We start from the raw sequence: 72,089 nt of genomic DNA, 5'->3' as shown, positions 1-72,089 counted from the left end.
TAAGGTAAAAAGACGTGTAAGGACCAGACTCGCATATTTGAGCTAGGGTTATGAATGGATAAATAACACTTACACCATCACAAAACTAATAATTAATAAGTGACAATTTATTTTGTTCCATCAATATCGTCGTTGCTTACTTGAATTGAGGTTAGTTATTTTAATGATGTAACAATTTATTTTTTTAACTGATAGTTTAATGATTCATTAATGTGAGAAGATCAAATTTGAGATTTTAAGGAAAAAAAAAGGAGAAGAATGATTCTCCACTCTCACAATTTTATATATCATTCAGTAATCATAATTTATCATATATGATAAATTTATTAATTTTTAAAACAAAAATTTAATGTTTATTATTGACGGTATAAAATAATTTTATATTATTATTCATTCACAAATCATCGTTTGAGTTATTTTAAAATAATTACTTTAAAAGTCAACAATATTATCATAGTGTGAGTTATAATTAAATGACTCTATAAAACTTTTTGTTTGTTGTTGTGAAAATAGAATAATAGTTACTTTTTATTGTCTTAAGTCCTGTGCTTTATTCTTAAAAAAAAATCCTATGCTTTAATGCTCAAAATACTCTATAAACCATATATGAGTGTATGTGTTTTTCTGTCCTCGTGAGAGTCTCTCATTTCTTGTGAGAGTGTGTTCTTATTTTCTTGGGTTTCTACCATGGCGGAAACATGTATGGCTGGTTTATCTTTGGATGAAGACAAGGAAGATCTGGTGGTCCTAGTTGACACTGCTGAAGGGGAAGGAAACAATACTTTCCTTTGTGTGGTTGGAAGATTCCTTACTTATAAGCCTATACGTGTTAAAATCATGAAGGAAAGGATGACTGAGATTTTGCATCCCCTGAAAGGAGTTTCTATCAAGGAAGTGGAACAAGGTCTCTTTCTCTACCAATTTTTCCACAAGTAGGATGTTCAAAGAATCCGAAAGGGGGGTCCTTGGTCTTTTGATAAGCACCTTCTTGTACTAGGAGTTATAAAGGAAGGAGAATCGCCATCACAGGTTCCTTTGTACAATGTCTCTTTCTGGGTGCAAGTACACAACATACCTGCAGGTTTTATGACTTCTGTGGTAGGGCAAACTATTGGCAAATACCTGGGAGAATTTCTCCAATATGTCGACAAGAACAATTCGAGTTTTTGGATAAAGTACATGAGGCTTAGGGTTCTAATAGATGTCTAAAAACCTTTGAAGCGTACCTAGAAGATCAGAAGACCTGGAGGAGAGGCAAAGGAAGTGGCTTTTAAGTATGAAAGATTAGGGCATTTTTGTTACTTGTGTGGTATGCTTGGCCACATTGATGATTATTGTGAATTGCTTTTCTCCATGAAGGAGGACAATGGTGAACAAAGATGGGGGCCGGAATTACGTGCAGAGCCAAGAAATGTCGTTGCCAGTAGTGGATCAAAGTGGCTCCGGAGAGAAGGTGCAGTTTGGAAAACACCAACAAATGCCCCACAATCAGTTACCGGAAATCAAAGCATGGGAATAAATGGCGATATTATTTCCGATCAAAAAACGGAATGATATGATGGCGGCTATTTTCAAGGATCCCAAGATTCTCTTTAATTCCGTAACCAACATGTCAAGCCAATCAAAGATAGTCAAAAGCATGCATGAGGACATTGTGGACACCAAATTAGTTGTTGGTGACAAAAAAATGAAGTTTGTCAACGTTCCTCCTCCAGTAGTTGGTGCAAACAATAAAGAGGTTTTAGAAGGTGAGGAAAATTGAAAGGAGCAAAATGCAAGCAACTTGGATGAACATTTTTTACCGGCAGCCCTGGCAAACAGGCTTGCCAAGGATCATGAGTCTACTCATATGAGTTGGAATTGTCGGAGTCTAGACAACCCGAGAGCAATTCAATATTCCTGTGGCCTTGTCCAGTCGCACCAATCGAATGTCATTTTCTACGTGAGACCTTGGTTCACTAAAAAAAGGATAGAAGAAATAAGGGTGCAGTTGGGTTTTGAATTTTCTTTTACTGTTGATTGTAATGGAGAAGAGGGACTTGCTCTTTTCTAGAGGAGTCCTTTCGACTGTCATCTTTTGAATTTCATCAATGTAGAAATTTCTCCTCCTAATAAATAATACTCGGTGTTTTACTGGTTACTATCATACTATGGATTTCCTGATAGAAGTAAGCGTAGAGACTGATGGAATCTTCTCAAAAGCCTTGTTGGCAATACTATACTGTTTTGGCTTGGTGCATCACGGAAGATGTTAATGGAGAAAATGCAAATCTATATATGATTTAATATATCCAAGCTCTGGTTCATAATTTATTTAATAGTCGAGATGCTTAATTAGCATTCATCCTACAAGTAGTCATGATGCTCAATTAACAGTCATCCTACAATTAGTCAAGATGCAGAGACTTCGAATCTTAGTAAAGATGGGAGTTCTCCGTTAAGTCCTCTCACCATTATGTGATGGAATATCTTTGATTAAAAAAGATTCTCATATTTCTATTTTAATTGTTATGGAGGCTTTTAGAGAGTGGCAATCTATTTGTGAGGTTAACCAACTTCAGCATGTGTCCACCTTCGAATACAAATAATTGCAACTAGGAGAAACCACCTCATGGCTTTCTAAAGTGTAATATATAGACAGTCATTTTCAAAGATACTAGATCCTATGGAGTTGGTGTCAGCATCCGAAATCATGTGGGAAATTTATTTTGGCCATGGCAGTGCATCAGATGGGTTTAACACTAGTTCATGAATTAGAGGATGCAAAATTGGAAATACATGTGTATCGAACTGGACTGAAAACAAGTGACTCATGGAATCAAGGCATGAAACATTCATCAAACTGAATTTGGCTCAATCCTTCTCGAGTGTAAAGAAAGTCTATGATATGTTAACTATTCTATTAGTTTCGTAAGCAACAAAGCGGCTCACACTCTTGTTAGGGTGTTACGAGACTTCCCTAGTCACCACATATTTAATTTTAGTCCTAATTATATTTAGTCACTTATTTAATTAATTAGAATGAAATGATATAAGTTTTCAACCTAAAAAAAAGTTATACAATAACATTGTAAAAAAATTTACACAACCATCCAATTATAACTCCTTTTATATAATTTAGAATAATTTAATATTAAGGGGAATTAATCCTATCATATTACTTTCTCATTTCTTTTTCTTTATTCTTTATTTTTTATAACTCCTAAGTTTAGAAAGTAATCAATCCTCCATTTCTATCAAAATTATCTACAGTATAATTTTCTAATATATCTTTAATCTTCGACATTTCATAGATACACAATCATTTTTCTCTTTTATGATAAGGGTATAATCAAGATAATAGTAATTCGTGCCATTTAGAAAATTTTAAATAACATTTTTTTTTAAAAATAAGAAAATGGAGAGAGTATTTATACAAAAAATTACTCTCTACATGATTTTGTTCTAAGAAGAATTAAGGGCTCAACGGCCAGTCCTATGAATCCATTCCTAATTATTATTAATATTTTTTTATTTTGGGATAAGAAGATTAACATTGTGCATTGTGGTAGAGGACGAAAGTAACTTCTTGAAAGAAAAAAAAAGGCGAAAGTAATTTAGAACTAAAGTAAATATTATTGTTTTATTGCTTTACTAGAAATTTCATCGTGAAACAAAAAAAAAATTATTACTCATAATGATAGTAACTAATATCCCATTATTAAGGATACGTTGTAAAAGGCATTTCAGTTAGTATTTTAGTTTTTTTTTACTAATTAAAAAAATCATTTGATTGTTTGATAAATAAATTTTTTTAAATAATTTCTTAATAGTTTTTAGCATTTTTTAAAATATTATTTGAAATAACATTTTTAAAAATTTTAGTTTCTAGTTTTAAACTTTTTATATTTTCTTTTGTTTTATATATATATATATATTAATTTTCCTTATTATTTTTAAAAAAAATTAAAGTATTATTAATTTTCTAATATTTCACACTTTTAAGTTATTTCTAGAATTAATTTTATCGAATATTTTTAATTTAATAAGTTAATTTGTTGACTTTTAACTATTAATTAATTTTTTAATTTTCATTTAATTTTTCAGTTTTTAACTAATATTTCAGTTAATCTTTTCAAACATACCCTAAGTTTAATTATTCACACTCACGGCCCCTTGGTTCACACTTTCGTGAGAGCAGGTTTAGAATTGATTTATTATTAGAGATAATCACTTTTTGTTTCTATAAAGTTTTTAAAATAATATTTAAAAAGTTGTAGATTATTTTGTTTCATTAAAACATACTTTCTATTTAAAATTATGACTTAATTGAATTTTTGTCTTTTTAATTTAAATTATATATGATTTTAATCCCTCGAATATTTTCAAGTCAATTAAATCATTGTGTTACGATGTTCCACAATTAAATTTTGATTATTAGTGCAAACCTTTGACAAAAAAAAATCATCCTACAACAGATAATATGGTTAAAAGTCATTTTAGATTTACTTTAATAATTAATCGTATAAAAGCAAATACTATTTAAGACGAAAATATTTTCGCAAGATAAGTTAATTAAGGGGGAAAAACTCGAATACATTGCGATCAAAATAAAAAGAAAAATATAATTATTTATTAGATATTTTTTAGACTTAATATAAATGCACACTATACCGAACATTGTTTTGATACTAATAATGAAATATAGATTTTCTTTTTTTAAAAAAAAAGAAGCAAAACTTTAGGACAGTTTATTTTTTCCCCTATATAAATCCCGTGGTTCGGTTCCACAATTATTCAAATTCAATATTAAATCAGTAATTATAAATTTTAAAAAAACAAATATCATAAGCAAATATATATATATATATATGATTAATTATAGTTCAAGTTATAGTTAATTTTTATATCCCCTGACCCTGAAATTTAAATAATATGATATGATACGTTAGCGTCAATGCCATAGGTGTCCCCTAAATGATTTTATTGTTACTATGCTACAGAATATTCAAAGAACAATCAAATAAATCAATGTTACTATCCACATACACGTTATCTTAAATTTATATATTTTTTTATTGTTTGATTATAACTAAGTTTATATACCTGTATATAAAAAAATATTTTTTTTAGTAGAGATAACTATATATAATTTGATTATACTAACCAACAAGTTCAATACAGTTTTCAGAAAGACCTTGTTCCCAGAAGAAGAAATTACTAAGTACTCCCAAATATAGCTATTAAGTTTATTCCTAAATCCTTTGATGACGCTTATTAGTGAGAATGTTTTTTGTTTTCATCAATGAAAACATAAAATAAAAGTGAAAATACCTTTGCTTAAAATTTAGAAAACATTTTCTTTAAAAATATATTCAAAATTAAAAATAACATATCAACATTTTCAATTTTTTTCTAAAGAAATAAAAACAGAATTTTTTTGGCTTAGTTAAAGTAAAAACACGATGGTAACATAATAAATATTTTCTTTATAAATTAAAATAAAAATGTTTTCTAAATCTTAGAAATAAAAGCTATTTTCAGAAAATGAAAAAAAAAACACTTAAATCAAACACCACTTTTAAGTTTAAACAATATATTAATATAATACGTTCGGGTCAATGGCATAGAATTCCCGTAAATGATTTTATTGTTCCTATCTCAAGGAGCAATCAATTCTAGTACTCATATACGCATTATCTTATATTAATATTTTAACTAAATTATAATTTTGATCTCCTTTAATTATTGATTTATAATTTTAATTTTCTATTTTTTTTCTGCAATTTTAGTATTCTATTTTAAAATATATGTAATTTTGATTCAATTATCAATTATATAAACGTTTATTTTTTTTATTTTTTACATTTTAATTAATTAAATTATTTTTATGATACCTTAAATAAATAGGCTAAGTTTAAGATTTAATTAAAATAAAATAATATATATATATATACAAAATTAAAAAATAAATTAAAATTGTGAATTTTCTAAAATAGAAAATCAAAATAAAAAAAAGACTAAAATCATAGACCGGTAATCAAAGAAATCAAAATTTCAATTTAAGCTAATATTTTTTTATTTGAATATAACTAAGTTCATATATACCTATATATTCTATAAAAATATAAATACAAGGGATTGTTAATGTACATGGTAGTTGGAGTGCATTAACAACTAATATCAAAATATTTAAAACAAAATAATCGTTATTTTTTATTTAAAATAATTTATTTTAAGGATATTACAGTAATTTAATACTTAATTTAGAAGAAAAAAAACAAAAAGAAAATGTCTCGTCCTCTTTTGTGACAATTTTTGTTGGGAGATAATAATGAGTTGTTAAGTGGGAAAGACAAGAGAAAATAGCTTAAAATATAAACATGAGTGAGAAAAAATAACCCACATTAAATTTTAGTATAAGTTTGTAACAAGCAATACCATTAATTTATTTTAAAATAATTTATTTTTATATAATTCATTAACACACTAATAAATGATATAAAAGCAATCTGTGTATATTAATACATATGTATATGTATGTATGCTTTTCATAGTCAAAATTTGAAAGCAATCAGTTTCGCGATTCAACACCACCAAACGTTTTTCTCGCTTTTCTTTTTTCTCACTGGCCACATAATCGATGTTGACAAACAGCCGAAGAATAGGAGTGACTGGGCTACTTGTATAATAAAAATAAAATAAAATACATAAATCATCCTCGACATTAAGAAAATTATACTTGCTCCTCTATTATTTAATCTTATAAAAAAAACTGTCAATTATCTGAATTAAGCAACTAAGCAAAAAGTTATAAGTTTGGTTTAATAATAAAATAAGAAAGAAAAAAGGAAAAAAAAACTATGGATTCGATTCTGCTGTTAAGAAAAAAACTGACAATTAATATTTATTTATAAAAAAAACAATAACTAAGCATGAATTATAAATATTTATTTCATTGTTAAACAGTTATTTACAATAAAATCTCATTATTAATTACAATAACTTTAAAATAATTGTTTTAAAAATTAATAAATTTATTATACATAATAATAAGTATCAGTATATGTTTAAATGAAGACAAATTCTACGGTGTAACAAGATCAGTTACGGCCAATTTTATTTCATTCTTGAAAATGTATAAATGATAAATGATAAATGCTACATCCTACATGCCAAATATATGATAAAACAAGGTGATGTGTATTTGATGGTGATGATGATACCTTGTGATTGGTGTGATGCTTTGTGTTAACCATAAACTGGTATTGGTATTCGGATGAAAGCATCTTTAGAATGAATATCATTTTTACTGCTAGAAGGCAAGGTTTCCTTTTACTGCTATAAAGAATATCAATAGAATAGTGGAACATCAGACTTTGGATCTTAATTGCTAGGGTAGTTAGGTTACTGGGCTCGTGTGTGGCTTGAGATCATGTTGATGGGCCAGGTTAAGAGTATAAAAAAGGAGAGAGAAACTTTTTTTTTTGGACAAATGTTAATTGTTAATTTTTATTAGTAAGAGAATTGAGCATGTCAGCTTTTTTTTCTCTTCTCTTATTTTTTCGCCACTAGATCAACCTTTATATCCTCCAGAGAGAAACTTCTTAATTAGGATTTTAGTTATGATCCACTTTCCTCTAAAAAAAGTTATAATCCACTTTATTCCATGCATAGTTCATTAAAAATGATAGTGTAATGAAAGTGAGTGTTTCTTTATGTGTCTCTAAGTTATTTTCTGTACCATTTCTGGAATGTTTTTTTTTATCTTTTTGGATTAATCATTTTGGAAGACAAAATCTGTAATTTTACATTATGGATTGATAATTCCGGAAACCAGAAAATGGGTACTAGAAGCAACTTAGAGGTGCAGAATATATATATAACAGCCTATGAAAGTGTAGGAGGAACTGTGACGGATCCAGTCAAACCCCTACTCGGCCCAAGTGATGAAGGAAGAGTACTACTAGTAAGAACTAACACATCCATTGAACTGAAATAAAAAGCTAAACCAATTAGGAAAAAAAATAGGTTGAAAATTGCAGGAAGAGATAAAAAAAATTCTTCAAATTCAAAAATAGGTGAAAATTGCAGCAAAAAAGGTTAAAACTGTAAAAGTAGAGTAAGTTTTCCAATTTATAATATGGATGGCTTTTAAGCATATTAAGCACAGGTATTTTACAAAAATAAAAAAAAAATAGAGACATCATCTCAAAAGTTAAAGTTTGCATATTTTAGTATTTTACAAATTTCATTCTTTCAACTGATATAAAATTATTACTAGTATTTCATTATCGAGTACACGTGAATGAATTTAATATAAAAAAAAACTCAGTTTAATTAGTAATATAAACTGAAATTCTAAGTATCTATCTGTCAGTCTTCAAAACTAAAAAAATCAAAATACATTATCTGTCCGATCCATTCGTAATTTGTCCTTTATGACTGACCATTGAACTGTGAACAGACAATGCTACCATAGGCAACAGCACGCTGTGTGGTTGAGTTACGCGGAAGCTTCGTACATGTAAAAAGCCACGTGACTTCTTACTTCACACCAAAATAAAGCCATTCAAATATTCAATGATGTTGAAAACTTGAAATAATTTAGGCTGTATTTGTAAGTTAGACAGAAATTAAATGTGGTGGGTGTATTTGGTTTGTGTGATTCTCAAGAGAATAAAGTTATAAAAAAAAATTGGTTACAGTAAAATTCATTAATTTTTCTCAAAAATTCAATTTTTTAAACTAAAAACATTTTTAATTTGAGTTTTAGACAAAAAAAATCAAATTTTTAGACGAAAAATCAATTTTCTTCAACTCAAAAAGTATTATTTCTATTATATTTTTCTTAAACCAAATAACAAAACTTATATCTTCATTTGTGTACCAAAACAAATATCTTTATTTTTTTTTCAAATTATTTCTCTTTTATTTGAATTTGGATTCTTTCAAGTGAGTTTAAATATTTTAGTAATTTACAAAATTCATTATTTCAACCAAATACAACATTAATGCATCTACGAAGGAAAAAAAATCTAAAAACGGATACTTTGACTTGACTAGAAAAAAAAGAGTAGTTGACCTCGTGCCGTTTTTAGATGTCCATGTTTCTCAGATCACCTACTATGTGATTATGATCGATCCATGAACTTGGTCATGTTGGATTCAAGTTTTATCGATGTCCTAGTCGTATTTTCGGTTTGGAATCTTGTTCTCAAACGCATTATTGAGTTTTGACGAAAGCTACGTGTGTAAAAAAAAGTCGCAATGTAAGGTACCAAAGGATGCATGCATGCACGCATGTAACACGGGACTAATTAACATTTTTAGTCTTCCTTTTTGCCGGTTTAGGAAAGGGAAAGGGTGTAATACTAATGATGATAGTGTACGAACCAAAGGGGGGGGTGGGGGGAATGTTTGAAACATATGCACAGAGGAAAATTTTCCTGAAAACAGATTACTAATTTTTATTTCTTTTGTTGATTACTAGCAACAATGATAAAGATAAATTTCAATTAAAGGAATACCTGTAGTAAAAAAAGGGGCGTGGCTATTTGCAGCGTTTTTTTGGTTTGGCTCAATTCCGTTTGAACATTGGAGGGTAAAGCTTTTTTTTTTTTAATAAAATATCGGTGTACGCATGGAAATTCATAGAGATATATATCTTTGTTCCGTGAATGGATTATTATCAACTGTGGAATTAATTTTTATGTCTCTGGTACAAGAAGTGTCTTCCTTCAATGTTAATAATGAATTAGAGATTTTTATGAATAGGACGTTAATGTAAAATATTTACTAATTTTATTAATAATTAATATTTTTTTAGAACATCTTCACATTTGTTGCTTAATGAATGGTTTATGTTAAAGTATTTAAGGGTGTATTTAGTTTGTATTTTCAATTTTTATTTTCATTTTTTGTTTTATTTTTTTAAAACTATTTTCATTTTCAAAAAATTTGAATTCTGAAAACATGTTTGATTTGATTTTTTGTTTTCTGTTTTCATGAAATAAAAACATTAAAAATTTATTATATATTGACTTCTTATTTTTTTGTATTTTTAGATTTATTTAAAATTATATTCCTTATAATCGTATTTTTATTTTACCCAAAATGAGATTTTCAACGCGATATTTTATTATTTTTATTTTCTGATTATTTTCTATTTTTATTTTTATTAAAAATATTTTTAAAAATCCAACCAAATCAAACACCCCTAACATTACTTTTTTAGTAGTATTGGAATAGTAACCTACATATCATGTAGAGTTACTTAAAATTAAACAGTGTTGTTTTTATTAGCGATCGTTGCTTATGTTAGAAAGAAGATGACAAGCACATTCATATATACAAATAAAAACAGCAGCGCAAGGCAGAAGCAAGCACATTTTCTTTTATTCACATTCCCATTTGTCTTCTTAAATCTTTCTTAATCCTTGAAGCACTCTTCAAAGTCCATTCCTTCCCAAACAGTGCGGGACCCACCCGCCTCAGATTTCTCTCATGACATCTTCTTTACGTAGGATGTGCGAAGGGCAACATTTAAGGGTGGCAATGAACATTTATTTCGTTATTCCAATGGCATTGCTAGCTAGCTAGCTATTTACACTCTCAAGAATTTGAACGATTTATTTATAGTTACAATAGTGTTCTTTTATGGCAAAACTCAGGACTGACTCAAGGATGACTTGAAGATAAACTAAATTAAATTCAACTTTTAGGCCTACAAAAAAATTTATTTCTTCTTAGTTTTTATTAAAAAAAATCTCATATATTAACAAAATATTTACATATATTAGCAAAAAATTCAACGTACAACTTTTATTCAAAATAATAAATTTTTATTTTAAATTTATTTTAAGTCCCACTTGTCCTTCAAGTCACATTACACAATACTAATACTAATTAGTATATCTATGACTATTTTTTCTTCATTAGTGTTTTCAGAATGTAATACTCATGTAAGGTTAAATACAAAATATAAACACTTCTTTTAATAACATGATTCAAAAATTAATTACCTATATTATAAAGAACTAAAAAATTATGTTAGAACAAACTATCTCAAAAGTTAGTTAGAAACTAAAAAGATGGTTAGAAGCTAGAAAATTAAAAAGTTAACTAAAAGTTAAAAAATTAGTTAATAATGGAAAAATTAACTTATTAAAATATAAGTGTTAAATAAAATTAACTCTTAAAATAGTTGAAAAGTGTAAAACGATACCAAAATAATAAAATCATGATTTATCTAAAAAGATAATAAAAAAATGAATAAATATATTGAAGATAAAAGTGAAAAAATATTTTTTTGGTCTTAGATCAAAGACCACGGATGTCCCCCAACCCAATGGATCAGATACTTGCAAATATATATATATATATATATATATATATATATATATATATATATATATATATATATATATATATACATGATTTTGATGATGTCAAAGATAAGCGCTTCTCAAGTTTGATCTAAGTCAAGAATTCATAAATTCAGAAAATAACTTCCAAGAGTCACAACTCTTTAAAAAAATTACTCCTGAGAGTCACATCTATTCAAGAGATTTTTGAATGGTCATCAAATGCTTATAAACAGGTGACTTGGGACGCAAAATGTATGAGAGAGATATTCCAAGAGAACTTCATTGTCAGATGCTCTCTCAAAAGAAACTCTTGGACAAACACTTGCAAATCCATTAAGAGTTTCTCCATGGACTTCAATTTTAATATCTTTTTCTTCAAGAGAGAATTCTTCTTTCTTTCTTCTCATTCAAAGAAATTGATTAACGGACTGGAGATCTCTTAAGTTGTAAGGATTCCTGAATACAAGGGATGCGTTTTTCCTGTGTGGTTCAGACTTTGAAAACGGATTTTTACGAAGGGAGTGAAAAATCTCAAGTTGATTGCTTGAGTACTGGACGTAGGTACGAACTTTGTCGAACCAGTATAAAATTGTTTTTGCATTCTCTTTTCTCTAATCTCAATTATTTTGTTGCAATCAATTTTATTTTGCATGTTTAAAGAACATTATTAAATTGATTGTTGCTTCTTCTGTATTCTAAATCTATCATTTTTAAATTATTGAGATCGCTGGTCCACAATACTAATCTCGCTCGCAGAATGTCGTTAGTACAAGAAAATCTTACGGTGGAAGTCGAACACGAGTTCTTCGACTAAAAATATAAGAAGCTACTAAAAAACTATTTATTAAACAATCAAATAAATTTTGTGGGTTAATAAAAAAAAACTAAAACTAATTGTAATTTTTTATCGAACATAGTCAAATTCTACTAAACTGTTTAGAAAATAAAAAACAAAGAAATATTTATTATCTAATTTGTTAAAGTAAATGAAATCATGAAATTGGAAGTGTTAAATATTATTTAATCAGTATCGTCAATTCGTCACATTCAGCTAGCATTGATCGTCTCTTTATACAAACAGTGTTATTTGCTATAAAAGAATATAGCACGAAAACGAATTGCTAAGGTGGGCCAGTATTTTATATATATATATATATATATATATATATATATATATATATATATATATATATATATATATATATATATAAAGTGTAAAATTCGATTTGATGGAAAACAAGGCTCGGTGCATTTTTACGAAAACTGCTTTGCTTTGTACATATTAGCAATTTCCAAAAAATGCAAAGCCATGTGAACACGTTCATTAAAGAAATTATATATTTTAAATGCTGAAAAAAATAACATATTTTACATGTCTCTTTCCAAAATTGAGGGGATGAAATTTAAATAATTTTTTTACTGTAATATTTATCTGAAACTATACGATTTCGCTTTTAATCATTGAAGATATTCAAGAGGATAACAGACAGAGAAAAAAAGGGAACAAATCATAACAGAAGAACCACAATACACACACTACATAATTAACTTTCATATTAGACTGTAATATATAAGCTTTTAAATACATGATTATCATTCGAATATAGATGAGTCTCGGCGGATAACAATAAAAGTGGATTGAAATTTGAGAAGCATAAAAAATGAGTTACTCAAAGACGGGAAAGTGAATGGGTGTGAAAGGAGTTTTGAAATGGTTCTCCATTGTACAGTCCTTTGCATTTTGCAATAAAAAAGACAAAAAAAATTGTAAAACAATTAATATCACAAATAACAAATGAAAATATTAAATATCGAAAAGTGGCAATGGAAATTAATGAAAATTTTCTACATATATATTGCCTGCACACTTTTAATTTATAATATGATTGGATTTATTTTGTTTATATTTAGATTGAAATTACAACTATAAAATCATATTATGGGGACAAAATAGTTTTCAATATGCATACACATATATATCCATTAATTCCTATTTTTATATCTTAATTATATATGAAAAAATTGGGGTAGTTAAAAGAAATAATATAAGTTATACTTCATTAGCTTGGTAGCTCTCCAAAGAAAAATCCAAATAAACATCCTTGTCGCGAAGTTTATTCATGAAATTAGTGCTTAAATCTTGATAGTCACGTTTAAATCAAAAGTCTTATCTAATTACTAGTGCATTTAATATCATTATTGATTTCTATGGGTCCGTGGCGTTCATATTTGAAGAACTGGGTATATCGAAAAAAACAGGAATGTGATATGATGTGATCCTTGGATACTTTTCTTTCATATTGTGAAAATAATAGATGTTCATCATTATTTATTCGAATTTGCAATTTGTGGTCACAGCCTATAATTTTCGCATTTCCGAAAATTTCAAATGCAAGGCTAGAATCAAACGGCAAAACTTAAAATGAGAAGCACTACGTCTTGAGTGATGCCATCAATTAAGCAACAGCAAACTACTAATGTTTGAGGATACGTAAAGCGTTAACTAATTCATAATTTTGATCACTGCTCCAATCCTACATTTTTACTACAATAAAATTAAGGTTGCATTTTGTTTTATGGAAAATTAACTGGCAAATATTTTATTTTTTTTGGTCAATAAGACCGTTGCAAATATTATATCACTTCAAGAAGATTAATTTTGATTCTCCTTCTTGTTTCCGGGCTTCAGTACCTAGACTGCCAATTAATTAACCAATTAAACACATGATATTGATAGTAACACATTATCGGATTAACAAAAAAAAGAAGAAATTAAAAAAAGTAACACATTATCTGAACAAGTGAAGAGAAGAGCTAGACTTCTTTTAACAAGTAATTTTCCTAAAACATATGCAACCTAAGCTTGCTATTAGTACTTGAGATATTGATTCACTAATATAACTACTCCCATTGCATATGTTGTCATTTTCCAATTGGCCAACGATAGTGGCTCTTTAATTTGCCTTGATCATGATATTTATTCCCAGCTTTCAAGTGGTGCAATCAACTCCTGAAGCCTTTGGTATACCCTCGCTGGCTCAACACCAACTCTTGATATTTTAACCTGATATAGAAAACATGTTATCAAAATGAGAATAAATTATGTGGTTGTTCATCAACCTATTGATTGGACCTAAAAAAGAACTGAAAACAACTTAAGACTCACCCACATCCACACGCATTACGAGTCATTTATTAATTAGTACAAAATAGATATCTTTCTTTTGATTTTGAGAATCATACATACATACATATATGTGGAAATGTCATCGTACCTGAGCATGAAACGTGTAAAAGATCTTATCAGCAACGGTGGAGAAGTTGGCAGCGACAACTTCAGCACCCTCTTCCTCAAGGACACTAATTACTTCATAGAGCATGAAGTTCTTATTCAACCCACTTATCAACATCACTTCAATGCCCGAACCCAAGTCCTTTATTTCAAGTAGAGGCAACTCAGAGCCAGTATTGAAAATCCTATTATTGCTTTGGTTTGACATCATCATCATGTTCATGGCTTTCTCCTTCTCCCCCTTCAATTTCTCTATTCTTTCTCTCAGATGCTTTATGTACGTGGCTGCTAGATGAAGCTGATCCTGCTGGGAAAGCATGTCCTGAAATAATATTGGTTCATTTAATTTAATTAATTCTAGCTCAATTTATATATTTTTCATGAACTTGGTCATGTGATAATGGATCAATGAACTACTACGTACGTACCTTGGAGGTTTTGAGGTAATTGGAAGGAATAGTGGAAACAAGCTTGAAGCAGAGAGATTTCATGTGAATCCTGCGGTTCCTTTCAATAGTTTTGCGATCAAGTTTTGGTGAACCACTAGTATTAGTGTTTGTGTTTTTCATCTTTTCAAATTCACAAAGGCAAGTATATAGTGTTTGAGCTACGTACTATGGTTTGGTTGAGGGTGGTGATACATATGGAATGAGATGAAGATGAGTGAAGCGAATTTAGATTGAAAAACAAAGAGAGACACGCGTTTATATAGACACAAGAGAAAAGGAATTGGGGTGTGTAAGCCAGTGTGGGCAATACAGACCTTTGATAGTATCGTTAAAAAACATTGAGGTGCATTGTGTCTGTGGCCCCACAAGCAAATGACAATAAAGCCCATGACAGCTATTGATGGGTACCCAGCAAGGGAACTGGACCCCAAAAGTCTGACAAATAGGGGCACAAACAGTCAAGCTGGTCCCTGGCCAAGAAGTGACTCACACGGTCACTCTCTTCCAAATGACTTTTTATTTTTTTAAGCAAATGCAAATAAGTATCTTTAGGATATTGTTAACAAATTAAAACAAAGGATATTTTTATTAAAATAGGTAAAATTGTCTTTTTCATGATTTTCTAAAAAATTTATAATAAATATTTTTTTTAATTCATTAATCAATGTTTTAAAGATATATATTAGTTAGCAATACTTTTTTATCATTAAAGTTAGAATAGTATTTTACATATTTCAATTATTTCAATTCCCTATGAAATTAACCATTGATCCAAAACTTAATTGTATTTAAAACTCTTTCTCTCTCTCCAATGATATATTATACGATAATCAAATTAATTTTTTTCCTATAAACTCAACCTATGTTATCAAGTGAACTATACTAATTGCATGTTTTATATACGCATAAAACACCAGGTCTACTAACCCACTAAATTCGGATTATTGGAAGAATTGGGATAGATGCATAAAAAAAAATACTAAGATTAAATAACAATGCACATAATAAAATTGTTATTTTACCTTTTTTGAATATGTAGTAGATTTTGGCTTACACCCTTTAATTTTTAAACAAGGATTTTTTTTTTCGTTTTATCGTTAACAAAAAGTAATATTAAATTTTAGCATTTCATTTAACCATAAATTTAAAATTCATTTAAACCTATAGTATTAAATAATTAATGAAAAAAATACTTATTATTTTACTTGAACTTAATAATCATTGTAAATGATGATCAATCAAATAGGCTACTCAAATCTTGAATATTTATATGGAAAACTTTATCTCTTAGTCATAAGATAAAAATATAATCATAATACTAAAAAATATATTTTATTTGAGAAAATATAAAATAATTATTCTATCTTTTCTTATTTACATAAAGGAAAATAGTTAAAATAAATAATCCAAATTTTTCTTATATAAAAGACCAGTCAAATAAAACAATATAATTTGAACTCACATGCTATTGTTTGCATACCTCACACTTCTAACTCAAGTTTCGGAGTCTCTTTACAAGACTTTCCCACCACTGTTTATTGAGAGGCTCAGGAAAAATCAAAATCACCACAGTGAGCAACCTCTTGCCTGGTAAGAACACTTATTTAAAAAGTAAAGAAACAAGCATAGCAACAAGAAACTGAAATTTAGAAAATAAATTAAAACTGTATTTTTATATAAAAAAAAAATCATATTTTAAGAGTATTGAAAACATTATAGTTTTAATGTATATATATTAAGTAGAAGGCTTGGGTGTTAGTATTTTATAAGTATTTATATATATATATATATATATATATATATATATATATATATAATTTGTAAGTTTTTTGAAAATTTGAGGATAAAATAGATTAAATTATTTTATTGAAAGTAAAATTCATCAAAAATTAGAGATAAAAATGCAATTAAACTTAAATTTGCATATAATATATTACCCGTGTATTACCATTATTTTTTATTAATATAATTTATTGAATTATAAATATATATTATTCTGATTGTTTGTTTCGAAAATTAATAAGTTTAAATATATAATCAAATACTTTATTCTTATATGTTCTTAAAGTATATATATTACGTTAATATATAAGACAATTTTATAATCAACCGTGAATTCTGAGATAATATTTTATACTATATGTAGTATATTTTTTTTATTAGTGAACCGTTATATTTGTTAAGTTTCAATTATAAAAACCGTACTTAATAATACTTACAAAAAAAAACTTTGTTTTGTCTTAATAATGGCAAGTCCGTTGACCCAGGAGCCACCTTATTAAATAGTTGATCTGTAGCAGTTTGCAATATCAATCATCACGTTAAGGGTAATTTCGTAATTATATCTGACTCATCTCAAATATCTCAAGTGATTAGGCTCGAACGAGTCGCAACTGTTGATTCTTGACCTTGTCATTTCCTCGAAACTGCAATAAATCGGCCTTCTCCCATTTTCTTACCGTATTTGCTAAGACGCCAGAAAAAGATTTTGCTAGATTTGAATGAGCTCAGCAAAATTATGTTTGAATATAATTCATTTTAGAATGATTTATGTTTTAATATTTTATTATAAAATTAATTTAATCAAGAATAAAATTCAGTATAAATTTTCTATCAACATAAAAGTTATTTAAATCTAAAATTAATTTTTTAACATAAAATCAAACAGAATATCTAAGTCTGTAGGATCATAGGGTGACAACCAGCAAGGAACACAAATAAATCCTACCTTTCATCAAATAAATCCAAGTTGAGCCAATCAATCCAGTTCATTTTACCACCTCTAGGGAAGAATGAATGAGCGACAAAAAAGAATAGGTAAGAAGTGAAGAAGGGTCGATGAAAGTATCAAAAGAGACAAAACAACTTCCAAAAACCTAAAATTAGAAAGATGCCACATTAACAAAGAAGAATGGGATCAAATTCTACAATAACTTAAGGGTTTGTTTGGTTGTTGCATGGGGAGAGAAATAGGTAGAATAGAAAAGAATAGGTGAGAAGAGAAATAGATAAAAAAAAAAAGGTGAAAATATAAGTGATTTGATTGAAGAAAAATAAAAAAGAAATAAGATAATAATAGAATGATAGGATTTATAGAAATATCTTTTTAGTCTTTTAAGATTAATATTTTGTTTTTTTGCAAAATTAACATCCAAGAGAGAACTAGGACTATAACGTAAAATGTCAAATTTTTTAATAAATTTCTCATGAGAGTGGAAGTCTCCAATTGTGGGTTTCATCTTTTTTAAATAAAAAAAATCTTTTCTCTTATGCTCAATCAAATCACGGGATCATTGTCTCTTTCCTTCTCTTCCCTCCTCTTCTTTATTTCTATTATACCAAACAATGTCTTAAAATTAGTAAGCAGAGATTGTCATAGTTGAGAGAAGTGGTTAAGAAAACCTTGGTGAGATTGTGCTATAGAGGATATACTAAATGCTTTCAAAACTATATATAATCACAAATTTTCTGTAAGTTTTGAAAATTGGTCTAAAAGGATTTTGAAATGAGTTAAAAACTATTCTAATCAAATACATTTTGTTTTAACATTTGCATTGAAAAAGTAGAAAATAGAAACTGATAACCTGTCTAAATGGATTAAAGATCTTGAATCCAAAATCTTAATAAAGGTCACCTGCATAAAAATTTAAGAAAAAAATTTGTCACTTACTATGATTCTATCCTACTCAATTCAATTTAAATTAGATATTCGATATAATATTTCAATGCATGGTGTTCCTTAAAAGAAGAATAATTTAATTATCCAGACAGTGAATGTTTTATGATTGTGATAAGGTTATACAAGATCATGCTATCTCTATTTAAAGTGCTTTAAAATTTTATATATTTAGTGTATACTGTACGATCTAATTTATTTATTTCAAAAAAATGTTTATTTTAATCATTTTTTGAAGCATACCTTTAAAAAGAAAGCAATTATTTAATTAAATTTAATTGTTTTCAAATATACGCCTATATTTATTGTACGGTGATGAATCTTATCAGGGCGATTCTAGAATTTTTTCGGCCTTAGACAAATTTTGTATTTGAAATTTTGTTAATTAAAATTTAATAATTAAGCAATTTAAACATTTCATTCTATACGAATTCATTCAACTAATATCTTTACAATATAGTTATCTCAAGTTAATTTAAAAAAATATTATTTTCTTTCAAAAATGACAACAATTCCTAGTATTAATAATCTTATGTAAATATTACATGCATGTAAAATGAATTAATTTTTTTAAATATAATTTAATATTTCTAATAAAATATTAATTAGTTTTTTGTTAGTACTTATTTGATTATATTTGTTTCACGAAACAATTTAAAACTACTAATATTAAATTAATATTTACTAAAAAATTTAAGATTGATATAATATTTCTTTTAATTCATTCTTTTTTAAAAAAAATTATCAACTATTGTAAACTAAGAGTTTGGAGGAGGGCCTAATTAAGACAATGGCCTCATTGGCGTTGCCATAGCCACGGCTCTGAATCTTATCTAATTGAATGGTACTCGAATGTCCAACGTATATTCAAATACAAGTAATCTTAAAAACTAAAATAAAATAACTCATTGATGACAAAGTGTTATGAAATAACTAACACAATTTTTTTTAAATGTTGAAAAGTTTAATCATTACCAAACAGCTATGGAAAAAAATGTATTATAAAAATTAATTGACAAGCCATAATCCAAATCTATGAGTGAAAATTGAGCATGCACTCTAATTTTGATCGGAAGGAAAGAAAATAAGAAATCTAGTTCATAGCATTCAACCAGCCTGGATTCGGAAGCTAGCTTCTTATCATGAATTACTGTAAAATTTCTTTGTCGGTTCTCTCCATGCATTGAAATCGTGGATTTAAAAAATATGATTAATTTGAGGTACGGTTCAAATCATAATTGATTATTACAACTCTTGTTAAAACGTGATCCATGTTATTTATTTTGCTGGGACAAGTACTCTTGCAATGACGCAACGAAGAACCCGAACCTGTCCTATAATTCGGACGTTGAATCACGACCGTGGCAACGTAGGACTTCAATTTCACAGCTTGGAGCAAGTACAAGTAGTTGCCAACATTTAACGACGCAATTCTGGTAACTGAAAAAATTATCGGCGTCGGTGTCAAATTTGACGCCGCCGTAAGTTTTAAAAACTTTCTGCAGATTATTATAGAGTTGTAGAACTTGAAGGAGTCGTTGGTTACTCGCCTCTCTTTATAGAATAATAAAAATATCACTATTTAAAAAACAATTTTTTACCATGCGCATTTGATAATATATAAGAGAGAGATAATTTTATAAATATGAAATTTTTGTTGGAGTTAATCTACTTTTTTCGGTTGTGATTTTTGGAAGAATCAAACAAGAGAGGGAGAAAACTTGAGTGACAGAACAATAACAAACTTGTGAATGAGAATTAAAATGCCTCAAAAATTGATCACACACATATGATCAGGGTTTAGAGACTGTTTTTATATACTAAGTAAGGCTTAACCATAGTTAATTACCAACCCAACTATTATGGCTAAACTTTAATGCATTTCAAAGACTAACAAAATTGGACAATTACATTTGAATTATACTATTTTTAACACACCACCTTAATTCAAATATGTCAATTTGTGCATCCCAATTTTATTCTTCATTTCTTCAAGTCTCTTAGGTTTCAAAGTTTTGGTTAGCATATATGCAAACTGCTCCTCAATTCTGCAATGCTCAAGTGTTAGTTTGTTCTTGTTAACTTGGTCACGAAGAAAATGATATTTTATCTTTATATGCTTACTGTGTCCATGAGCTATTGGATGCTTAGTAAGGTCTGTGGCTGATTTGTTATCAATCCTGAGCTTCATTACATTATTAGACTTGATGTTAAGCTCTTCCAGTAACATTTCTAGTCAAAGGGCTTGCCTTGCACCAAAAGCAGCTGAGATGTACTCAGCTTCACAACTAGATAATGCCACCACTTCTTGTTTCTTTGAACACCATGATATAGGAGCATTTCCAAGCATGAACATGTACCCATATGTGCTCTTTCTATCACCAATGTCTTCACTCCAATCTGCATCTGTGTAGTCAATAATTTCTATCTCAAAATTTTCTTTTGTTGTAGGAAACAAAATTCCACATTCTAGTGTGCCCTTCACATATCTAAGAATTCTCTTAGCTGCAAGTAGATGATCCTTGCAAGGTTTCTTCATGAATATACTAACCAAACCAACTCCATAGGTGATATCTGGCCTAGAATTACACAAATATCTTAATAAGCCAATGAGTTACCTATATAGTGTTGAATCAACCAAGTTTGTGTCTTCACCAGTAGACAGTTTTATTCATAGTTCACAAGGAGTGGTAGCAGAGAATTGCAATTAAGCATATTGAACATTTTCAATATATCAGTTGCATATTTCTTTTGGTGAAGGAACATGCCACTCTTAGTTGTCACAAATTCCATACCTAGGAAATAAGCTATTCTGCCTATATCATACATTTCAAACTCATCCACATTTCCTTCTTAAACCTGTCAATCTCCTATTTGCTATCACCAGTGACAAGAAGATCATCCACATACAAGCATAGCATCACTACACCAGTTACTCCACAGTCCTTCAAGTACACTCCATGTTCAGTGGTGCATTTTAGAAACTTTTGCTTCTGCAAAAATCCATCAATCCTCTTATTCCAGGCTCGTGGAGCTTTCTTTAAGCCATATAGGGCTTTGTTCAGCTTCATTACCCTATCTTCCATGCCTATCTTCTTATAGCCAGGTGGTTGCCTTGTGTATACTTCTTCTTCTAATGGACCATTGAGAAAATCAGACTTCACATCTAGTTGACTCACTGTCCATTTCCTCATGCTAGCAATTGCAACTATGAGTCTCACTGTTTCAATTCTAGCTACAGGGGCATATACTTCATTGAAATCAAGACTAGGCTTTTGCAAGAAACCTTTTGCAACTAGCCTTGCCTTATACTTGAAAATTTCACCGGATGGCTTGACTTTGGTTTTGAAAACTCACTTCACTTCTATGGCTTTCTTATTACTTGGTAAATTCACCATTTCCCAAGTTTTGTTTTTCTGAATTGATCTAAATTCCTCTTCCATGGCCTTCATCAACTCACCATTAACATTGCTAGCAGCATCAGGGAAGACAACATAGTCTTGAAACCTCACTGGTGGAGATATCTGTCTTAGTGACCTTCTCAAAGGTACAACCCCAATCACATCTGACCCATCATTCACATTTTGCTCATCATTCACATATTGCTCATTGTCAATCTGAACTTCATCATGTATTTCTTCTCCTCCCAGTTCAACTTTTACTGTTTCATTGGTTTGTCTTTCCATACCAATGTTTCAGTCCTATTCCTTTGTCTCATCCACAATCACATCATTACTTATTACAATTTTCTTGCTCAAGGGATCAAAAAGTTTATAGGCCCCAGTACTGTGATAACCTACCAAGATCATGGTTTGAGCCCTTGAGTCCAGTTTTCTTTTATTCTGTTCAGGCATATGCCTGTAACAGAGTGAGCCGAATACCTTGAAGTGTTTCACACTAGGCTTGAGTCCACTTCAAGCTTCTTCTGGTGTAAAATTGTTAAGCCTCTTTGTAGGACATCTATTCAAGATGTGAGCAGCAGTGGATACTGCCTCTGCCCAGAAATCATGTGGAAGATACTTCTCTCTCAACATGCATCTAACCATATTTAGCAGTGTTCTATTCCTTCTCTCAGTAGTTCCATTGTGTTGAGGAGTGTATGGAGCCATTACCTCGTGAATTATTCCTTCTTCCTTGCAAAAATTCTCAAATTCAAGTGAAGTGTACTCTCCTCCTCCATTAGTTCTAAGCATTTTAATTGAACAACTATATTGTTTTTCAACTAGTAACGTGAATGATTTAAATGTTACAAATACTTCACTCTTTCTCTGTAACAGGTAAACCCACATTTTCTTTGTAAAGTCATCTATAAAAGAGACAAAATACAAGTTACCTCTATGAGATTTGATTTCAAATAGGCCACACACATCAGAGTGAATCACTGCAAGCTTCTCTTTGGCCCTAGTTGGAACTACTGCATTGTAAGTCTTACTTGGTTGTTTTCCTTCGCAGCATCTACCACACACTTGCCTTGGTACTTCAATTGAAGGTAGTCCCACAACCATGTTCTTCTTTTGCAGCTTATTTAGGCTGTTGAAGTTCAAATGTCCAAGTCTTCTATGCCACTTCCACACATTGTCATTGCTTTGAACAGTCAAGCACTTCTGCTCAATGGTGCTCACACCCAGCTTGAATGTTCTGTTCTTATACACAACAACTTTCAAGACACATGTCCCATTAGAATAAACTACTTCCATGTGTTCACCTTCCATGTGAATTGAGAATCCTTTCTCTAGCAAATGTCCCAAGCTTAGCAGATTGTTTTCCATGTTAGGAACATATAGGACATCACTGATAGTCACCTTGCTCCCATCTACTTTTCTTATGGCCACCTTGCCAATTCCTTTAGCCATTACTTACCTGCCATCACCAAATTTGATGCTTCTTTTCACTGTTTCATCAATTTCACAGAACCAATCTTTATGTCCTGTCATATGGTTTAAATAGTCAGTGTCCAAATATCACCATTCCTCATTGTGTGTTTCACTGTTAACAATGGCCATTAACATTTCTTCTTCATCAACAGAGTCACGCACGAGTTGTGCTTCTTCACCCCTCTTTCTAGGCACTTTAGGATTACTACACTCGTCTGCATAATGACCATACTTTTGATAGTTATAGCACTGAATGTGCTCCTTTGATTTCTTCTTTCCCTTTCCATTGTTTTCTCTTTCTTTCTTTTGATTCTCACTTTTAGAACCATTGTTTTCTTGTTTGTTATACTTCCACTTGCCTTTCCCTTTCTTATTCTTCCAAGAATCACCACCACCTTTTTTTTTTATTTTTAGCAAATAGGACTTTCTTGGAATCCTTCTCCTTTTTCTTAATATCTTCTCTGTTCTTCATCTTTAACTCGTGTGCTTCCAAAGAACCCAGTAATTGCTCCAATTTCAACGTTTCTAGGTCCTTTGATTGTTCAATTACAGAGACAGCATGATCAAAGTTTGGTGTTAAACCGGTGAGTACCTTTTCCACCTTCATCGAATCGATCACCACCTCACCACAACTCTTCATTTGGTTTGCAAGAATCACTAACCTGTTTATGAATTGCGCCACCTTTTCGTTTGATTCCATTTGAAGCAAACCCAGTTGACACCGGAGTGCCATCAATCTCACCTTCTTGGTTTGCTTGTCACTGGCATAAGTTGTAGCCAACACATCCCATGCTTCTTTGGTCGTCTCATAGTCAGTGATTTTCTCCAGGACATTTGAATCCACACATTGATGAATTAGGAAGATTGCTTTATCATCTTTCTTCATCTGTTCACGATGGGTTGCCTTGTGTGCCTCCGTGGGGTTCGTCTCTAATGGTATGACGTCGGTGCTTATGATATCAAGCACGCCTTAATATCTGAATATCACCTTCATTTGCGTCGTCCACCTCTCATAGTTGGTTCCATCGAAGATTGGTAGCTTCGCTGGGATTTGGTTGTTGTTCTTCAACATCGCCATACGCTGCCGTGGATAGTGTAGCTCTGGTGCCAATTGTTGGAGTTAATCTACTCTTCTTGGTTGTGGTTTTTGGAAGAATCAAACAAGAGAAGGAGAGAGCTTGAATAACACAACAATAACAAACTTGTGAATGAGAATTAAAATGCCTCAAAAACTAATCACACACGTATGACCAGGATTTACATGTTGTTTTTATACACTAAGTAAGGCTTAACCATAGTTGGTTATCAACCCAACTATTATAACTAACCTCTAATGTATTTCACATACTAACAAAATTGGACAATTACATTTAAATTATACTATTTTTAACAATTTTTTAACGAAGATAATGTTATCCTAAGACCATTTTGTAAAAATTATCTCAGAAGTAAGTGGGATTTTTAATGACGCGCAACATGTCTCTTCCTTTACTCTCTTGTGCTTAGGATTTCCAACGAACAGGGCTGTGACACTCTCTTGTGACCCACGACAACTTGGAGGATGTTCGGTGAGAGGTGAAAGATCATGCACCACCTCACCGGTCACCGCAACATCATGGAGCTCTGCGGCAGCGGTGAGCTTTTCGACCGGATCATCGCCAAGGGCCATTACCCCGAGCATGCCGCCGCCAACCTGTGCCGCCAGATTGTGACGGTGGTCCACGATTGCCACACCATGGGAGTGATGCACAGGGATCTCAAGCCAGAGAACTTCCTGTTCCTCAGCAAGGACGAGAACTCGCCGCTTAAGGACACATGCTTCGGTCTCTCCATTTTCTTCAAGCTCGGTTAGTTCCGCTTCGTTTCTTCAATCCCCTCTTCGTGTTCCTGGTCCTTGGCCTTCCATATCGAGTGGGTATTTTGATGATTGTCATTTTCGTTTGTAGATTTGTTTCTGTGTAAAATCCATATGGTCTAGATCTTCTGAAATTTATTCTCCCACGACTTTTTGTAGAGTAGGGGAAGGATCTGGATGAATTTTTCTGGTCAATTGCTGGTATGATTTTCTTCAAAGTGTGATTTATTAATTTATGTTCTGAAGTTGAATGATTGAGGCTAGATATCATGTTTGTTAACAAAAAGAAATTCCACATTTGCAGGGAAGTTCCAAACTGAAATTGGCAAAGCCTGGACATCAAGAAGGAAGAATAATATATACCCAGTATTAAATTTTCTTCTTATTTTTTGTCTAAAGAATCAGCAGAAGATGAATGTTGTGAAGCAATTATATATTCTACAAGAGAGAATCGATAAGGAGGGTGCTGATTCTGCAGTACAGAAATCTTTACTAACGTCTTTAAAGGTGAATTGTTTCTTTAAATACTCAAATTTTCAAACATGCAGTGTAGTGAAGGGAATTTTACTAATTTTTAATTAACAACTATTCTAAAATACTATAATATTATATGTTGCTTTATGTGAATTGTTTTAATTAACAATTATTTTAACAACTACATTCGTTCAGATGAATTGTGTTAGAGAAAGTTAACTCTGTAAAAATTTCTTTTTCCTCTCAAATCAAAGCTAATGTTTTAATATTCATATATTGATCTTAATGCTCGTTTAGTTATTTCTATAACTAATTGTAGAGGACAATTTTTTTTAAAAAAAAAATAATTACATTCATTCAGATAACTTGTGTGTTAGAGAAAGTTAACTCTGTAAAAATTAAAAATTGTAGTGGATATAGAATTTGATTTACATTATCTTATTTACATTTCAAACACATTGTTGTACTCTTCTCAACTTATTTTTAATTTTCTTTATTCAAATGCAAATTAAATTTATTAAAAAATATTTCTTTAAAGTTAATTTTACCTATATTAATTTTTATCAAAATTTAAAATCAACAATATATTAGTGGTTGTTTTCATTGGCAATACTACATTGCTAATGGGTTAGAAGTTTAAAATTCGAATTCTTCCATTTTATTTTTACCCAAGCCCTGTAGATTTACTCGTAGTTATAGATACTAGACCAACGATAATATTGTATCAGTTTTTTTAAATATCAGTAGTGATCTACTTCTTTTTACCCCGATAATGATTCATGAAAACTAATGCAATAATTGAATGCAGGTCAATTCCCAAATGCGTCAAGCAACTAAATAAGTAGGAGACGTTTACGTTGGAATATAGTTGAAATTTATGTTTTAGAAATGTTACACACGTGTGTAACGCGCTTGTTCGTTGAATTTTATTTTTGCGGCAACAACCGGCATTGTTTGGCTGTTCCTTGGAGTACGTGTTGTGTGTTTCGAAAATATCTAGTACTAAAGTCTTATGTCATTTATTTACGCTTTATTTTGTTTTTTTTAATAGAAATTGAGAAGAGAGAAAAAATGAGATGACAGAAGTAGAAGAGAAAAAGAGTTTTTAAATCGTTTCATTGACGAGAGAAGTAGAGAAGTGATGATGAATATGTTTGATTTAAAGAATAAAAATAGATAAAATAAAAATAAAAAAATTAATTAAGATAGAAGATAAAAGGTGTGAATTTTAAAAAAAAATATTCTTTTCTTTTTTTTTCAAACACACCAAAAATATTTGTGTGTGATCCACCAAAAAATCTCTTCTCTGGGGAAGTGAGAAATTTTTTTGTTAGATGTACTAAAATTATAATTATAATCTTTTTATTTTTTTTCTATTTTTAAAAAATCTACATATATAAGAGCAAATATGTCTTCATAAGAAAAATGTTTTCTTTGTTTTCAGTTTTCTATTAAACCAAACAAGTGAAGCGAAAATTTATTAATTTCTTATGATTCTCTCTTTTCTAACATAATAACATTACCTCTTTTTAGATAAAGAAAGAAGTCATATAATTTGGAACAAAAGAGTGAGTATATGATTTGGAAAAGGACAATTATATTTGTACATTCATTTTTTTTAAAAAAACCCACCTAATTATGAAATGGAAGCTTAAAAGAGAAGATAAAAGGAGAAAAATCAGAGTTCAATTCATTTTGCTAACAAAACTAATATTCTAAAGCTAACATTTGTAGATAATTAAAAAGTTACCTATAATGATTATATTCTATAAGACATTTAAACTAATTTATAATTTTTGTATTAGTTGAAAAATTCACTTAACTATTTAGTAAACAAGCTTTTTTCAATAGTTTCTACCTATTTTTTAAAACATTACTTGAAATAATGCTTTTTAAAATGCTAGTTTTTTATGTCTAGTTTTTTTTTATAATTTCTTTTTTTTATCCTTAATATATTTATCATTGCTTGCCCTTTTAAAATAAATCAAAGTTTTATTGTTTTTTTTTACTCATTCATATAAGTTTAATGTATCAGTGTTCATTTGTTTCCTTTTTTCCTTCAAACATGCATATCCTTATTTTGTTTTCAAACGTGTACACTAACTTTTTTTTCTCCTCGTAATGATATTACATTTTTAATTTAATAATTATATTATTTATTTTATTAATTTAGCATCATAAATCAAGACATTAATAATGATACATGATAGTTTTTTTTTTTGTTATTATATTTTCATTTTTTATGTTACATTATTTATTTTAACCATTTTATTACTTATAATATTTAATTTATTATTTCAACACTATATATTTATCTATTATTTTTTGAATAATTTTATATTAGATGATTTGTTTTAAATATTACACTAATTAACATAATAAAATAATGACCACTTAAGTGTATTTTCCACATTATTTTAAACTTGACTAAAAATATTTTAAGAAAAAATATAAGATTAATACTAGAATACTTAACATAAAAAATATAACATAAAATAATAAAATATAAATATATCTATTTTTATTATTTTATATTTTTTAACTACTTTAACAATTAATTTTATCGAATATTTATAATTTAATAAATTAATTTTTCACCTTCTACCTTCCATTTAATTTCTCAACTTTCAGCTAGTCAAGACCTATATCTTTTCTCTGTATCTTGGCCGGGTGCCATTTAACATTTTTAAGTGTCGAAAATTACTCCCTTTGAGAAAACATTTTTTCAGATAAGCATCTGGGAAACTATTTTATTTTTCTTTTGATTATACTTGTTTTATGAATTTTACTGCTCAATTTTTTTACATAGTATATCATCATCGTGTATATATATATATATATATATATATATATATATATATATATATATATATATATATATAATTTTTATGCATTGTATTATCATATTGATAATAAAATGATGTTGGTTTTTAAAAAAATGACGTCCATACTTTGATACACATTTACGATATCAATAAAATGTGCAACAATTAATAAACACGGTGATATTAAAATAAAATAAAACTTGGGTGATAAATTCGTAAAGTAATAATAATTGGGTACTAAAATGTGCAATTAAATCTTTTATATTCTAAAAATATATATGAAATAATGTAAATATTTTTTAAAACTAAAAAAACAAAAAGATACGTTTCCCTAAACTAAATTGATTCTAAAGAAGCATTACTTTTGTTTTTAATTTTCTGTGATTATTTTTTATTTTCACTTTTTAATTTAAAAAATGATAATTCATTTTTTTTTGTTTTTAAATATTTGTATTAGAAACACTATTTGCTCTCTCTCGATACCTATTAAGAGACAACTTAATTAAAAGAAGAGTTTAGCTGTCCTTCTTGTGGTGGTGACTGCTCGGAAAATACGATTTTTGAGAGTGATATCCTTCTTAATCAGGCGTACGTGGACATTAACCAACTCATCTTCAAGGCTTTTTCATATAGCTATTTATCTAGCTAGTTGTGTGATTCACCTTTGACATGGGAGGCCAAAGAACAAATTAATTAGAAAACTTATCAAAAAAATATTTATTATTAACTAAAAGAATTTAGATATATTTTCTTTATTTAAAATAAATAAAGTTTTTCTCAAATTTTACTTTAGACTTCAATTTTTATTGAGTTGTTGAAAACTTGAAATGTTAATTTAGTTGTAGACGATATAGCAAAGTTATACTTTATTAATTCATATCCTTGGGTGTGACAGCTGTAATGTCTTAACTATTAAGCCCTTTTTCCCTTATTGAATTTTCATCTGTTTTTTTTTTATTATTTTAAAAAAAGAAAATTTAACACAAAAGAAACCAATTATTTATATTAATTGAAACCAATTTCAACATTTTAGTTTGAGTTATATCAAGCTTCAGAGTAAAAGCAAATCAGAGTAATATATGATACTAAGAAAAATCATAATATATAACCAAAGATGGTTGAGTCTAGTAAAAATATTAATTTCACACAAAATAGGAAACTATGATCTGAATTCTAATTAATGAGAAAAATATTTATAATCCATTCAAGATACACTTAATAAATAATTTAGTTAACAAGTTTCTAATGCACTTTACAAGTGTTTTCAAATTTAGATAAAACTGTGAATAAAACAATTGAAGGTGCATTGTACGGTTTTTTAAAAATCTAAATAACATTTATAAATAAAAATTAAAAAGAATTATAAATATTTTCATTATTAATAATAAATATCTTATTGTGTTAAATATTAATTAACTAAAGAGATAAACCTTTTAAAACTGAGAAGAAAATAATGAAAATAAATTGTCAAAATCAAGACATAGACTATTTATTGATTTGGCGCGTCAAAATGTAAAACTTTAAAATTAAATTCAATTTAAGATTCTAATAATATTAAAATTTAATTCATCTAAAAATTATTTCTTCAATTTATAAACTATAAAAATATTTAAAATAAAATAAAATAAAATTTTAAAATAATATATAAGAATAAAAAATTATCAAAAAATAAATATTTAGCGCATAAGAAGTCACATAATTTAATAAAAAATTTGAATAATTCATAAAATATTATTCTTTAAAACTGAAAATTCAAAGTTGAATTAACTAATTATTAAAGTAAAATTTATTAAAAATATACTTAAAAATATGACATAAATCAAATTTGCAATTTATCAAACATATGCGACCAGTGGTTGGTGATTTGAGTAATATATATGCACAAAGACTTATATTCGATTCTTATTGCTATGATTGCTAAAAAAAATCTAAATGATCAACTTTTTCATTTTGTAGGAGTATATAAAGCTTTATTTATCATTAATAATAAATAATTTATTATATTGAAATAAATTAATTAAAAAAATAAGACATTTAAATTTAAAATATTATGAAAATAAAATATTCAGAAAAGAACTATCAAAATTTAAGTAAATTATATTTTTTGATATAATATGTTAAGCTTTAAAATTTGAAGATAAATGCCGTAAATATCATTTTGTCCACTAAAACGATAATTCGTGTGTCGTAGTTGCAAGATGCTGCTCCTGTCTGTAATGTTGCTGTTGATAAGGTGGTAAAGCTCTGCCATTGATGCGAAGAAAATGTTCAGAGCAATATCAATGCCATTTTCTGGTGAGAGCGGGTGAGTGGATAAAGAGGGAAGAAACAGTCCATCAAAGCAGCTTTTGATTTGAAAGAAATGGGAGCAGAGATTATTGCTTCTGTTAATGGAGTTACCCGTAGGTTTGTTTTGTAATTTTCAACCATAATTCATAATTGCTATGTAAGATATTTTAAGTTAAGAAAAATCATATATGCTGAAAATAGAAAAACCATTTATGGCCAGAGTTAAATAATTATTTAAAGGCTTAAATACATTTTTGTTCATTCAATTTAACATTTTTCTATTTTTGTTCTTATAATTTTATTTTTTTATTTTAATGTTTATAAAATATGTTTAATTTATTTTCGTCTTTAAAGTATTTTAAATATCGTTTTTTATTACTCAAAACACTTTTTTTACTGCCAAGAGTGTTATGTAAGATATTTTAAGAAAAAAAATAAAATAAACACATTTTATAAAGATTAAAATAATTTTTTTTCAGGAACAAAAATGAAATAATGCTAAATTGTAGGGAGAAAAATTAATTTAAGTCTTATTTAAATTACTAATACAACTTCATTTGTTGGAGTTGTTGTGTGTTTTATTTATTTAATTTATTTTTCTCAGCAAAATACAATATATTAAAATAGGTACAAGGGTACCTAAAATCCATATACAATAATATACCTGAGAAAGTAACAAAAATAAAGAAGGTTATTCACTATTTTACCGTAAAATCAGTAAAATATATCATAACCCAGGTTACAAAGGCAGAGAAACCACCAAACTTTCCAAACAAAACCAAAAACAGGCACCCATCAATTATACCCTTCTCCATCAATACGTAAGACTTCTTGCACTTGGAATATCATTATCGCATCAGCCCCATCTTTCCAAATGCCACCATCTTTTTAGAACGCGTTTTTTATTAATAGTAATATTTATTACAATATCATATAAATTAAATATTAATCAGTGCTTACCATTTATATCAACGACTTTATCTCTAAATATAAGTAAAATTACATTAATATTATATCACATTAATTATTTTTTTTAAAAGTATGGATATTTTTTTAGCTAACAAAACAGTATCGATATTAGATACAGCTTTTTTTTTTGTTTTTAATACAAGCTGTATTTTTTTATTTAGCAAAAAAAAAAGATATAGCTTGTATTAAATAACTAGCATTTTTTTAGTTTTTTTTAATCTAAATGCGGTGCTTCATGCATTAAAAGGTTTGATCCAAAATGGTTTATCTCCTGCATATGCACTTATGCTGCAAAATAAATAAATAAATAAATAGAATGAAGAAAGGTTAGAGAGAAATAGAGTAGTTTCAGTTGCAGGAAAGTCCTATAAAAGTTACGGTCTGTTTGGATGTTTGTTTAAAGTTTTCTAAACAGAATTTTACTTTCCAAAACAGCAAACACAAAAGGAAGTGAGGGGAGATGGATTGATGTTAAGTTTAACGGAAGGGAATTATAAACACACACTCAAGGTGTGTCTAATTTAATTATAAGTTCAACGAATACACATTATCATGCTGTATGAATTTAGAATTTGAAATTTTTTATTCAACTGATGCACAATCCAATAGATATTTAATGGATCAATCAAACACTAAAAGATAGACTTTAAATAAATTTGTTTGCAAACATAATTCTGGGACTGCAAGCGTTTACTCAAACATGCTCTTAGCTTGTTGAGTACTAAATATGTATTAGTAGATTGTTTTTGTTCTTAACAAAACAAAGTTGAGAATTATAGTTTGTTTGAATTATGAACAAAATGAAAGAAATAAGAATAATAGAACTATATACCTAAAAGCAATTCTTTGGTATCTGATAATGCAATGGGAAAAAAGTAAAACTGAAGTGAGGAGAGTGACCACGTAGACACACAGAGAGACACGCCAAAATTAAAACTAAACAAAGTAAAGGTGACCACTTTGTAGCTCTGGAGATGGTGAACGTGTAGTAAATGCGAAGGAGTACAGTGTGCAACACGCGCACACTCAAACAAACAAATCATCACAAGTCAATGTGCCGTTGGCGGTGCTTTGCGTGTGTGTTGTGTTAGTTCATCCTCTCTCACTCCTTTTTTCTCCTTTTCTAATCCTTTCACTTCACTCATCTTTTTTCCCCCTTTTCCCTATTTTCATCTTCTTTTGCATTTTTCTCCGACTCCGTTTCATGCATTTTCCCGCTGCTTAAGGACCATCCTCCAATACCACGCCGCTTCTTCTTCCTAGGGTTTCTCTGAACCAATTCCTATGGCCATCAGAGGCGTCGATTTCAAGTGGTTAGTTAATTCTCTCTCTCGTATGAGCTTGATTTCAAGATCGCCTTCTGTTTTTTTTTTTTATTCCAGTTTTGATTGAATGTAACTCATTCCTTGCAGGTACGATGGCTTTTTCTTGTTCATGCTCGCCACCAGTGTGTATCCTTTCTCAATTCAGCTTCTGAATTTTCCTAATTTTGCTGCCATTCTACATTTTCACTTGCCTCATCATTCCTTCCTTCTCTAGCCACTTTCTAATTTAATCTTAATCTGTTCTGTGAGAAACATTGAAAAAATAAATAAGAAATGTGTGTTCTTTAACCTCACTACTTGTAGAGTTATTGTGGCAATCAATTGGAAGCGGTATCATTCTTGCACGTATCCGCTGCATATATGGATTGTGGTGGGGTTTCCTTTCCTTGTTTTAATTATTCCTTTCAATATCACTATCTATTTCTATTTTTTCATATATGATAAGGTAGCCTCGTAAATGATCCCTCTCCTTTTCTTTCATTTGTGTTTAGGTCGACTACACCACTGTGTTTGTTTTCCGGGTATTGATGTTTGTTGATAACGGGCTTTCTGCAGGAATGGGTTTGTAAGGCCTCCCATCCATGTTTTAATATAAATATTTTGGTTTTCTTCAATTTACATTGGTTGTATGCACTAATTTAATTGAAATTAGAGTATGATGGATAAGGTTTGGTGTTTCACCATTCTTTATGTTTCTCGGTATGTTGAATTGAAGGTTAGCCATATCTATGAAGCACGGATACTTCTCCCTGTTCAAAATGTCACCGTGTGTCTGACATGTTTCAGTTCTTCATTAGCCATATCTGAATGTGCAATAACTTGCATTCTGTAACTAAGAATTGCTAGCATTACACTCTATCAAATACACTATTATTGGCTGGAATTTATTGAAACTCATAAATAATGTTGGTTCACTCCCTAATTAATGAATGAGTGTCACCCAAAATTTTGTGATTTTAATAAATTTTAGTCAATAATAAAGAATTTGTTGGAAAGTGTATTGTTAGTGCCTCATCTAAAATAATTGTGCAAATGTTGATTGTCAACTTACAGCATGGGGATGTTGTTGATGCAATCTCTATAGTTCTACATGCAACTAATGTGCTCATAGCAGTAGCACCAAACTGCTTGTTGAAGGTGTATTCAAGTGTTTGACATGTGTCAGATACCAAGACACCAACACTTGATCACGTGTGTTAAACACTCCATTCTGGTGTTTTAGTAGAAAAAAAATAAAAGTAAAAAAATTCAGCTGACATGTGGAGGACATGGCTGGTTACAACTCTAACACCTACCTGACACTTCCATTTGGCTGGACATGAAAATGGATACGGCCCATACCAAAATTTCCATTTTTTTTTTAAATCAGAAACAAAAGCACGAGCATCTTGATTTTGGTTGTAGATGGATGGATTGAAGTTGAAAAATAGTTCAACAGTTCATCATCTTGTTTTATATTCTTTTTGTAGAGGAACAAATTGTTCAAATTGCATAATTATGTCTCTTAGTATTGTTTGCGAGACTCATTATAGCAGGGAAAATTAATACTTAACAATTTCATTCTCAATTTAGATCTTTTATGCTCATTTAATTTTATGTGTGTATATATCATGATTCTTGAGGGCGAGCCCTGGTGCAGCGGTAAAGTTGTGCCTTGGTGACTTGTTGGTCATGGGTTCGAATCCGGAAACAGCCTCTTTGCATATGCAAGGGTAAGGCTGCGTACAACATCCCTCCCCCATACCTTCGCATAGCGAAGAGCCTCTGGGCAATGGGGTACGAAGTTTTTTATATATCATGATTCTTAATTTAGATCTTCTATAAATGATGCTCATTTTTACTTTTATGTTATTATATATATTGTGCTGGTGTCATATATTTTGGACATTGCTGGTGCTTGCATGTCCATGTTTACATCTGTGCTCCATAGGTTCGTGTTGCCATTATTGTATGGATAGCTCTAATTTTAACATGAGATAAATTTGTTGAGGTCGGCTAGTAATTTGACTGAATCACACAGTGCCTTGAATTGGTGGCATGGCTTAAGTTTAGAAGTTAAAATAGCACTATGGGAACCTGAGGACAAACAAGTTTATGGAAAGTATTAATGGCCTGTGGTTTTATGAAAGGTTATTTTCATGTGTTCTGGAAAATGAAGTTTCCTGAGTTTGTTTTTCCACTTAATTTCTCTTAGGGGGTGGGGGTGTGCATTTATTTCAAGGTATAATATTGCATTCCCAAGAATTACATTCTCAAGGATACTATGACTGGGAGTGTTTTTTCTGAGTACATTTAAAAACTTCGTACCCCATTGCCCAGAGGCTCTTCGTTATGCGAAGGTATGGGGGAGGGATGTTGTACGCAGCCTTACCCTTGCATATGCAAAGAGGCTGTTTCCGGATTCGAACCCATGACCAACAAGTCACCAAGGCACAACTTTACCGCTGCACCAGGGCTCGCCCTCTTTTCTGAGTACATTTAAAAATACATTTTATTAAATTTTAGTATTCTAAGGAATGTTTTTTAAAATTAAAAAATGAGTACAAATGTAAGTGATAATTGAGTTAGCAAATAACTTCCCATATTCCCATGGAGAATATAACTTCCTATGAAGCACGGACACCCCAGCCCCTTGTCGTGTCTGGTGTCCGACACGCGTCCGTGTTAGTGTCGAACACTGACACGACACCCGTACTACGTTCTATATTTTGGACATTACAGGTGTCCACGTGTCCGTGTCCGTGTCCATGTCCGTGTCGTGTCCGGTGTCCGTGTCCGTATCGGTGCTTCATAGATAACTTCTACGTCGCTCACCATGGGAGTAAAAATAAAGTATAAGAATGTATTGTTACTTTCCCAGGGCATGAACAATTCCTGGTAATAAAATTTTAAAACTCAACAATCATGGAATATTACATTCCCAATTTCACTTTCGGGAATAAAATTTTTAACCTTGAAACAATCGCTCCCTTCGCTGTTGAGCATTCAAGTGCAAAATCATTTATGATCATTTGCTTGATGACTGATTTTTTGATTTCATAATATTATGAAACTCAACTAAAATGGCTCTGAATTTTTGTATTGTATCCAGCAAATGAAGTCAAATGATGTTTTAATTCATCAAGTCCTGGTACTAATTCAACTGCGCTTTTATGCCCCCTCCCCCTTTGTATGCTTCTAGAGATTTTGGGTGGCAGCAGAGATATGCTCGTTTCTGTGGAAGAGTAGTTGTCCTTTCAATCCTTGTGTTGCTTCTCTATCCATTTCTTTGGGCTTGGACTGTAATTGGTACCCTGTGGTTCAGCAGTGCCAAGAACTGTGTATGTTTTATTCCTGTTTTACCTTCAGTGTACTCTTGTTAACAAGCTTTTGATGCACAATGCAATTAATTACTTGCAGTTGCCTGAAGTGGGTAAAAAATGGGGCTTTCTCATCTGGTTACTTTTTAGCTACTGTGGACTCTTTTGCATTGCTTGCATGTCTCTGGGGAAGGTTAGTAGTGGTCTATTGCTACCTGTTATATGTTTTTACAGCTTGTTTCTGTGTGCCAAATCTTTTTGTTTGGCTTGTCATGTTTTTCTTGTTTCTGAACAACCCATCAACAGGAAATTTCTACAGAATACTATTCTCCTTCGTTGTTTCATATCTAGGTTAGCGTTGCTCTCATTGTGGTTTGTTTAACTCTTTGCAGTGGTTGACTCGAAGACAAGCACATTTATTGCGTGCCCAACAGGGTATCCCTGTATCTGAATACGGGGTAAGTTTTACCATTACTCAGCATATGTTACTGTGTTAGTTATGTGTATTGTGGATACTGCTGTTTGGCATCAAATAAGTGTTTCTAAACAATATTCTGAATCACCTGGAAAAAGTTTCCTTGTTTTTCCCCCCTCTGCCAGTAAAGGGAGTAAGGGACTGTGTTACTCTTCAGTTTGTAGTTGGTACAGTCGGTTATGTGTTAAGTTTGGAATAACATGTAATCTGACATACTGTTGAAGCTAGCTCATCGTCTGGTGCAATCTTTTCTAATAAATACTCTGAGAGTATGAGTCCATATTGCTTTGTTCTAATTTTACTCTTGTTTTGATTTTGTGAACCATGTCATAATTTTCATTTTATGAAGTTACGCTAATCTAGCACTTACAAATTGGAGACTGCCTGGTAACTTGTTAGATTATTTTGTTTTGTGCACATTTTCCAGATTATATATTGAATTGTGCTTCCTTTCACTGTTCAGCTTTATAGTTGGTTGTTCTGTTAGGGTGTGTTTGGATTTCTGTTGGGATGGTTTCAAAAGTATGTTTGAGAGTAAAATCAGTTTGGGGTTATGTTTGGGTACCCCCCAAAAGCATGTTTGAGAGTAAAATTTTACCTGGAAACTGAGTTTTGGAGAAGCAAAGCTTGGGATACTTTTGCAAACTCAGTTTGCAAACTTAAGTTTAACTCATTGAGTAAAATTTCTCTCTTATTTCAAAGATTTGTAAATACTAGGTTGATTGAAGTGTGATCTGTAATCATATTCTTAGCCATGTAAATGCATATTAATTTCTGTTTGATTATCCATACTTTACAATTATTAGATGGTAACAATTGCTCTTTTCTTTTTGTTAGGTTCTGGTTGACATGATCCGAGTGCCTGATTGGGCATTTGAAGCCGCAGGCCAAGAAACAAGGGGCATGGGCCAAGATGCTGCTGCATATCATCCAGGACTTTACCTAACTCCAGCTCAGGTAGTTTTGACTGATGTTTCTAGTCTTGTTGATTTCATATTAGAACTTCTGTAAAGTAACAGATCATGTTATTCTTTGTTAAGCAGAGTGAACTTTACTGTCAGTTTGTCACATAGTTAATGGAATGTATTATATATGGCTTGAATTTCATGAATTAGCCACACCATCTGTTTTATGTTTTTGACAATGTGTTGGTTATTATTTTGGCGCAGAGAGAAGCAGTTGAAGCTTTAATTCTGGAACTACCAAAGTTCAGGTTAAAGGCTGTTCCTACTGATTGCAGTGAATGCCCCATCTGCTTAGAAGAGTTCTATGTAGGGAATGAGGTATGCTTTTTCCTAATTAAGGATCTCAAGCAGGTCATGCCATGTGCTACTTGCCCATCTATTACTGAAAAATGTTCTCCTCATCTGACCTCATGAATTATTGGATCCCTGCATTTTTTAGAAAGTTGAGATGCAATGTGTATTGTAAAGGACAACTGAAAAATTAGTTTCACACTTACTCTAATGCAGGTCCGTGGCCTGCCCTGTGCTCACAATTTTCATGTTGAATGCATTGATGAGTGGCTTAGGCTCAATGTGAAATGTCCTCGGTGCCGTTGCTCAGTTTTCCCAAACCTTGATCTTAGTGCACTGTCCAGTCTCCGTGCTGAGCCTGAACAATTTTCTGCCAGTGTTGTGACAACAGCCAGATATGTGAGAGGCCAACCATCTAGTCTAAGTTACCGGCTAAGATTGCAGGGTCTTCTGTGTCCAGTCCGTGCTGAAATTGCAGGACCAGTTGGTGACATAGATAATGCGTTGAAAAATGCTCAGAATGGCGTTGTATCAATTGTGACTCAAAATGCATCATCATCTGGAGACCAAGCCTCTTCTGTCGAATGCATGCCTGTTACTGTCTGTCATTCCTCTGCACAAAGTTAGGCTACATTGTTTCTGAAGTCCTATTATATTTCTAACCCATTCTTGAGAAGGTGAAGAATGCATATCCATATCTGGCCCTTGTAAAAACGATGTTTTGATCCACATAAAGAATTGGGTCAGTTCCTTGTCGGGGCAGCTTGGAGTTGTAGGACTTGGAAAATCAAAGTATAATTTTTGGCTTAACTAACATAGATTAGAGCTGCAAATGTGTAGTTGTCTTTACGTTTAATAATAACTTGTAAAGAGAGTTTGAAATTCCAATTATATATTGAATTCTGCTTTTGCCTTTTACCTTCCTACTCGGGGATAAAATATTTTCACACTTTTTTGGCAGCAGGGTGTGTAGGGTTATACACACAGGCAGTGCTTGTAGGTATTTTGTAAAAGTCAATAAATTGATTTGTGATTGAATGAGTAAATAAGATCATTTTATTCTGTTAGTGTATTTTATTTTTATTTATTCAATGTGCAATATAATATTGTCTCTTCTATAAGAATTGACATTTTAGGATACTACTTATCAATACCTGTTAACATAGACTTGTCAACAGCTTCATTTATCTATTAACATATAGGGTGTGTATAGATAAATAGTTTAGTCAAACACTAAATAAGCTCTTATTAAATTTAAACTTATTTATGAATTTGATTCTGAAACTTTCTAAACAAAGTAAAAGGAATTTATTTGGATAAATTATAAATTAATTATATAAAATAAGGTTTTATTACATAGTGTTATGTGTCAATTCCTACTTAACTTTTTTCTTGCTTAATGTATCAATTTTCTATTTTTTAATTTCTTATTTTATATAAACTGTAGAATTATGTAAGGCGATTCTTTTAATCATTCAATATCTCAGTTTATGAATTAAGACAAATCAAGTTGAATGATGAATAAAAAAGATTTGAAATTAGTTTAGCAAAGAGTTTAATAAATTAAGTACTAATGTCGTTGATTGATTTCTCATAAAATATTTTTCAGGTTTTAATTAAGGCAAAACCTTGATTTTTATATAATCATCGTTTAGTAAACAAATTAATTAAAACATTTCTTCTTCTTCTTCTTCAAAATAAATTAAACATTTCTTGAATAAGTATTTGGACATTGGAATGATGTGGGCAGTGAAATAAATCCTTCATATTGATGTTTTCGAATATGTATCAGTGAAGTTAATTGGGGAGCCTATTGTTCCTATTGGCAAAGTGTATTATGAATACCACCTACTTATATTACGTTCATGCATATTAAGAAAGCTCGAGTTTATTTATTTATTCAGGTAACACTCCATGTGTGACCTGAGTGTATATGCTTATTTGCGAATCTTATTTCAAGTCATCATGGCAGAGTGAGTGGTTACCAATCATCACGGTAATATGAAAGACGGATGTTAGAAAATAGATGATGTTACTCCATTCTTCTTTTCTAATATCCCGGAGAACTTTAAGGAAGAACAGATGTGGCAGATTTTTCTTAGATGGGGAAGGGTTGTGGATCTCTTTATCTCTAAGACAAGAAGCAAATATCAATGACCCAAGTCATCTTGAGGCTCAGCTGGACAAGATGACTTGGAGGAGAAGAGAATTGGCTTGGTACCATGTTTGAGTCATGGAGTCCAGAGATAGCATTGGGTAGCAGAATGGTCTGGTTAAGATGCTATATGGCTTACCGCTACAATTGTGGAATACTGAATGTTTCACAAAGGTGGCCACTGCATTTGGTAGTTTTATAGCTATGGATAGAGAAACAGAAATGCTTTCCAGAGTCTCCTATGCTATTCTTGGTGAGTGTTCCGCTGAGCAAGGAAATAAGTGGATTTGAGAAGTTGTGCATTATTGGCCGCATTTTCCCCTTAAGACTATTGGAGGAAACAGAAATGGTTGAAGAGAGGAGTTGTTGCAAAGAAAGTGGAGGGTTTGATATAGAATCAAGGGCTTCATCGGTGGACAGTTGGAGGGGGGAGGAAGGAGATTCAGATGACTCAAGAAGTTTAATGGATGACAATGGTTGGCCTCCACCACAGGATGAAGGGAGTATACACAGCTAAATAGGATACAAAGGTGTACATGTCAGATTATGATCCAAGATGTAGAAGACATAGCGTATCGGGAAGCTCAACTATAAGAGCCAAATTAGAGATGGGTCGTAGAAAAAGCAGAAGGATTGTTTAAATTCATGCTGAAAATCAAGAAGCGAGCAGAATTGTGGAAAAGGGTCAGGTAGCAGGTGTGTTATTTGGTTGTGACGGTAAGGGATTTGTGAATACTTCCAAAGAAATGGAGGCCAGGGATACGAACGAAATTCAGAAGATTAAGGGAGAAGAAATCAGTAGGGATATTGCTGGTCTATTATGAAGTTACTGAGTTTGAATACTAGAGGTTTGGGGGGAAGGTTTAAGTGGAAAGAGCTGAGGAAAGTAATACAAGCTGAAAAAGCAGATTTTGTATGTTTGCAGGAAAAAAAAGGCAACAAATCTCAGATAAGTTGTGTATGATACTTTGGGGTGATCATTTAGTGGAGTGGAAGGCTTATCCGTCTAGGAATACAGGTAGGGGATTAATAATATTATGGAGGAAGGATCATTTTGTTTTGTCTGATATATTCTCCGAGGAAGGCTATCTTGGGATTAGAGGATGCTTTAAAGGTGAACCTATTCCAGTAACAGTTTTTAATATATATTCACAATGTGCTTTATTAGAAAAAAGACGTCTTTGGGAAAGGTTGGTGAGGATCAAAGCATCAATTGGAGATGGTTTGCGTTGTTTTATAGGCGATTTTAATGTTGTTAGAGAGAAAGATAGAGACAAGAGAAGCAAAGGGGATTCAGGTTTATGACTCAATGGAGATAAAGGAATTCAATAAGTTCATAGATGATATGAATTAGTTGGATATTCCTTTAGCAGGGAAGCAATTCACTTGGTTTAGCCCAGCAGGATCAACAATCAGTAGAATTGATATACGTTTGGTGAGCTTAGAGTGGATATTCCTTTAGCAGGTAACCGCGTAGATGGAATGTTGATGTCTTTGGGGATATGGAGGGCAAGAAAACATTGGTGATTAAGGAGATGGGGGAGTTGGATAGGAGGGCAGAGTTATGGTTACTTACAAATCCTGAAATTCAAAAGTGGAAAATATCAACTGAGGAGCTATGGAATATTTCTAGAAGACATGAGTCATTGCTATATAAAAAGTCTAGAGTAAGGTGGCTGAAAGAGGAGGATGAGAATTCAAAATTTTTCCATAAAATAGTAAACTGATAGAGAATAGCAAATGATTTGAAGAGGGTCTTTATTAATGGTTTATGGGTTGAGGAATTGAATCACATCAAGGAGGAGGTTAAGAGATTCATTGAGCTAAAATATAAGGAGCAGGGTGTGGTGCTATTTCACTAGATGATGTTCCCTTCGAGACCATTGTTCAAAGGGATAATGATATGCTAGTGGCACAATTCTCAGTGGAGAAGGTGAAACAAGCAGTATGGGAATGTGATGGAAATAAATGTCTTGGCCCTGATGTATATAATTTCCAATTTGTGAAAGCTTGTTGAGAGTTCTTGGAGGAAGACGTCATGAAGGTGCTGCATGAATTTCATAGATATGGGGTTTACCTAGAGAAACAAATGCAACCTTTGTGGCACTTATTCCTAAGATAGATAACCCAATTGGTTTAAATGAGTTTAGATTAATCTCTCTCGTGGGTTGTCTATATAAGATTATTGCCAAAGTCTTTATCTCTTCGTCTTAGGAAGGTGCTACAAAAAGTTATTCATGAGTCTCAATCCGCATTTCTTGGTGGTAGAAATATATTGGATGGCGTGGTCATTGCAAATGAAGTCATACAGGAGGCCAAGGCAAAAGAATAAGGAGTGTTTGAATTTCAAAGCGGATTTTGAAAAGGCCTACAACTTAATCAGGTGGTCACTCTTATATTTCATGTTATTTAGATGCGGTTTTTTGCTCAAAATGGATATCATGGATGAAAGGTTGTGTGGAGTCATCTACCATGTCAGTTTTGGTGAATGGGAGCCCTACTAAGGAGTTTATATACGAGAGAGGTTTGAGACAAGGAGATAGGCTGGCTCCATTTTTGTTTCTGTCCTTGAGTATTGGGATAACAAGCTGCTGCAATCACTATCCTCAATGGCCATCACCTTTTTTCAACGTTAAGATTTTTTTTATCAGAAAGAGAAATCATTTGGATTTGTTTCTAATAGTTTTTGCTTATGCCATTGAATTATTTAATTATAAACTCATGGAGATCTGAATAAATATGTCTCCAGCAGCAACCCACTTATACAACTAAATGGTTATGGATTTGGTGAAATTCTTTAGGTTGATTTCCTTAATGCCTCTTATCACAGCATATATTTTCCTTTCATTTACTCTATATCTCCCTTTCTCTTATGATCCATGAGACTTTTTAATTACACTTACACAAACAATCTTTTATATATATAGTGGTGGTGATTCTTTACTCTGCAAAGGCAGGAAATAACAGTAAAAAGTTATATGTTTCTTATGCTCTCTTATAAGAGGAAAGAATATGACTATGGTATCTTAAGCTCGCATCGTGCCTCAAGATAATTTTGGGAGAAAGATGCTTTTCAGGGCCATTGTAGGTAGATTCCTGTATAAACCTATACGTGCTTTTGGTAGAGGGTAAAGAGATAAAAGGTGTTTTGTGAAAAGTAAGACAAGCTTAAGTAATCTCATATATAGGAGTTTACTTTCCGTAGTGGTTTTGTTTGAATGAATGTCATTAAAGGGAGGAACATTGCCAATTGGTTGAAGTGTTTGAAGGAATTTGTGCCTTTTCCACACTTAAGATAGCCCACACATGAAAGAAATGTGATGTTTTTTCTATATTGTAAAAGCTTATAGGCATAGTTTTTAAAATCAATCTTGATAATTGACATAGTCATGATATTGAGACATTGGATTAGTAGTCCAATCAGTAGGTTAGTAGTTGACTCGTGTAATCTAGTCTATAATAAAAAAATATAAATTTTTTGTACCTATCTTAAAATATTTCTCCTAACGCATTGAAATTCAAGTCTTAAAAAATATAAACAAAATATAAAGAACACAATTTAAAAAATGACTATTATCTCTAAATTTTAACATCAATGACAGTAGATATCAATATCCACACTAAAATGAAACATAATCATATCACATCAATGTAGATTATAAAATATAAAAAATCAATCCAAAGTTTCAAATCACAGTTTTAAAAAATGATTTGGGACTACAATTTCATTTGCAACTTAACCGCAATTAAAACCACTTCTAAATCAATTTAACTCAACAAAAAATGCAATTGTGACCACAAAAAAGGTTCAACAATGAATGAAAAGATCAATTTAACTCAAAATCACACCCAAAAAACTAAAATAAAGCAAAATGGGAAAAAAAATAGTTGGACTCACTTGCGGCTCTAGACAACGTTGTTGATGAAATGCATGATGTCACAATGAGAGGAAGGAATGAGAGGTTGGCGAGCAGTATAGATAGATAGGGTTTCTAAAATTAAAATGGATTCAAATTGAAACTATATCGTTTTGACCATAACTAGAAAAAAATATAAGTGACCTAATCCAAGTTGACGGGTTACCGGTTTGATCATAAATCCGATCATGTCAATCTAAGTTGCTTCAGATCAAAAATACACCTGACCAAATTGTGACTTTATTCAATCCAACAATCGAACCACAATTCATCGGTTTGAGTCTTAAAACTTTATTTATAAGTATATGGACTGGACCTACTTGGATTTCCTCCATGTTGTATCTTGTTTGGTCTTAGTTAACAAAAAAACCATGCAAATTTAAAGCGATGAAAAAGGGTGAACTGCTTGTGTTACGTACAATCATAAAGCCGTCATAATCATTTCCTAATTATTATCAAGAATTGTTAAACCTCGTTATCGAAAAGTTAATTGATGGAATACTGAAAAAGAAAGGTGTTATTGAGGTAATGAAACTTTTATTTAAAATGAGAAGCACTAATGTCATAATTATTGTGGACAGAAACTTTATTTTTTCAAAAAATAGTTGTCGTATGTCTCATTTTTATATTTAAAGGAGAGAACAAAATGAAAAAGAGGGGGGAAAAAGCGAGATAAAACTATTGTGAAAAAGTATAAATATTATAATTTTAATTTTCCTATATTACAAGAATAAAAAATTTATATTGTCAACAAATTAAAATTATCATACATATGTTTATTTTTTCAAGGTTGATTGTTCAATTGAATGAAAATAGAGTAAAAATATGATGGAACTCACTAACTTTTTTATTCTATTTCTTACTTATTATTATTCATTTCTTTATCTTTATTATTTTACTTTTTTACACCAGAATTACATACATTTTTTATATTTTTATAAGATTTATAATAACCTTCTTACAAGAAAGTATAATATAATATTTTTTAAATAATTAAAAGAATTAGTGTAATTCATAAGAAAATGCCGTATATATATATTTGAAACCCTTGGATATTTGACAGACCCACACTTTATCATTTCTGCACTCCAAAAAAATTGTACTACCAGGACAGTGTGTGGAGGCTGGTATCTCATACAGAACCCACACTTTATCCTTTCTGCACTCCAAGAATCAAAATCCCCAACAAACCGTACATCATTCCACGTGGCTCGATCACAGAAGCCAAAAAATCCCTAGTTCCCCACAGTTTCTTTTCACTTTCTCACCACCCAAACACTTTTTTTATTCCCTTTTCCTTTTCTTTAAATTCCGCCACTACCATTTCCAACAACATAGCCATGCCCTCCATGAAGACCTCATCGTCCAAAACCTCCGAGTCCTCGACTCAGTTCGACTCGCCCCACTCGCCTCTCCGATCCTTCCCGCTCTTCGACAACGCCGACCCCTTCCACTCGCCGCAAAATGACAACTCCCGCGCCATCGTCATCGTCGAGACAACTTCGACTCAATTCGCCCAGGCCGCGCCCCCCGCGCCGGAGTCCGAGCACCGGAACCCGCCTCCGGAGGCCGTGGTCACCCGCCCCGTTTGGCCGGAGACGAAGTCGTCGGCCACCGTTGGTCGGACGCGACCGAGGCCGGTGGCGCCGCCCAGTTCGGTGGTGCCGAAGAGAGAAATGATGGCGAAAAAAGTTGCATTAGGGTTTCGGTTAAGCGAAGTAGTGCTGTGTCTGATTTCGTTTTCGGTTATGGCCGCGGACAAAACTCGTGGTTGGAGCGGTGATTCTTTTGATCGCTACAAGGAATACAGGTTTAAGGTTTTCTCTTCTTTTTTCTTTTTATTAATTTTTTTATTCCTTTTTTGTTTGAAGTTGTTTTTTTTTTATACTACATGTGTGGTTGAATCTAGGTTTTATTTACTTAGGCTTCTTTATTGAAACTGGGAACATGGTATTATATGAGTTGTTGTGTTAATAATGGAAAAGCTCGTTGAAATTGCAGGTATTGTTTGTCTGTGAATGTAATCGCATTTGTATACGCTGCGTTTCAAGCGTGTGATCTGGCGTATCAGGTAGTAACGGGAAGACGCATAATCAATCACCACCTGCGTTACCACTTTGATTTCTTCATGGATCAGGCAAGTCACAGAAGATTCGATTTGTTTGAAAAAATAATAATTTTTTTAATTCAATTTTCGTGACATTAGAATTTATTGTGTTGAATTGTGATATGAACAGGTTTTGGCGTATCTTTTGGTATCGGCTGCATCATCTGCTGCTACACGCGTTGATGACTGGCAATCGAATTGGGGAAAAGATGATTTCACAGAGATGGCGAGTGCTTCAATTGCGTTGACCTTTCTTGCTTTTGTTGCCTTTGCTATTAGCTCGTTAATCTCTGGCTACAACCTCTGCACTCTGTTCTCATAGCAACATTTTAACCTCGTATAAGCTGTCTTTCCATTGTACACACAACTACACACTTTTTTTTTCTTCTTTCTATTCCTCTATTCTTACTGCTGTGGAGGAATGCATTCATGAGTGTTGGTGCCAGTGATTTTTTTTTACTGTACAGATAGACTTGTATACGTACAATTGAGGGAATACTGTTCGTCTTAAATCCGAAGGATGGAGAAGGAAATTTTTGTGTTCACCTTAAAATACAATTAAATGATTGTATTTTAATGTTGTTGCTTAAAATTCGTTTATGTTATTCCATAAATGAGGTCGAGATTTAAGGACTCGCCAATTGATATGTTATTTATTCTCGTTTATGTTTTGAATTTGGATGGAGAATTTCGGGGATTGGGAAAATTGAAAGCAAAGGAATTCGTTAGCAGCATTCCTGTTTGGATTAATTTTTATTCTCCTTCCATAATCATGTTCATTGTTCTCACTCAGTGCTCCTGTGTTAAGGTTTCTTAAACATTACCTTAGCAATGGTTGTATCATTCAAAGAAGTTGGTCTAACTAACTGAATCCACAACTAAACGGTAGTATTATGAGATACATGTGTCATAGGGATGCTCAATTAGTCCTCTTTGTTTGTTTAGTGTCATGATAGTGTCTAATATTTCCCCAAACTGGATGGTGTATATGTCCAGCTTCGGATTTAGAAATGGTGATTGATCAAGGTGAAGGGTTGACAAGTTGTTTTTTCTACTATTTTAGAAGCTAAACAAAATTATTAGTTTTTAATTAATTAATGTAATTGGTTAGTCATCAATGGGGAGAACAATGTACTAAAAATCAATAAAAGTTGTATAATTTATGAGTTTAAATATAAATACAAGTTAAGAATGGATAAGTAGAGATGGTTGAGTAGAGAGTAATAGTGTTTTTTTTTTCCTGAATTGCAGAGAAATAGAGTGTCACATCAATAAAAAATTAAAATGAATTGTAATATATTAGGGATTAAAAAAATCAATTTAAAAATATGAAATGACAAAAAAAAAAACTGAAAACTATTTCCTGTGAACCCAAAGTGAGTATGCTCTTCAATCACATAAAAGTCCAAAACTTGAAAGAAGCCATCTCTATTCTCTACCCAACAATCCCCGTGTGTCCAAAGCTTTGAACCCATCCCCATATTTTTGCCGTGGACTTTGTGGAAAGAGAAATGCTAATAGCCTATTGCGTTAAAATAATTTTATACAAAAAAGAAAAAGATAAAAATAATAGAGAGAAACATGTGATTAAATGAATGACATAATGGGGAAAAATAAAGAAAAAATAGTATCAAAGAAGAGTGTAATACCGAGGAGAGAAATAAATAATAAGATTTCATTTTTTTAGCTTTTAGTTAAAATCGTTATTAATTTGATATTCTGAAATAAATTTATTTATTATTTAATTTGTAATGTATTATTATTGAAATTTATGACTTAAAAAAACTAAAAAAAACACAATTATAATCACATAAAACTATTTTTTTATTTATAAAACAAAAGATATATTCTTTTAATTTATGTCATTTTGCAATTATCAATTAGTATAGAAGCTAATTTTACCAAAACAGATTCAATTTAATAAGCTAATTTAAAATTTATAAAAAAAATTAAGACAAGTTAATAATAAAATTTAATATAAATTTTTTATCTAGCACAAAAAGTGCCTAAAATCATTTCTATTCAAAATTAATTTTTGACCTAGAATTAATTCATCAATATGAAATCATACATATAAACATTTACCTAAAATCACAACTTGTATTTCAATGTAATGCAGGTATTTACTTAAGCATAAACACTCCTTTTGATTCAGATGCTTGGAAAAGATTGGGAGGTCCAGCTGGTGCATACAAGACGTGAAGGAAATTGAAGTGCTCCCCACATTTTGGATATCACTGGAACGGGTTTCTTCCATCTGATGATGTAATCGGGCTTTGGGCCCCCAGTTAAAAATAAAAATAAAAACAAAAAAAGAAGATCAAATTGGATCCTAGTTAAACCAGGGAAAATAAGAAGAACAAGTTACTCCAACTATTGTTTAGTGCACTTTCCATGGAAAACTCATTTCGGAAGTCAAATTGAATTCTGAAATGGATTTTCTAGAATGCAATGGAAAGTGTAGAGAACAAAAGTCATTTGATAAACTCTTGTTCTGAACCAACAACTACACCTTGTGCTTTCTTTGTCATTACATCTTTTGTCGGAACCCTGAGGCAGATCAATCCACATGCCACGAACCGATACAAAATAGCAAGTGCTTCTGTACCAAAGAAAATTGAAAAATAAAAGGACAAACGCACTACAAATGTATTGCTATAAATAATTAGATATCATTCATTACCCCCGTCCATTCCAGAAAAATTTATGTTATTCTTATTTAAACACAGTTAGGACTGCTCATGATTGGATTATTTGAATAACTATAACCATAACTATTTAATAACCAATATGCCAAGTGTTATTATAACCAAATTATAACTGGTTATGAAAAATCCGTTATATAATTAGATATATAACTATATATTCACAACCGGTTATTAATATATAATCATTTTTAAAAATATATGCAATTTAGTTTTTAAAATTGATCATTTGTATTAAATAAGGATAAAATTCACATATTTTTCAAAATTTAAGGGCCAAAATGATCAATTTGAAAGTATACAGATTAAATTAAATTTGATTGAAAGTAAAAGGATAAAAAATATATTTTATCCAATTAAAAACAGGAAATCAATCCAAAAGCTAAAAACAAGTAAAGCAAATATAAAAACTTAAAACAGAAAGAAAGAGAATGTTACACATAGAGTTTTCGTACTATTTTACCCTTAAATTACTTAGGTCACATTTAATCTCTACCTCAAAAGGATTTTATCAGTGTAATTACTCCCAAATTACAAAGCCACGGTGTATTCTTTCTCAAGCCTCCATAGACTTTTCAATAACTAGTATGGTTTTCTCAAGCCTCTACAAGATCAACCATAACTCAATAGTTGTTTCCCAACACCAACTAATCCAATTGTGTTGATACAAACCCTGTAATCCACCTTGTTAGCCTCTATAGTACTCCCAAGCTTCTCCAAAAGGACTAACTCTGACTCTTTGTTCGTTCTAACACTCAAAGTTATATTATATAGAGCCTAAATACACTCCTTAAAGATATTACAAATGATAATGAATGAAATTGGAGTGTTTTCTTATGAAGCTATTTCTCTCGAATGCTAAGGGGGCATTTGATTTGAAGGAGTATTTTCAATTTTTATTTTCTGAAATTTGTTTTCATTTTTAAATGTTCAAAATTTAAAAAATGTTTTTTTTTCATTTTCTGTTTTCAGGAAAGTAAAATATTGAAGATGTATTTGCTTTAAACAAACATATTTTCTGTCCTATTTTCTATTTTTATTGAAAATAAAAAAGAAAACACGGAAATCAAGTGCTACCTAAAAATCTCACTTTAGAAGCACAAATTCTGCAATTTGATGTCTAATTATGTTATCTCTCTTTCTTGCATCAAATGCATTCAGTTAATGGTTTTTATACAGAGTTTTTGGACTTAACATAGTCATTTATAAAAAAAATTTAAGTGTCATTTATAGATGTTTGAAACTTAGTCAGAGTTGTTCAGAATCTTCATCATGTGTCACTTTCATTGCAACAACTTTTTACTATCATTTTTTGTTTGCTTTTGCTACTTTTGGGATCTTTTCCTAAGATAAATGTATATTGAGTTTATAAAAGTTCATGCAAATAAAAAACTAATTGATATTTCATTCTACCACTTTATGTTGATGAATAATATATTTCATTTATACGAAGGAAAGGACACACAGGGAAGAGGGTGTAAAGAAAAGAATAAATAAACCTTTTTCGTAAGTGTTTGAAAAAAAATGATCTTTTCAAAATAGTAAAGAAAAAGTATAATTATATTTTAAATGAGGCATTTTAATTTAAATCAAGGATGCATGCACGCACACACATATAATTTTATTTTAAATGAGTCAAATTTCTAAATAAATTATGAAAACAATATATCTATAGTGATACAATCCCACCGTGTAAGTGAAATACAAGGCTGAACTGCTGAAGTCAACGAACTATATATAAATGAAACATTGTGTGAAAAGCTTTAACTTAATCTTTTACCCAGTTTGCAAGAGAGGGTTGTATAAATTTAGGAGTCGGAATAGGGAAGTTGTTATATTAACCTATCACATTTTTCTTCTTCTTAATTTCTGTTAAAAAGAACATTATTCTCTTAACGTAGGTAATACATATGGACAACTGATAAGATATTCACACAAAGTCATCTCTTGCAAGTACAATTGGATTTAAATCTTCCTCGGAATGATTAGTAGTTTATGAATTATAATAATTAGACTTAGCGCATCTTGACATATGCTTCAAACTTTCAATTCCTAAACTTAATTATGTTTGAATTTTAACTGCCAGACAAACACGATTCTGAGTACGGCCAAGGGATATATTCTGTACCGCCAAAAGGCCCAAAACCCCTTGAATTATTAATTTATTCATTTTTGCCAATTTTGTTTGCACTGTTATTCAAGATTACACACCTTTATTATATCAGACATATTATCAATACTTTTATTATTTCTTTCTATTTTTTTTATAACATCACATGCATGACCTAAATTTTTAAAACTGAGAAGTCAAGTCTTTATTTACATGATTATACGTTTCAAATATTAAGATTTTGAATGAGACAAGTTTTCAGTGAACAATTAAATGTTATCATAACAAATGAGACTTAGACATCTTATTTATTAATCTTAGACATTTTTCATTATGAGCTTAGTAATTAAGTCTATTATATTTTTTACATAAATTACAATCAAGTGTTTAAAGCCCAAAAATAATTAATTATATTATTAGTAGACTTAAGCATCATCAAATAAATTATAATACATTTTTGATAAAATATAACATTATAATTAATTGTAGTCTAGAAAAATTTATGAGAAAACTCTACCTATATATATATATATATATATATACATACATTTTTTTATCCCTCGATCTAGTGTTTATTGGAGTTTGGTGTCGACTAACAGTACCTTTATTATTTACTATACTACCTATCCCGGCATGTGATGTCATCTGAATTTGAATAGTTTTTATTTGAGTAGAATTTGGTTCTGAAATCATAGAGATCGAAGAAAGAACAAAATCAATTACATTAATTGCTAGTTGTCCCCGTGTATCATTCATCTGAAGAAATCAAAATAGACCCTAAGATAAAGAGTTGTCACCAACAACCCTTTATTGTAAATTTGTAATAATTGTCTTCCTACAGTCTTGACGGGGAAAAAAATTGTCCTAACCACCAGTTTTAGCTTCCATTAGATAATTCAAAGTACAATATCGATATCATTACAGGCTGCAAAATTACTAAATATCATCATTAGCAGTAGCTAAAGTTGGCTTCCATTAGTTAATCCAAATCTTAAGTCAAACTCATCTTAATTAATTTAGAATCCCCAATTAATCACCAAATTGAATTTCTTGTGTATATTATTTTCCTCTGAACAATCGTGAGTCCACAGTACACTGGTGTTAATTTGGTAGCTCGCACTTCCCGTCCTCCAACCCCCACGTTGAGTTACAAGCTAAGAGATCTTAAAAAAATATCTTCAATCAAATTAAATCAGTAACGAAAAGAAAAGAAGTTCATATATTTGATTTGATTACTCGTTAACTAGCTAGAACTAGAATGATATGTTGATAGTAATACAAAATGAAAAGAAAGAAAGAAACAAATATGATAAAAGGGAATAAAAACATATAGTTGATACTACAGATATGGATGATTATTATTACATGATGATATATAAAGGCAACCCACGAGATAGATGCGAATCCAGCGAAGCCGTGTGAACTGCTATCGTTGCCGGTTCTAAAGGATGCATCAACTATCAAGCTGTAACCTTCACCAGCCATGCACACATGACATGGTGGCACCTATATATCACATGATTCGTCAACGTAGGGTCACTTTTGCCCTTCAATTCACCCAATGGTGTAGTGTTTTAACTTACAATTTGGATAATGCATGGGATACGATTGGAGTGTATTTTTGGATATATTTTTTAAAATTTTCTTTTTTTAACATGTTAGTTTTTTTATATTTTAAAGAATTCTCTTTATGTTTATATTGTGTCAGCATTTTTTTGGGTAAATTTTGTTGTATATAACTAAATTGGCTTTTGTTTATTTAATTTATGTTATGTGAGATTTTGTCTTTTATTTTTTTAGTTAACTAAGTGCTTTATTTTTTAAATGTTCTAACTTGGTCCTCTTGTATCGATTTTAATTTATGTAAAACCTTTAAAATCTTATATTTTACTCAAAGTTTTTACACATTAAATTAATGAAATTATTTTGAACATTCTGTTTTTCGAAACTCATCGTTTAGGACATCAAATTTCACACAAACAAAAGAGTATCTCAAATTTATTCTTCTTCTAATCCAATAACATCGTTTTTTTTTACATTTTTTCTTCTTCTAAATTTCATATTTATAGTTTTCTTAAAATAACTTCATATGAAGTTCATCATAAACCCTAAATCTTTTGTTAAGAAAATTAAGGGTTTTTGAATAGAAACAAATTGACAGAACATCACGTTTATTTAATTTAAAAAATAGACACAACTTGAACGTAAATAGATAAACCCTGATGACATTTTAAAATGTTTGTCCCTTGTGTATTTCCCACTTATATAAAAAAAAAGGTGTTTGTCCCTTGAGCACTTAAAGGAGCGGATTAGACATCATCTCTCAGTTGTTGTTTGCTTTTGAAATACTTATTTTGGAACCAATTTTTAAGACTTAATAGATTTTGGATGAAAAATTAATTGCCGAGTAATATAAAATTATTTTAGAAAAAAAGTTCTAAAATAAAAAAGTGAGAAGAGGATCAAACAGACGTTTGATTAATAAAAAATTTAAGAAACTAAAATTAGGTATATAATTCAAATCAAAGAAAAAGCAGAGAGCAATTAAGGCAACAATTATATATTGTTAGGAATATTTATTCACGGATTCTTCCGAAATCCGAAGCCTATATTTGTAGACAAGGAAAAACTGTTAGTCAAATTTAAGTTTGACAATCCATTGGCTGTGGGTACCCAGTTATCAGCTTCTTAAAAACTAAATGTTGACTATATATTGAAATGTAGCTGTAGCATAGCATTCAGAGTTGCAGCATGAAAATTAAGAGGAGTTTCTCTCGATGTTTCTTCAATGCAAACACAAGTTTCTCTCATTGTTTTCTTAAGTAATGTATATGATTTTTTAGGGCAAGAGAATATTCAATCAGTTTATTTTACTATAAATCAATAATAGTACTATACATTTTTGTAACATAACATTGAAATTTCAGATTTTATCTTAAAATATAATTTATATATACAACACTGTAAAATATTTTTATAAAGAAAAAATTCAATAAAAATTTATTTTATTGTCATATTATATTTATAAATGTGGAAATATTTGACAAACTAATAAATTATTAGATATTTATGTAAAAATATTTTTACACTCGTATATAGTTCATTAAATTAAAGTCTTCGTCGTTACATTCCCCAATGTTTTCAATACTAAATAAAAGTAGCTCTAGTTAAGAACTAGAAAAAATGTCAAATGATACTGGTACGTGTTTTGTGAAACAATAAGAAAATTTAAAAAAATAAACAACTTGTGTTTTCTTAATTGCTCAATTATTTTTAATTATTTTTGTCATAATTAGTTATTAAACATTTCGATATATTACCTAGCTAACTCGATTTGTAGATTAACCGAATCTTCAATATAATATATATCTAGATACCAACAGTTTTAGACTAAAAAAAGTTGAACTAATCAAGCATTTATTTTGCTAAAATTAAGATGCATGACATTAATGAAGTAAACATGTGCATGCAAGTAATTAAACCCTTCCAAGGTCCAACTTGATCACCGATGTCTCTTGCAAAACAACAAATTAATAAAATAAACATACAGTTCATTAAAATTAAACGTGACTTGGAAATCAATTAAGACCAAGTACAGTCATTTCTGACAAACTAAAAAAAGTGCAAGGGATATTGATTCCATGGAACTACATTCTATCTGCCCTCCAAATACAAAGAAATGAAACGAAATAGAATAAAATGATATTAAATTCCGCTACTTAAATTAATAGATTAGTTTATTTCTATTTTAGTTGTTTAACACTCAAAACTCAAGTGTAATCTATATTCTTTACTTCCAAAATTAGTTCAAGTTAGGCCAAATGGCAAGCTCTCCATTAATTATTTCAGGCCCAGTTGATTCTTGTAAGATTTCCCTATAAAAAGAAAGCCAATAACTTAAATGCATTTTATTTTTAATCTTCTGCAGTACTGTTCCGTGGTACTGCACCAGATTGCTTTCTACTTTTATTTTATACCGCTCAAATAAATTTCTTTTCAAAATATTTTGTTAAATTCTATGTTTGATAATAAATGAATTTAACTCCCTCAAGGGAGATTAATTCAAACAAGAACAATTAGTCAACCAGTGAGTTAAAATAAAGTAAGAGACTGAAATAAATAGGAAGGAAAGAAATTAACAAAGCATAACATATATGGGAAAATGTAGTTAGTCAAAAATAAATTGGGAAGGTGGCATTGAATACTTGGGATGGTGTGGAAGAGAGTATTAGTAATAATAAAAATGAAAGGAAGAGAGAGACAGTATACGGAAAAGGACCATAACTATATACGGCTGCGAATTGACGAAAAAGCCCCTAGGAAGCTGGTGGCAACGAATTATTAGTGTTTTGTGTCGGGCAAGGGCAAGATGGTGAAGCAACGTTGGGTTGGAAGTACCCTGTCAAGGGCACACTGGATGATGGTCAAAGACAAGACAACTCAGACAGCCTTACTGGTTCAGAGTTTTTCTCTCCTCTCCATTGGGACTTAATCACCACAAGATCAAATTCTCACTATTACTTGTTACTTCATAATTCCTCATTGCTGATTGCTTCAAATATAAATTCTCTGTTATCTCAACAAATATTCCATGATTGCTTCAAATAGAAATTTTAATATTCAACATATTAAATTAGTTTTTTTTTATGTATATTTCAAAAAATATATTTGGAGAGTTCGTGAACAATATTCATATAATAAAAGGTTAAATTATTATCCTTTTTTTTATTGATATTATACTTTATGGAATTAATTATGTCTTATGTCTCTATTATATTTTTTTTAAAGTTCCCTTTTAATTATTGTGGATCACGTGACCAAGATGGTCCAACCAAAATTTTCACATGCATATACACTTAAAAGGCTTAGTGCTTAATATTATTTATATATCATTTAATTGAGATTGTTTCACTCATATCGATTCATATATACATTTAAATAATTATGTCTAAAGACTCAATGTTTGATGAATTATAAATAGTCCAAACAAGTACATCAATCAAGAATAGTGGGTCGATCTTTGTGAAACATTCAATTAATTACATTCTATAAATAAGAATGACCGTTTTAATTTTATTATCCTAAGTTCATATACACTCTAGGATTTTATGGATGACTCTACAACATCTCTGGTTTTGGAACCTCTAGGATCTAGACGTGAAGAGTTTCTAAAAACATTTTTTGTATTTTTTATCATTATATTTTCCCTTTGTAAATAGTTTAGTCTTTAATATTGAGTAAAATGTTAATTAATAATATAACAATCACTTTGACAAACTAGTGATTTATTACAACTTTAAAGAGTTTAACAAGATAATTATGTGTAATTGTTTTTTTTTTTGCAAATTGCATTTTGATTATCTCATTAATTAGTTTAGCATCACCAAATAGTTAAAACGAATGAGAGATTAATAATTCAGTTTAATAAAAAAAAATTACATGTGATTGCATCAAACTCCTTAATGACATGACTAAGTTAGTAAGTTATCAACATGATTGTTACATCACTAACAAATATTGTTATTTGACAATAATGACTAAAATTATCAACAAAGTAAAGGTATAGGGATTGAAAATGCTAAAACTTTTATTTAGGGACTAAAATTAAAATTTACAAAAAGTTTAGGAACAAAAAATAAATAACCTTATATACTTTCTGAAAAAAAAAACTTTTTTTAATTGAAATATCAAATACAATATCAAAAGCAATTCATATTTTCTTTCTTATTCATAATTGGGTAATTTCAGTATGAGTACTATAAAGTTTGTATTATAATCATATCTCATATGTTATGAATATATAAAAATAAACTACATGTCAATTTTTTAAAAGTTATGTGAAATTCATTTCCAATAACATAACATTGTAGAAATAAATAAATAAATAAGCTGTAGAATAAAAATGAAGCATGCTTAATGATAAAAAGCCCATAGTTAGAACACAAGCAGTCACCTATCCAGCACGAGGCCCAACTCTTAATAAAAAAACAACTTTCAATAATACTCTTGAAGATTGGAATTTATAGTAACTCTCCATAACTAAAGGAGTCTAATTCAATTCAATTGTTTAAGTATAATGTCCGAGTATTATAAATATCTTAATATCGAGTTCAATTCCTAAAAACAATCATACATATACATATTACATCACATTGAACAGTGAACGTGAGTGAGCAAGTTTATCAAGTTTTATATCGGGTGTATTGCCAAAAATATTGACTAGTTTTTAGGAAATAGTATTTGCTACGCAAGGAACACGTAAGAAACTTTAGATTAGTTTTTGAAAGAATACATTTTAAGTGCTGTTTTAGTACGAATATATTTTATTACGAAAATTTGACGAACTTGATTGGTTGATTAATAAGTTAAAAATGCAATAATTCAGGACAGACTTTAATTAAACATTAGAAAATTACAGTCGCATTCATTAAACACTCGAAAATCTTGCGTTGGTTATAATTACTTTGGTACGACCAATTTGGCCATTTGCCTTGAGATAAATCCCAACAATAAGGAGAAAATTTCTAGCGTGGTCAAACTGTTTGATGGTTTTACAAATAGAAATAAACAAGCAATTAGACTATTAACACGATATATAATACCTTTTGTTCTTACATGTAAGAATTTTTGTAATTTTTTTTATTGAACTCCTTTTCATATTATTATTTATTACATAATTATTTTTTTAGTAACATACTCTTAATTATTTTATAACAAATTCTATAAATTAATAAGATAAATTCATTCTCTCTCTTCTAAGAATTTGAAAACATGATAATCCATATTAGTTACGCTAAATTAGTTTTTTAATTCTCTAATTTATTTTTTAGATTCAATTTGGTCATTTATTTATTTTTATTGAATTTGATTTTCTAATTTTTTTAAATTGATTCAATTTAATCCTTAAAAAAATCACATTTTATGGCAGTTGAAAATCGTTCCTAAGTAATTTTAAATCACTACAAAATACATATTTTTCAGAAACAATGAATCAGTTTAAAAATTAAAAAAATCAAATTAAACATAAATAATAATGACTAAGGTAGTATAATATAGGGTTTTATAAATGAAAAATTACACTCACTTCCCTCAAAGTCTTCTTAAATGACTCTTGCCCTTGTCTAGTTTTACGGCCCAAACACTAGAACCTGTGAGAAAACGCGATAGTATAACTGTCCGCCAAAATGACGTTATACAAAAAGACCTTTATTTTTTTAATAAAGTCACACTTGTCCCTTATTTTATTTAATAGAGTAAGACAAACACTTTTTTAAAAAATTAGAGGAAGTGTGAGTGTCATTTAGAAAGTGGTCAATAAGTGCAATTTCCCTTTTTATAAAAGAAAAGGGAAAACACTTTAATTCTGATTAGCTTGCTTATCAAACCAAAAGAGTAGTTGGATGTGAAAAAGATTGGCATACTTAAAACATTGAACAAAAATAAATAAGTTAGGGTAAAAATAAAGAAGTACTTACTTGGGAACTAGTGAGTAATGTTGCAAATGCAAGCCCCTGCCACATAGCACATGCTGGGGGAGCGAGCAAACAAACAAATTAAAGCAATAAATGGAAGGGGGAAGAGAGTGTGACAAATAAATTGTAAGTTAGCGAAGGAATGGCAGTAATGATAATGCGGTGGGAAACATAGGTTGAAAATGGAAAGAAATAGGGTGAGGTAGGGGTCATCATCAACCTGACCCCGTTTGTCTCCTCACAAGTATATCTTCGCACGTTAGGAACCTAGATGCTAATGTTACTCCGTGTATTTGAAAATAACGGGGTTGCAAGAGCAACAAGAACCACCCCTCTCTCTCTCTCTTTTTGCATTTCCACTTCTTTCACTTCACCATCCAAGTTCCAACATTAACTCCTTCTATGTTCTAACTCTCTCTCACCATCCATATTCCTCAACTTCAAATCCTCTCTCTCTCTTCTAGACCATTTTCTCTCTCACCAAAACTCATCTAAGTTGAGCTTTTCCTGCTTCCTTAATTTGTTTTGTTTAATCCTATTGTGATTTCATTGGTTCCCTTCTTCGCTAAGGAACAAGTGTGTCTATAATATAATACATAATCACATAGATGAGGTGGTTTGGAGTTGGTTTATTTTTATATGTTCTCCTTTTTTCTAACTTCATAAATGGTGATAATGATTCAAAATGTAGGTAGCTTAGGGAAATAAAAGTTTGTCCAAACTGGGTATTCTGCACTATTTTAAAAAAACAAAAACTTTAGTCATTTTTTTTTTTTGGGTTAGGATTAGAGGAAAAAGCATGAAGAACTTGTACTGGTTCAAAGAGATTTCTAACAACGTGAGATCAGGGAGAAGGCTTTCACTAGGGGAATACAAGAGAGCAGTATCATGGTCAAAGTATTTGATCTCTTCTGGGGCAGCCATAAAGGGAGAAGGAGAAGAAGAATGGAGTGCTGATCTGTCTCAGTTGTTCATAGGGTCAAAATTTGCCTCTGGAAGGCATAGCAGGATCTACAGAGGCATCTACAAGCACATGGATGTTGCAATTAAGCTGGTGAGTCAACCTGAGGAGGATGAGGAATTGGCTGTTTTGCTTGAGAAGCAATTCACTTCTGAGGTTGCTTTGCTCTTTCGATTGCGCCATCCAAATATCATCACTGTAAGTTCTGTTTCTTCAACCATTTATCTCTATTCCTGCATGGAACATACTAACTTTGATTTTCACCTTTAACTGTTATCACTATCAAAGATTAAAAGAATAGCATTTGCCCCCCACACCCACCTTTTCAACTTTTGTATGGTTCAAAGGTGTAAGTTTAGAGAGATACAGTTATAGAAAATATAGAACCGCGTCTATCCGTCTACAAATAACGACTTCTATGATATGGTGGTACTCCTTCTCTTTCCCTCTAATCGAAAAATGACACGTCATTAACATTCTCTAAGGTTGTTAGTGTTTCTTTTTTTGTTGTCGCTGTTGAAGTGCTAGTTTTTAATTGGAGGGAAATAAAAACAGGTGATTTGCATACAAAGGGGTGTGTGTATTCATCTGAAGTCTGAAGCTGTAATATGAAATTTGTATCAGCAAAAAAACAGCTGTAGTATGAAATTTCTTGGATGAAGTGTTCAAAACGAATAAATTATTATTAACATGATGGATTTACACATTTACTACATGTGCTAAGAAAAAAGTGTTTTTTTTTTTTCTGTGATGCATTGGGGCTTATTACATGAGTGCTAGCACTTGGTTCTAAGATTAGAGTTGCATTATTATTTTTTTATATACAAAACAAGGCTTTTTATGTGTAAAATATGCAACTGTTTAATAATATAGAAATTGAACAATTTCCCCCAGATATTGGCATAATATTTATTGGTGGTGCAGTTTGTTGCAGCTTGCAAGAAACCTCCTGTCTTCTGTATAATTACTGAATATTTATCTGGGGGTTCCTTAAGAAAATACTTGGTTCAGGAAGGACCACATTCAGTTCCTCTCAGAGTTGTTCTGAAATTAGCCTTAGACATAGCACGGGGAATGCAATATCTTCATTCTCAGGGTATACTTCACAGAGATCTCAAATCAGAAAACCTGCTGTTGGGGGAAGATTTGTGTGTAAAAGTAGCAGATTTTGGGATCTCATGCTTGGAATCCCAGACAGGCAGTGCAAAAGGATTCACTGGAACATACCGTTGGATGGCTCCTGAAATGATCAAAGAAAAGCGTCACACCAAGAAAGTAGATGTCTATAGTTTCGCCATAGTTCTGTGGGAACTATTAACAGGATTGACGCCATTTGACAACATGACACCAGAGCAAGCAGCATATGCTGTGACTCACAAGGTATTACATTAATTGTCCCCGGCCATCAGACTTTAATTCTTGTGTATTATTAATATAAAATTACACTATCAATTAATCAGAAATCATCATCAACTATATGACCAATGATAGATCCAAAAAAATTTAGTTATGAGAATGATACTCTCATAAACAATTTAGCGAGGGATAGTATTCATGTTATAAATTATTTTTTATGTATATTTTTAAATTATAAGAATAATTTATAACCATACATATACATAACATTAAAAGAAATTAAAAAACTATTGGGGGCAGACAACTGCCTCCAAAGGACATAAAATGGATCGGTCCCTTGAATATGATTTTTAAATAAATATAAAATTTAATAAATGTATTATATATAATAATTTACTATTAAACATAAGTGTAACTTATTTTATACTATAAGTGCTAATATTCTGTTTTTTCATTGTATTATTGTCTTGTTTTTATTTTAAAGATTTAATTTGAATAAGGAGTAAAAATAATTAAGGTATTAATGGCATGTTTGGATGTTGAGTTCCATTACTTACAGTAATTTGAGTAGGGACTTTTCATGACTAATATGTTCCGTACACCCTTTTGGATATGACGGGCAACTATCACTCATTGGCTATTATGATATGAATTTTACAGAGCATGTGGCTGTGTTTATCATATAGTCTTACTCATGAGAGAAAGACACCTCATCAACAATATTATATTACCCTAAGGTAGAGGCTTCTCTATTTTGCCTGACTTCCAGACGATTCTTAAGCTTTTGCCAACATTCAAAGATTCGGTATCTGCCATCAAAATTCATCACAGTCAATCATTGCTACCACCTCTAACTTTTCCCACATATGCACAGAACACCAAAATCAAGTTAGAGATTCGATAACAAAACATATATATTTGGACCAACACAAATAACATTTTCACATTCACTGTTTTTGCACATGTTACGATATCCTAGTGATATCCTTTACGTGAGGTGGCTGTATAAAATAATAAATGAAGATGGATTGTGCTGCTATTTTCCTATAGGACTTGTGAATCACAACAATTTATATGTTTTGGAAATGCTTAACACATTACACTTTTTTTGTCCGTTTCTAGTAGCTCAATTTGGTGGATTTTGTGCAGAATGAAAGGCCCCCGTTGCCATGTGACTGTCCAAAGGCTTTTAGTCACCTCATCAACAGATGTTGGTCAAGCAATCCAGATAAAAGACCACATTTTGATGAGATAGTCGCAATTTTGGAGAGCTACACTGAAGCACTTGAGCAGGATCCAGAATTTTTCTCTACTTACAAACCATGTCCTAATAATATAATTCTTAGATGCTTGTCAAAATGTAATAATATATTTGCTTCTTGCAAAGCTTAACATTCTCTTTCCAACAATGTAACATGAATTGTATTAAATCAATCCCAAGAACAAAAAATATGTTTAATTAATAAGTATAATCCTCTTCCATTTTAACCTTTTTTTTAGGAAAAGAACTTTTGCTCTGCCAGTTCTTCTATTTGTTTTCCATTTATTCCACAATGTCACCCTTTTGTTTATTTATTAATCGCAAGATGTGATTGGAACCTAAAAACTGTCTAGCAAAAAGTAAATAAAATATGTTAATATTTAATGTTAGTTAAACTATGAAAGCGGCGAGGAAATTTGTAAAGACCTGAGGGAATGGCATATTTTCATGTCTTGTATGTATATAGAGATAATTTCCTTAGGGTAATTATATTCCAACTTGATCATTCTTTCTTATGTACTATAATCAAAGCATAATAGTTATAAAAAAAGTACATTACTATTCTATAATTTCTTTGAGAAATTCTATTAGACTTATTTTATTTATATATATGTGTTATGATTGAGTTAATAATTGTCTAAAAAAATTAGATGTCATTATTTAAAATAAATAATGACATGCCAATTATTAACTCAATCAATACATTTATACAACTTATAGAAATACCTGCATTATACAGAAATTTAGAATTATTTAATGTAAAATAATTAATATTAATTATTCACTTTACACAACTTATAGAAATTAATTTTATAAAAAAAGTCTGCTCGTAATTTGTTTAAATGTCAGCAATGTAAAATATACGCTATATTAATCAATTAAAAATTAAAAATTATTATCATGTATAATAAGTTTATTCATTTTTATAATAATTATTTTAATAGTCATAATTAATATGTCCTAATTGATTAATAGTGTTACTTAAACACAAACATTTTTGCATATAAAATATGTAACCGAACGCTTTGACAACTTCCAAAAATATTGTACACTTTTACATTTTTTTTTCAGAAACCGAAAGGTATGGTAACATGGAAAACAAATAGTACATCGGAAAAAAATGTGAGAATATTTGTTAAATAAATAAAATAGTTTGTTAATTGTGTAAAGTATGACATAGTTTTCATGTTTATTTTACGTAACATTAAATTTGATGAACTAGTCTAAATCATCTCACAAAGACAGTTTGGCCGAGTGGGTTCAAATTCCACAGCTGTCATTTTGTGATTATAATCTTATTTTTTTGGTTGCTTTTTTACAGTAACAGAATACAGATTGCTTTATTTTGTGTTTTCTTAAACTTAACTCCCCTCACCAGATCAACAAGACAACAAGCAAATACATAATGCATTTATCAAATTCCACAAATTTCAATTAATCTTGGAAAAGTATTTAGAAGCTTTTACCCTTTTTTAAGTAAAATATCTTATCTAAACATCAGAATCACCAAACAGACTTGTGATTTTGCATGAATATAAATTACTTAGCTACAAAAATGAAAATTGGGGCTCTATTTTGCTAAAATCCCATTGTTAACAAAGGATCAAACTAATAAGTTCAACATTCTTTTTTTTTTTTTTTACAAACAACACTTTATGTTTTATATACTTTATTTTATAACTTAAATGGTTGTTACACCCACGTTCAATCTTATTCCATTTTGTATGAAATAGAAAGAGTGGCAGAGTAACCATCAAGAGGCTCATAAGGTTGCCCCAGCAATTATAAGGCGAGAAAATATCTTCAAAATTTCATTCAATATCATATTTGACTCTACATTTTGTTTGGAGGAAGATTTTCCAACAGCGCGTCATGATCATTGAGGGAAAAAAATCTCATGAATCCGGCAAATAATAAAAGAATGAGTGAAGAAATTTGGATGTTTGTGAAACAACACTCACATTTTCAAGGCACCGACGAACAATGGACGATATAACGCGAGAGGAGATACTATATAAAAAAGGTTGAGTGGGGACTGTGGTGATTAAATATTGATAATTAAACTTTCTTCATCTGTCACTAACACCCACAAGTGGGGCACTGTTTCTTGGACGTGTGTTTTTCTCAGAAATCTACTACAAATTAAGCATTGTCAGGAAGTGAATATTACTAATTTGCTTTATGATGATCACTGCCAAAAATGAGAGGATTTCTTGTTCTGTATGCTGACATAATTAAATATCAATGCACAATATATATATGCTTCAATTATCCTCCAGTAGTGTAAAGTTTTGAACTCAATCACTCGTGTTTGTAATATGATATGCTCATATTCACATGTATATTTCTGACTATGATTAAGCAATTACATCAATTATGACTTATGAGTATTGTCATAAATCATACTCTGCCGAGCCGATCCATGACATGTTTCGAAGTAAAGAAGAAATAGTCTTGTGTTCCCCATCTTTAAGGTACCAAAACTAAACTACAATTATCATTTGAGTTAGCGAACTGACAAGGACAAGTAGACATGAAAATTGTGCTCCATTGGGATCATTTTTAAGATATAAATCACTTAATCAGAAATTATATAAATGAATTAAGTTATTTTTGTTTTCCGTAGTATCTTTTATTAGGGAATCTTGTTAGAGAGAAAGTTAAGTTCTCAAACTCTAAATATAGATAAGGATGTTCACAAATTAATTCAAATTATTTTAAATTGTTAAATCAATCTTTTTTCTAAAGAAATTGTTAAATTCATCTAAAAAATGAAAATATATTAAACTACTTTTAATTAAAATAAATAAAAGAAACTATTTTTTCATTCATGAGAATCAAACACCATCTAAAAATATTTATAATAATTTACATGTCGTGTTCAATTAATTATATTAGATTCCCTAAAAAAACTATTTTTTTTGTGGTTGGGTCAGTTTATTTTTTCAATTTTCACGCGTGTAATTGAATTGAATCCCTAGATACCTATATAGCATGTGAGGTGTAGCCTTTTTTGATATATTGCGGTCAAACTTCTATATAGGTTTCCTTAAAATTCACTAGAAAACATTTATATATCAAGTGTATATATTTCTCATCTCATATCTATGTAGTCTCTATTCTCTGTATATATTAATTCTCTCTAAATAATTGTTTGGTAGTATTTTTATTTTCGAATGATAATTATATATATATATATATATATATATATATATATATAGAGAGAGAGAGAGAGAGAGAGAGAGAGAGAGAGAGAGAGAGAGAGTGCTATGATTTTATTAATAACATTTTTGTTTGGAAATTGCTCCTTTTCTTTTTCTGGTAAATGCGCGCTGGAAGCGCTGCTTCATCCGGTTACCAAAATTGCTATTGCATAAGTTTTCGAGGGGCACAATTGTCTTTATGCCAGATTGAAATGCGAGGTCACCACGTGGCATTGGTTTAAGGAAGAGAAAAGAAAGAAAAGAGCAACGACCACAGTTACCGGTTGCGCGCGGTTGGTTTGGGAAGAAGTGTCGTGACATTTCATTCCAACTTCGCAAAACCAAAACTGTTTTTTTTTTTTTTTTCTTCAATCCTTGTTATTCCAAAAATCCAAATCCATTCTCTTCTCTTCAATTTTTTTCTTGAGTTCCAACCTCACCAAAAGAATTGGAAATTTTCCAATTCTGAGGGTATATATACCCTCACATCTCTGCTTTGTTTTGGTTCTCATTGTTAAGGTGTAGCTTCCATGTTTGAATATCAAGCCTAGGAAAGGACAAAATGGCACATATATATTCGCTTTGTATCGGTTTTCTTAGCCTTTTCTTTTTAATTTGATTTTGTTACATCCTTGGTTTTGGAATTTGTTTTTATAATTAATCTTAAGAATTATTTGAGTTATGAAATGGGAATTTGGTCATTGTTCCCAACAAGAAGGAAATGGTTGGCCTAAAACTATTGCATTAGTTTTATGCATGTGCTTTGAGCTCAAATAACCATTCTATTTCCATCAATTGAATAGTATAACACACCAACATATTGTGCCATCTCTCTAATATTGTTGATAGGATTTCCTTTCCCTTTGATTGTATTTTTATAATTAATATTGTTTTCTGTTTCATATTGGTTGTCCCAGAGATTCTGGTTCTTAGGGAATCAAATATGCCAGAGATCGTTACAAATGGAGTTAATGATGAAAGGAGAGTGAATGAAATGAAAGAGATTGGAACATTTCACGCATGAAGGAAACCTCAAGTCCAATAAAGAACCTAAGGAGTTCCTTGATTCCACAAAGAAGACAAAGTGTTGGTCCAAATTTTCCTGTTAATAGGGTGATTGGCACTTCCTCAATTGATAGGCTTCATGAAAATGTTAGTGACAAGCATGTTGGCATTAGTCATGCATATAATTATGTTATAATCATAGTAATTGCCATATCTGTAATTATAGAAATTAGCATATCTATAATTACGGGATTCAGAACCTTTTTTAGAGATTGTAATTATGCTTAAATTAGGCAAGTTGTTATCAGATTTGTATATATATTGCCTCTCCTAGAGAAGAATAATATAGCTTTGTTTTTACCCTATTTTGAGTTGGTATCAGAGCCATCCTTGGCTCTGTAAGTGCTACCATGAGTGATTCATCAGAAGACCCTTTGACACCCTCGCCTGAGAATACCCATGTCCAAACTATGAGCCTTGGATCAGAACCTGCAGCCATCCCCTACAGTGTGAAGCTTAATGGTGTAAATTATTCTCTTTGGTCTCAAGTCGTTGAGAACTTTCTTGCTGGCCTTGGTAAATATTGTTATTTAACAGGAAAAACTCCAGAACCCCTTACATGGCAGATGGAGTATGGAGAATGCTATTGTGAAAGATTGGCTCATTGGTACTATGGAACCTGATTTGATGAATCGGTATGTTCGTTTGCCCATAGCAAAGTATTTGGACTGCTTTATCTCAGACTTATTATGAAGGGGCTGACAGGTCAGTTATTTATGACTTATCTCGACGAGTAATGCAAATGAGGCAAGATGGTAGGCCTATTTCCACATATTATGCTGACTTGCGTGCAATATGGCAAGAATTAGACAATCGCAAGCCAATAACATTTTCTCAGCCTGATGTCATGCAAGCTCGACAAAAGGAAATTGATGAAGAACGTGTTTACATCTTTTTAGTTGGTCTGTACGACTTGTATGATGGTGTTCCAAGTGATATTCTTTGTACGGAACCTTTTCCCAATCCAGAGAATGCATTTGCTGTTGTCAGGAGTGAGGAGCAAAGGAGAAATACTATGCTGCATAGTCAAATGACTCCTAGCGTGGCAATGGCAACTAAAACTGCTCTAACTCAGAATCGATCCTCCTTTCCTTCTAAAAATCAAGGTGGTAGTGAGAGTGGTTTTAGTCATTCTCGTAATCCTAAACATGCTGCTGTAGATAACTGCTTCAAGCTCTCTGGATATCCAGATTGGTGGGATAATCTTAATGAACGAAAATCTCGTGTGATCGGCATAATCGAAAGGCCGGAGACAAGAGAGATGGCAAAGCCACAGTGATGATGTCACCTCCTTCCAATCTCGTCATCCATTACACTAACTTCAACATCAGTAACAACTATCCCTACTGGTTCCAACTCAGGTTTACAACAAAATACTCAATCTTCATGTAATGTTGGACTTGCTCTTATGAGTACTGATACTATCAAGGACACCGGATGGATTATTGATTTAGGTGCTACTGATCACATGACATTGATCAATCTCTCTTGCGTACTACAAGTAAAACTCACCGTACACATGTATCTAATGCTAATGGCATGTCTTCTCCAGTGACTAGTGCTGGCACAGTCATGTTGACACCTTCGTTATCATTAGAACACACTTGTTCCCTCTCTCTCTCTCTAATAATCTCTTACTTGTGCCACAAGTAAATGATCAATTAAATTGTCTAATATTAATGTATCCTCGGTTTTGTCTTCTTTAGGATCTCAGCAGCAAAGAGATTATTGGGCGTGGTACTAAGAGGAGGGGACTCTATTATGTGGATGATATCTGCTTCGGCAATGCGTTAACTAGTCAAAGCTCTACATGTGCCAAGAAACATCAAATTTGGATGTGGCATCGTGGCTTTGGTCATGGGTCTTTTGGTTATATTAAGCATTTGTTTCCATCTTTATTTTTGGATTGTAGCCTTTCGGATTTTCATTGTGATGTATATACGCTGGCTAAAAGCCATCGTGCAAACTACCCAAGTTTTAATAAGTCAACTGAGCCTTTTACTTTGATGCATTCTGATATATGGGGTCCTCCACCTGACCCTACCTTATCTGGATGTTGTTGGTTTGTGATGACTAATAGAAGTGATGTGTATGAATGCTTCTGCTCTTTTCATAAGATGATACTAACACAGTTTTCTACCGAGGTGAAAGTTCTTAGGTCTGATAATGGCCGTGAGTTTATTAGTCAAATATTACAATTTTATTTTCAAGATCATGGTATTATTCATGAGACAACATGCCCATATACACCTTAGCAAAATGGTGTGGCCGAAAGGAAAAATCAGCATATCCTTGGGATTACACGTGCGTGTCTGATTGATGCTCATATGTCATCTACATCTCAGGGAGATGCTATTCTGTATGCAGTTTACCTTATGAATCGAGTACCCAGTAGTGTTCTCAAATTTAAAACACCTTTAGAAAAACTCTCGGCTTGTATAATATACCTTCAACCTTAACCTTAACACCACGAGTTTTTGGTTGTGTTGCGTTTGTTCACCTTCATAAACATCAACGGTTCAAGCTTGATCCTTGTGCCTTAAGATGTGTGTTTGTTGGGTATCTTCCTCATAAGAAGGGTTACAAGTTCTATCATCCACCTACTAAGCAGTTTTATGTGACTATGGATGTTACTTTATCTGAAACAGAAATGTTTTTCTCATCACCCTCATCCACTTCTACTCTTCAGGGGGAGACATACTCTAAAGAGATGAATTTGATGGTTGTCCTTCCCGACGTTGTCATGACTAGTAAAAATCCTTCCAATATGGGCACAGGTTCTGCCCAAGAGTTATCTGCTCATATAGGTTCTGCACCTCAATGTGATACCACCAGCTCATTGGCACCTCAGAGTCCCACAAGATCCCCTTCTACTTCTATTGTACCCACCAATGATTCCATTGTTGCTGATGTCCCTGAGGTATGTATAGATTCTAAGGTTGATGCTAACAATTTAATTATGATCATGTTTTAGTTTGTGATGAGAACACGTATCAACTACCTCCTCGTAGCAATCGAGGAAAACCACCAAATGGCAAACATGAATCAGCCTTGGAGCATCTTGTTTTGGCCAGCATGGCAATGGTAGCAAATGCCCAAGACGTGGAAGTAGCATCTGTTGATTGCAACATTGGAGACACAAACTTATCCTTGGCTAGATATGATGAGGCCATCTTTGCATATGAGAGAGCTTTGACAGTTTACAAGACTCACAAAGGTGAGAATCATCCTTCGGTGGGATCAGTCTATGTAAGCCTCGCCGACTTGCATTGCAGGACATGGAAGGTAAGGGAATCAAAATCATATTGTGAGAGTGCACTTAAAATCTATGAGAATCCCATGCTTGGAGTCCCTCCAGAGGAGGTTGCTAGTGGTTTTATGAATGTCTCGGCCATTTATGAGTCAATGAATGAGCTAGAACAAACACTTAAGTTGCTTCACAAGGCACTAGAGATACTTAATGAAGGCTCTGGTCAGCAAAACACAATAGCAGGAATTGAAGCATAGATGGGGGTCATGTACTACGTGTTGGAGAACTACACTGAATCTTACAATGCTTTCAAGAATGCTGTGTCGAAGCTTCATGCTACCGGAGAGAAGAAATCTGCCTTCTTTGGTACTGTTCTTAATCAAATGGGACTTGCTTGTGTGCAGCTCCATGCCTTAGATGAGGCTGCAGAATTATTTGAAGAAGCGAGGGTCATTTTGGAACAAGAGAATGGACCCTGTCACCCTGAAACACTTGGAGTATATGGCAATCTTGCTGGCACGTATGATGCAATTGGAAGGTATCCATCCACTGTCCTTTTTCTTTTATTGGTTATAGTGTTATACTCTTTTCAATTTGAAAATCTTCTTTCACTATTGAGTATTTGGAACCCTTTCTAGTTACTGTGACATTATGCGAAGCAAGCTAGTATTTTGTTTTTGATATTGTATATTACTAGGTATCATAATCAAGCCGTGTAAATAATATCTATAATTTAATGTTTTAAATTGCGGTCCTAATCCCGGTTATGATTTTTGTCACAATTCTTGACATTGTTAGAAATTGCAAGCAAATGCGACTAATGTAGTCACAATTGCGGTCACTGGTGAATACAAAAACCTGGACACTGTGGTTGAAATTGTGGTCACAAACCAACTTTGAAATCATGATAATATCGATAACGAATATAATGCCTATTATTTGAGTTTGAAGTCAAATATTAGTCTGCTTGGTTTGAGATTGCATGCTTTTTCCTTGGCATTTGTATGGGAGAAATTTGTCAACTTGAACAAAAATAGATTAACAGAAGGACAGTTGAAATTCGCCTTCTGAAACCTTTGTTATCGACTTATAGTTGAACATATAAGCAGTTTGTGTCTTTCTCTATAACAAAACATTATCCTGTTCTTAAAAAATTAATTACTATGACTGTGGAGTGACATTTACTAACTTAATATGTAATCACTTATTTTCCTCATATATATGCACTTTTGTATTTTATTTCAGGTTGGATGAAGCAATTTAAATGAAATTCTTGAAAACATTGTGGTAATGAGGAAGGAAAAGCTTGGGACAGCAAATCCAGATGTTGATGAGAAGAGAAGGTTGGACGAGTTGTTAAGGGAAACAGGCAGAGTACCAAAAACAACCTTGTCGCTGAGGCCTGATCGTGCATGATGATATGGCTAGCTAGCTAGGATTGATGAAAAGCTCTTATGTTTTTACGGGAATTCTAGAAATGGAACAATGAGCATATATAGAAAAACAAGTCGTGATGGTGGTAGTTTATGTGGGTAAAATTTAATTAATTGAATGAATGAATGAAGAGTTCAATATTTTATGCTAAATTATTGCCCAAATTAAGCTATATTATTTGTGGATTCAATGTAATTATTCACCGTATTTAGATGTGCAATTGTTTTGTGTATACAACATAAATTTCTTTGTTTGATTGGTTAGAATAATTAAACTAAACGAAATCGAATCAATTTGCAGTTTGTCACTATAAATAAACATTTACCCTAGGTAATGTGGGTGAGGCTTGTAATATAACATAACTATTTAGTACGAAATGGTTAATACAAATTGTTACAAATTTAAAATTTAATATATGATTAATATAAATTATTACGAAATGATTAATGAAGACACATATGAATGTTTATAGCATGTTTCAGTGTATTTATTGAATATTTTCTCGTATCCTTATTAATTACAGTGAAGTTATTTTTTTTGATATAATTCTCTCTGATATTTACTCTTCTTGAATTCTTAAAAAAAAAATTGAATATAGTTAAAAAAGAAATTGAATTCCCCATGTTTGCTCAATCCTTTGTAATTGTAAATCAACTATCTCTGTGGTCAGAAAACAAATTAACTATA

At 31.0% G+C, this 72,089-nt stretch overlaps 5 protein-coding genes and 1 pseudogene across 7 annotated transcripts; 5 read left to right on the top strand and 1 right to left on the bottom strand.

The window, feature by feature from the left end:
• Positions 1 to 14,052: 14,052 nt before the first annotated feature.
• On the bottom strand, positions 14,053 to 15,328 carry LOC114392920 (transcription factor bHLH162-like). The gene is made up of 3 exons (XM_028354178.1): positions 15,069 to 15,328; positions 14,624 to 14,962; positions 14,053 to 14,412 (listed from the first exon to the last, which is right to left on the bottom strand). Exons 1-3 carry the CDS (start codon positions 15,207 to 15,209, stop codon positions 14,326 to 14,328), a joined length of 567 nt encoding a protein of 188 aa, XP_028209979.1. The 5' UTR covers positions 15,210 to 15,328; the 3' UTR covers positions 14,053 to 14,325.
• A 10,105-nt stretch (positions 15,329 to 25,433) lies between these two features.
• Positions 25,434 to 26,993, top strand: LOC114392850. The gene is made up of 4 exons (XM_028354086.1): positions 25,434 to 25,550; positions 25,659 to 25,695; positions 25,799 to 26,001; positions 26,777 to 26,993. Exons 1-4 carry the CDS (start codon positions 25,455 to 25,457, stop codon positions 26,807 to 26,809), a joined length of 369 nt encoding a protein of 122 aa, XP_028209887.1. The 5' UTR covers positions 25,434 to 25,454; the 3' UTR covers positions 26,810 to 26,993.
• A 5,976-nt stretch (positions 26,994 to 32,969) lies between these two features.
• On the top strand, positions 32,970 to 39,473 carry LOC114393306 (E3 ubiquitin-protein ligase SIS3-like). 2 transcript variants are annotated; one of them, XM_028354594.1, is made up of 10 exons: positions 32,970 to 33,364; positions 33,464 to 33,502; positions 33,680 to 33,746; positions 33,868 to 33,941; positions 36,558 to 36,696; positions 36,776 to 36,868; positions 37,068 to 37,133; positions 37,988 to 38,107; positions 38,320 to 38,433; positions 38,623 to 39,473. In XM_028354594.1, exons 1-10 carry the CDS (start codon positions 33,336 to 33,338, stop codon positions 39,031 to 39,033), a joined length of 1,152 nt encoding a protein of 383 aa, XP_028210395.1. In that variant the 5' UTR covers positions 32,970 to 33,335; the 3' UTR covers positions 39,034 to 39,473. The 2 variants fall into 2 exon arrangements, with proteins under 2 accessions (XP_028210395.1, XP_028210396.1); XM_028354595.1 differs by lacking the exons at positions 32,970 to 33,364; positions 33,464 to 33,502 and having other exon boundaries at positions 33,695 to 33,746; positions 36,468 to 36,696.
• A 6,293-nt stretch (positions 39,474 to 45,766) lies between these two features.
• Positions 45,767 to 47,251, top strand: LOC114393307 (CASP-like protein 4A3). Its single transcript, XM_028354596.1, has 3 exons — positions 45,767 to 46,288; positions 46,480 to 46,615; positions 46,716 to 47,251. The coding sequence occupies exons 1-3, from the start codon at positions 45,819 to 45,821 to the stop codon at positions 46,905 to 46,907; spliced, it is 798 nt and encodes a 265-aa protein (XP_028210397.1). The 5' UTR covers positions 45,767 to 45,818; the 3' UTR covers positions 46,908 to 47,251.
• Positions 47,252 to 59,149: 11,898 nt separating this feature from the next.
• Positions 59,150 to 62,677, top strand: LOC114392865 (serine/threonine/tyrosine-protein kinase HT1-like). 2 transcript variants are annotated; one of them, XM_028354111.1, is made up of 3 exons: positions 59,150 to 60,031; positions 60,758 to 61,213; positions 61,850 to 62,330. In XM_028354111.1, exons 1-3 carry the CDS (start codon positions 59,672 to 59,674, stop codon positions 61,928 to 61,930), a joined length of 897 nt encoding a protein of 298 aa, XP_028209912.1. In that variant the 5' UTR covers positions 59,150 to 59,671; the 3' UTR covers positions 61,931 to 62,330. The 2 variants fall into 2 exon arrangements, with proteins under 2 accessions (XP_028209912.1, XP_028209911.1); XM_028354110.1 differs by lacking the exon at positions 61,850 to 62,330 and adding an exon at positions 62,339 to 62,677 and having other exon boundaries at positions 59,152 to 60,031.
• A 3,293-nt stretch (positions 62,678 to 65,970) lies between these two features.
• On the top strand, positions 65,971 to 71,639 carry LOC114393150 (annotated as a pseudogene).
• Positions 71,640 to 72,089: the final 450 nt, after the last annotated feature.

This window comes from Glycine soja, chromosome 17 (assembly GCF_004193775.1).
Source record: "Glycine soja cultivar W05 chromosome 17, ASM419377v2, whole genome shotgun sequence".
NCBI classification, from domain to species: domain Eukaryota; kingdom Viridiplantae; phylum Streptophyta; class Magnoliopsida; order Fabales; family Fabaceae; genus Glycine; species Glycine soja.
Note: the sequence above shows the minus strand (reverse complement) of the source record. Positions and strands in the feature narration are given on the sequence as shown.

What these genes read in the sequence shown, in the direction of transcription:
- LOC114392920 (XM_028354178.1), bottom strand. Translation starts at nt 15,209, where the DNA reads ATGAAAAACACAAACACTAATACTAGTGGTTCACCAAAACTTGATCGC. An exon ending in ATTACCTCAAAACCTCCAAG is followed by an intron (nt 14,963 to 15,068) that starts GTACGTACGTAG and finishes ATATTATTTCAG; the next exon opens with GACATGCTTTCCCAGCAGGA. An exon ending in TTTACACGTTTCATGCTCAG is followed by an intron (nt 14,413 to 14,623) that starts GTACGATGACAT and finishes TTTCTATATCAG; the next exon opens with GTTAAAATATCAAGAGTTGG.
- LOC114392850 (XM_028354086.1), top strand. Translation starts at nt 25,455, where the DNA reads ATGCTTCGGTCTCTCCATTTTCTTCAAGCTCGGTTAGTTCCGCTTCGT. An exon ending in TCCTTGGCCTTCCATATCGA is followed by an intron (nt 25,551 to 25,658) that starts GTGGGTATTTTG and finishes TTTGTAGAGTAG; the next exon opens with GGGAAGGATCTGGATGAATT. An exon ending in CTTTACTAACGTCTTTAAAG is followed by an intron (nt 26,002 to 26,776) that starts GTGAATTGTTTC and finishes AATTGAATGCAG; the next exon opens with GTCAATTCCCAAATGCGTCA.
- LOC114393306 (XM_028354594.1), top strand. Translation starts at nt 33,336, where the DNA reads ATGGCCATCAGAGGCGTCGATTTCAAGTG. An exon ending in TTCATGCTCGCCACCAGTGT is followed by an intron (nt 33,503 to 33,679) that starts GTATCCTTTCTC and finishes CACTACTTGTAG; the next exon opens with AGTTATTGTGGCAATCAATT. An exon ending in CGCTGCATATATGGATTGTG is followed by an intron (nt 33,747 to 33,867) that starts GTGGGGTTTCCT and finishes ATTTGTGTTTAG; the next exon opens with GTCGACTACACCACTGTGTT.
- LOC114393307 (XM_028354596.1), top strand. Translation starts at nt 45,819, where the DNA reads ATGCCCTCCATGAAGACCTCATCGTCCAAAACCTCCGAGTCCTCGACT. An exon ending in GATCGCTACAAGGAATACAG is followed by an intron (nt 46,289 to 46,479) that starts GTTTAAGGTTTT and finishes TTGAAATTGCAG; the next exon opens with GTATTGTTTGTCTGTGAATG. An exon ending in TTGATTTCTTCATGGATCAG is followed by an intron (nt 46,616 to 46,715) that starts GCAAGTCACAGA and finishes TGATATGAACAG; the next exon opens with GTTTTGGCGTATCTTTTGGT.
- LOC114392865 (XM_028354110.1), top strand. Translation starts at nt 59,672, where the DNA reads ATGAAGAACTTGTACTGGTTCAAAGAGATTTCTAACAACGTGAGATCA. An exon ending in GCCATCCAAATATCATCACT is followed by an intron (nt 60,032 to 60,757) that starts GTAAGTTCTGTT and finishes TTGGTGGTGCAG; the next exon opens with TTTGTTGCAGCTTGCAAGAA. An exon ending in CATATGCTGTGACTCACAAG is followed by an intron (nt 61,214 to 62,338) that starts GTATTACATTAA and finishes GATTTTGTGCAG; the next exon opens with AATGAAAGGCCCCCGTTGCC.